The sequence below is a fragment of the Pteronotus mesoamericanus genome, unplaced genomic scaffold (genome assembly GCF_021234165.1).
Source record: "Pteronotus mesoamericanus isolate MK-2021 breed Mesoamerican mustached bat unplaced genomic scaffold, CSHL_Meso_final contig_226, whole genome shotgun sequence".
Lineage (NCBI taxonomy): Eukaryota > Metazoa > Chordata > Mammalia > Chiroptera > Mormoopidae > Pteronotus > Pteronotus mesoamericanus.
In genome coordinates, this window is record NW_026555093.1 from 681,620 (window position 1) to 753,708 (window position 72,089).

The window sequence follows — 72,089 nt, forward strand, 5'->3', positions numbered from 1 at the left end:
GGCTAATCCCCTCACCTTCTTTTATCCAGTCCTCCCTCCATCCTCACTTCTGACTATTCTGTGTTTCTATGCCTCTGATTCTATTTTGCTTATTAGTTTATTTTGTTTATTAGATTCCAAATATAAGTGAGATCACATGGTATTTGTCTTTCACTGACTGGCTTATGTCACTTAGCATAATCTCCATGTCCATTCATGCTATGACAGAAGGTAAGAGTTCCTTCCTTTTTATAGCTGCATAGTATTCAATTTTATGGATGTACCGCAGTTTTTTATCCACTTATCTACTAATGGGCACTTACAAAACCCTATAAACGTCACCAAAAGACTACTAGACCTAATAAATGAATTTGGCAAAGTAGCAGGATACAAAATCAATACTCAGAAATTGATGGCATTTTTGTACACCGACAATGAACTATCAGTAAGAGAAACCAAGAAAACAGTTCCCTTTACTATAGCAACAACAACAAAAAAATAAGGTACCTAGGAATAAATTTAACCAAGGAAGTAAAAGACCTGTACTCAGAAAACTATAGGCCACTGAAGAAAAAATTGAGGAAGATACAGAGAAGTGGAAGCATACTGTGTTCATGGATTAGAATTCACACCAATACAATGTCCATACTACCCAAAGCAATCCATCGGTACAATGCAATTCCTATTAAAATACCAATGGCATATTTCATAGATGTAGAACAAATAAAAAATTTATACAGAACCAAAGAAGGCCCTGAATAGCCTCAGCAATCTTGGGAAAGAAGAACAAAATTGGAGGTACCATAATACTTGATATCAAAGTATACTAGAAAGGCACTATTATCAAACAGCCTGGTGATGGTACTGGCATAAGAGCAGGCATACAGATCAATGGAATAAAACAGAGAGCCCAGAAATAGACCCATATATTTACAGTCAATTACTATTTCACGAAGGACATAGAGCATACAATGCAGTAAAGACAATCTCTTCAATAAGTGGTGTTAGGAAAACTGGACTGGTACATGCAAAAAATGAAACTAGACCATCAATTTACACCACACACAAGAATAAACTCAAAATTGATATAAGACTTAAATTTAAGTTGTGAAACCATAAAAGTCCTAAAAGAAAACATAGGCAGCCCTGACCAGTGTGGCTCAGTTCATTGGGCATCATCCAAGAAAAGGTTGCAGGTTCAATTCCCTAGGGCACATGCCTAGGTTGTGGTTCAGTACCTGGTTAGGGCACGTTCAAAAGGCAACTGATCAATGATTCTCTCACACAGGTGCTTCTCTCCCTCTCTTTCTTCCTCCCCCTCTTGCTAAGACCAAATAAATAAATAAATGAATAAAATCTTTAAAATAAAAATTAAAAGAAGAAAACATAGGCAGTAAAATTTCAGCTATTGTGTGTAGCAATACTTTTGCTGATATATCTCCTTGGGCAAGGGAAACAAAAAAAATAAACAAATGGGACTACATCAAATAAAAAGCTGCTGCATAGCTCAAAAAACTATCATCAAATAAAAAGCAAACCCACTGTATGAGAGAACATATTTGGCAAATGGTACATCTGATAAGGGTTTGATTCAACACCAGAAAGACAAACAATCCAATTAAACAATGGGCAAAAGACCTGAATAGACACTTCTCCATGGAGGTCATATAGAGGACCCATAGACAAGTAAAAAAAGCTCAACATCACCAATAATCAGAGAGATGCAAATTAAAACCATAATGAAGCCCTGGTCTGGAAGCTCAGTTAGTTAGAGCATTGTTCAATACACCAAGGTTGTGAGTTTGATCCGTGGTCAGGGCACTTAAAAGAATCAACCAATGAATACAAAAATAAAAATTTAAAATAAAACCTCAGTGAGATATCACCTCATAACTAACTGGAACTTCAAGGGAACATAATGAGTCAGGAGGGTCTATGGGAGGAGCTAGGGTTTATGGGAGGCATTCTCAAACTTTTGTAATTGTGAGAACCATACAGGAAAAATTCTATGTTTATAATAAAACTCTATGGTTCTAACTTCCTCCTTCCCTTGACCCCCTTTTCTCTTCTATAAATACTCCTTTTCAACTAATGATCATTGGCACCAATTCAACACCAACAGGAATCCCAAATTTGTGGTGCAGTGAAGAAAAAACTTTAATCAGTGCAAAAAGCTCAACTGTGATACAGCATGGCTGGGGCCAAGGAACAGCTTAATAGTATCACAGCTCAGTTTGATAGCAGCGTGGCTGTGAAACAGCATAGCTGTTAGATTTCCGGCTACACAGCTCTGTTCTGGTCTGCTCCACCTGCTCCTGTCCAGTCCAGTGTGGTCCAGTCCAGCTCAGCACTGGTTTGCTTTACTCTGCTCCTGTTCTGTTCCACTCTTTGTCAGCAAGATGTCTTTGGTATTTCAGCTCCAGCAGAAGAAATGCAGTTTTCTTCAGATGAAAGGGAAAGCGCACTCTCTGAGCCAGAGGAGAAATGCCTTATAGAGACAGAAATCTCTGCCTCTCTCCCTGATTGGTCCTTCCTCATGCAAATGAGGACTCCAAATTCTCAGTTTGAGTGCTCCAAAAAGCACTCTTGATTGGTCAGAATGGAGCCACTCTGACTGGCCAGTGAAGATGCTGATGTGATATAGCTGTGCAGCTCTAATTGGACAGGGAAAGTCTCAGTTCTATTGCTTAAAATAGGACTTCAGGAACTCCCGTATAAGGTCTGGCTCAGGTGGCAGAAACAGTGGAGAGAGGCAAGTCAGTGCAGGAGGCAGGCAGCTTGGTGCAGGTGAGGCAGGAGACAGCATAGGAAGAACTCTGAGACTGCACTGCTGTTACTGGCCAGCGCCTAGCATCCTGGTTGCCAGGAAATGCCTTTTATCGCTTGAGTAGAATAAATAACAAATCAAGGCAAGGAGGAGGACGGAGAAGGCATGTCTCACCCGCTAACTCAGCAGTCCTGAGCCTGGTCCGATAATATTGCCAGGTCTTCCAACATCACAAGTAACACTATGTTAGCAAGGAAGGAGGGAGTCCTTGAAATTCTATGTAACATTTCCACTATCTGGGAAAGAAAGCCTTGAAACTGTGTTTTCATCCCAAGGTCTGGAATGAGGGAGAGGGTCTACAGTGCCCAAAGGAAGAAGCCCATAAATAACTTTAGGTAAATGCCCCAACTTTAATTAACTGCCTCCTGTCACATATCTGTTTTACAACAAGATGAAGAAATGGAGTCGAGCAAGATAAGGATACGGGCTAACAGACTCCACACATAGCCAAGTTTGGGTAGTCATGCCCCAGCAGGGGAAGCTGGCACCACCTTTACCCATCAATCAATATGTAACATTTTTACTCCCATCCCACCAACTGTGTGAGTCCTCAGAACAAAGGACCCGCTCTCCTGTCTGGCTCCCTTTGCTCTCTGGCCGCCCAGCGTCCGGCCACCTGGGGGCTTGCCACCCTGGCTTTCAGCTACTGTTACTTTAGCCACCCTGTTTTGCCCTGAACCTGTGCCTTTCACCCTCCCACCCTAGCTTGGCTCCTTCTCTTCCATGGGAATGGATCACTAATAAACTCTGATTGCACGTTAATAGATTTGCTGATCTGTAATTCTTTACATGAGTCAGTAAGAAGAACCTGGTCTCTTCCGCCAACACAGGCTTCTCCCTGAGATGCAGTTTGCCTGAGAAGCCCTTGTGTAGAAATGGCTGATAGGCTCTGTGCTTTTGTTTGTTTGTTTGTTTTTTAAATTTGAGCTCAGTTAGCCACCAAGAGCCCTTCTGAGCAGATATCTTCTTTCTCAGGGTCCACACCTTCTATCTTGGCATGCAGGGCAGAGTGCACATGTGGTTTGCTATATTCACATACACTGGGTTGCAACCCTTCCTTTGTCCCGAATAAATCCTTTTAGCCAGTCTTCCAGCCTCTCTTCTACATCCATTGAGTTACTCCATCCCTCTCTCCTTTCCTAAAGCCTTGCCTACTTTCCTCACTCCTCCTGCACACTCTTCTTTCCAGACTCCCAGTCACGGCCCTCTCCCACTCCTACTGCCCCACCCACTTTCCTCACTTCTGCCCATCCCTGAAGCCTTCCTCACTAGCCTATCTTCCTACCCCTCCAGCCCCTCCTCATTTCCCAGCTTCAAGCTTTGACCTTTCCCTGACCAGTTTCCTGAGCGTGTTTAGAGGACCCAGAACTGACACAGACTTCTTTTTGAACTCAGTGTAATGGTTTGGCCACAGTAGAACCTTGTTATCCTCAGTGTCTGATTTAGTCTATCCAACACTCTCACCTCTTACTTCCCTCTCCCCAAAACTTCAGCCCTGCTCTCTCCCCATCCCATTAGCCTCTCCTTTATCCCCAGCCATCCTGCCCAGTCTGCCTTCCTCATGCTTCCACTCAGCGCCACTCCAGTCCTCCAACCACTCCACTCTCTCCCATCCTTCAGCAACCCACACAATTCCCCTTACTTATATCTCCTGCCCCAGCTGCTTTCTCAGCCACCAAACCCTCTCCATTTCCAAAAACTCCCACTTCACCCTTCTTCCCATTTGTACACATTTGTCATTTACTAAATTTCCACATGAACTTGTCTGTTTCTCGACTTTATTCCACAGATCTGTCTATCTTCATGCCAAAAAGAACACTGGATTTAGAGATGAATTTGGGGGGTTCTTTCTGCTCTATCCCAAGACTTGCTGTGGGATTTTAGGCACATTCTGTTCTCTTTCTAGGCTTCAGTTTCACCATCTGTAACAATGAGAGGCTCCAACTAGATTAATTGCTATTTCTAGCACTGATTAAGATTGCCTTATACTGTTAGGAACTAGAAAATTTCTGCTGCAGCCTGCCTGCCTGCAACTTGAGGCATGGAGTTTTGGTTCCCCAGGTCTGACCTCTTCTTTAGCTCAGTGTTTGGGTGATTTTGGGTTCTTGGCTCCCCAGCCCAGGGTCTTATTGCACTTATAGCTTCATTTCTTTGGCCTTGAGAGGCTTTTCTTTGATCCCTTTCTGATTCTTCTGGCACTGTACTGTGACAAAGTCATTTTACATATGTGCTTATAAGTATCAGACTTCAAGGATGTTGGGATGTTGGGTGGAACAAAATAATGAAAGAAAAATAATTTGGTTGCCCTGTTAAATAGGACAAAGCTCTCAAGGTCTAGGCCATTCTTATTAAATTCTATTCTTGCTAAATGTTAAAAAGTAGCAGAATATTTTGCAGGCCAGCTTTAAACAGGATGAGCCTGACAGGAACACAGCCATAAATGCAGTCAACTGCAAAGAAGAAATCAACATGTAATTGACCAAATAGTGTAATAATCAATGGTTAAGGCTCCCTTTGGGAAAACAGAGGTTTTGATATGAATTTCCTGTCTCCTTTAGTTGCTGCAATAAAACTACCTTGTGACAACCACCTCTCATTCTTGAACAGAGCACCCCTAGTAGCAAACCCCATGAGTTTGGTAACAGCCCTACTGTGTGGCAGGCAGTTATTAGGTATTTTACACGTGTAATTTCATTTAATCTTTTTTTTAACTTTTTAATTAAATTTACTGGGGTGACATTAATAAAATTATATAGGTTTCAGATGTACAATTCTATAATATTGTCCATCATCTGTGTATTATATTGTGAATTCACCACTCAAGTCAAGTCTTCCCCCTCATTTAATCTTTACAACAGCCTTGTTGGTGCACATTGTTATTCCCATTTTAAAGTACGACTTAGGTAGTGTTTTCCATCTGTGCTCCCATCTTACCCAATATGTGACTATTATAACATTTAACCTGGTATCTTAGGAATGGTTCATTTTAAAGGTTGTCTGTAAATGAGAGGTGATAGCAGTCCCTCTTACACTGGGCTGTGATGATTAAATAACACAACTCAGTGACTGGCATGTAGTTTTTAACTGGTATGTAGTTTAATTTATTGTTGTTCAGTTACAGTTGTCCCGGTTTTTAAATAAATTTTAGTCACTTCTTATTACATACGTGTTTTCACTAAGTAAGGGAACTGACATTTGCCCTTTATTCATAAAGGGCCGGGCTCATGGTAGGCATCCTGTGTGTGGTTGAAGCACCACTTCATTGGGAAGCACTGCAGTGGAAGCAAAGGCATGAACAAACACCGTGGTTAGATGCCAGAGAATAATTACTTGGGTCTATATAATGCACATGCTTTCAAAGCGTCGTTTTGGTGGAGGATTTTGGGTAAGTCCTTGGGCCTAGAATCCTGGGAAGATTCCTCAGGATTTCGTGTGTGGACTATGAACTTTGAAAATGTTTGAGCTGTGGTCCTGAGATTGTGATCAAAGGTAGCTTTCAGGAAAGGTTGGTGTAATGGCGGGTTATTTATTATAAGTCCCCTTCAAGGGCCAGCAAGCTCGCTGGTATAGTGGGACCGGATCCCTGGGGTGGCGTCTAGGTTCCAATTTCTCTCGTATCCGAGAGGGGATCCGGTCGCTGTGAAGGCCATCCTGGAGGAGGCTGCCTGTTCTTAGGTGAGAGTGAGGTCGAACTTCATCCCCGATTTCCAGGCTTCTCCAGCCCCGCCCGCCTACATAATTCCGAAGATCCCTTTTCCCAGGAGTCGGTATTGGTCCTTCCCGCGCAGCCAACTACTCCTCCTAGGCCCTTCCATACTTGTCACTCACCTGCGCACAGCCAATCAGTACCCACAGGTTGGGCCTCGAGGGAGAAGGGGCGGTTACTTCCTGTTTGCCTACGAATGTGTGTACTTGCAGGGGAGGGGCGGCCTGTAGATGTGAGCGAGCCAATCACGGGCCCCTCGCGGCTGGAGAGGCGGTTAGTCGCGCGCTCTATTCCTCAAGATGGCGGCCGCTAAAGATGGTTGTGGCTTAGGGAAAGTGGCTGTAGGAAACGGGCGGCGGCTCCACTTAGGGATTCCTGAGGCTGTGTTTGTGGTAAGAGATATGCTGCTCCTACGCATCTTGACGCTATACCGAGTTCCCTCCTTCCTGGCTCATACCGTGGTCTTGACTGTTGGGGGAAAGAGTTGAGCTAAAGAACGTGGGAGAGAGCGCCCCTTCCCGTTTCTCTCTCCGCGCCTGAACAGACTTAGCGGTGCTGGGATTCGCCCGGGGGAAAGTGAGTCCCAGAAGGCCCGAGAAGACGGCCTGGGGCGGGAGGACTCGGGAGAGGGGGTAACCGCCCCCCACCCCCGAACGCCAGGTTTCACCCCCTGCTGCGTGGGAAATGGGAAGCAGTGAGAAGCTTGAGACTCAGCCTAGATGCTAGAGAGACCGATAGATAAATGGTGACTTAGGATATAATGGGTAGGGACAACATCTCGGGCTAAAATGTGAAAATAGGAAGCGAAGCCTAATCTGTTGAAGGAATGCAGTGAGTGTTCTGTTGCCTTGGAGAATGGAAGAAGAGACTGATTGGAAAGTAGGATAGGATGAGAATGTGAAGTCCTTGTTTGTTCTGCTGAGGAATTGAGGCTTTATCCAGTAGGCAACGGGCTGTGTAAAGAAGGTGTCGATAAAGTCACAGTATAATCGTTTTTGGTTTTGGGTACATCATTCTAACAATTTAGTAATGAATTGTGTGGAGTTGAGAGAGGAAGCATGGAATGCAATTTGGAAGCTTCACAAACAGCGAGACCAACCCAAGTCCAAACAAAGAGAAACAAGTAGATGCGTTCTTCCATCAGGCTATTCTGGAAATAGTATTTGAAAACTATTTGAATAACGAGAGAAAACCTATCTGACCTTCCAGGCCAGTGTTATCTGTTTTTTCCCACTTAGTTCTGGTTAAGCTACTATAAAGTCTTAGTGGAATTTTCTCGACCTTTTGGTTTGTACCTCATATTGCCTTGTCACTACTTTTTTGTTAATCATATCTTACATCCTTCAAAAGACCCATTTATTTTATTTAAACCACTTTTACATACACTGTATGTTGCATATTTGTATTTGCTGATTCAGTTTTGTATTTATTTTCTTCAATTATTTTGTGTATTTTCCCTGAGCTGTATCATTTATTTTGTTGCACTCATCTCCCAGCTAATGGTAACAAGAGATAGCATTCATTGCATTCCAGGCATTTTCCTAATGCTTTGTAACTCTAGAAAACGCAGGTACTGTTATTATCCCCAATTTGTAGATGATGATACTGAGGCGTAGAACCTTTGAGTAACTTGCCCCAAGCCATACTGGGTGTAAATGAGTTATTCAGGATTTTACCTAGGGCAATCTGTGGACCTCCAGATCTTCTACTTACAGGTGCACTGCCACTGGGAGAAAAGGGAGGTGTTTATCTTGCTCACTGACATCTTGTCCTGGTAGAAGTTACTCCTGGCACAGTTACTGACACAAAGTATAAGCTCATAACTGGATGTCAATTTGCATTTCCATAATGTCTTCAATACTATATTGTGGTACTCAGCTAGAGTTGGCTTTAAAAATCTAATTCAGTTTTTTAATTGGATTCTTTGTTTGGTGTTGGCTTGTATGAGTTCTTTATACATTTTAGACATTGTTGCAGCTATTGTTTGCAAATATTTCCCTTTTGGTTGGTTGCCTTTTTGTTTTGTTGGCAGTTTCTTTTGCTGTGCAGAAGCTTTAAGAACATTATGCTAAGCGAAATAATTCAGAGAAAGCTAAGAACCATATGATTTCATTCATATGTAAGATATAAAACTGAAACTCATAGACACAGACAACAGTATGGTGGTTGCCAGAGGGAAGGGGGCAGGCGTATTAAAAGACAAAAGGGGCCAAATATGTGGTGATGGAAGCTGATTTGACTTTGTGTGGCGGACACACAATGCAATATACAGATAGTGTATCATAGAAATGTACACTTGAAACCTATATGATACTATTGACCAATGTCACCCCAATAAATTTAATTTAAAAAAATCTAATTCAGGAATATAAACTTTATTGGAGGACTATGTAAAGTTTTAGAATAGATTTTTTCCCTAAAATATTTTTAATAGCTTATTTTTTATTGTATTTTTCCATTACCATTTATCTCCCTTATACCCTCTTCCATCTCCCGCAACCCCCATTTCCCCGCAATCACCACACTGTTGTCCATGTTCATGAGTTCTTTTTCTTTTTTGCTGCATATTGTACCCCCAACCCCCCCAGAGCTGTTAGCCCCCTAAAATTTTTGTTTTTTTAAGATTTAAAATTTCTGTCGTGATGATATAATAATCCGAATTTTACGTAATTACTTTTATGTTCCCAAACTACTGGGAATCGCATGGTATTGTAGGAAGAACATTGGCTTCTAAATAGACCAGGGTTGAATCCCGACTCGACTTCCCAATTGCTGCTTAGTCTTAAGCATATTATTTTACTGCTTTGAAACTCAGTTTCTTTAACTGAACTAGGGATAATGATACTTAGAGTTGCTATGAGAAATAGAAAACATGCTTTCAGTATTGCAAGTTGATGCTTAGTATACAGTTGTCCCTTGGTATCCATGTGAATTTGGTTCCAGGACATACCTGCTCCCATATAAAATTCACAAATGCTCAAGTTCCTTCTCTAAAATGATGTTACATTTGTATTTAACCTTTGCACGTGTACATTCTCCCAAATACTTTAAATCATCTTTAGGTTACATGTAATACCTAATACAATGGAAATGCTATGTGAATAGTTGTTATATTGTTTCGGGAATAATGACAGAAAAAAAGCCTATACATGTTCAGTACAGATGTAACCATTGTAGGGCTATTTACATAGTACACATCAACAACAACATAACACTTTTTTCTAATATTTTCAAACCTTAGTTGAATTCAGGGACAATCACACAGAATCCAGGGATGCAGGGGGCTGACTGTATATTAGTTTTTGTGATGATAGACAATATACTGTACTGGCTAGAAGTCAGAACTCTCCCTTTTCTCATTCCCAATGGTGCAGTAATTTGTTTTCTTTTTCTAGTTGAATTGTCTGTCCTTTTCCCTGTTGTCCTTTTGCTGCCGTCTTCATCTCTCAACATCCAGTTCATATATGACCTCCCTATAGTTTTTCCTGACCACTTGTCCAAGATGGAATTCTTGGCACTTTCATTTGTTCTCTCAGCACATTGTACTATAGACATAGCTAATGTTTGTTGAGCAGTTAAGAGCTTTCATGTACTCTTCTAAGCATTTTACACATGCCAACTCATTTAATCCCCTGTGAGGAAAGGGTACTTTTTTATTTTACAGGTGAGGAAATTGAGGCAAAGAGAGAGGTTAACTAACTTTATTGAGGTCAGCACATCTAGTATGTAGTAAAGCCAGGATTCAAACTAGGCAGCCCTATCTTTTAACCACAGTCCTATGCTGCTGTAGTTACTTCTTGCTAGACTCTAAACTCTTAATAACATGTACCATGTGCTAGAAACTTTGGCTTCTCTTTTTTGCAGTGACCCTTCTAGTAAGATGGTATCTCCATTTTACATGCACAGCTCAGCTACTGCCTCAGCTTCACCTTTTCAATGTCTTTTACTGTGTCTCTAGTTTGATGGCTTCGTAGTTCACTCCCTTGCTGTATTTCTCTTCCTTTTTCTTCTTGCTTTGTTTTAGATAAAATATTACCTTGTGGTTAGTAAGCATAGATAAGAATAATGATATAGAGATACCAGAAACCATAAGATGGTTGAGTTTAACTTAATTACAATAAAGGGCCAGCATGTAGTGTACATTTAAAAAATGCCATTCAGTGTTACTGATTTTGTTTTGGTTAATTGTTCGTGTACAAAAGATTGTTCTGTTTGCCTTTTATGTTTACTTTTATTTCTACACTTGATACCCAAGGAGGTATTGTGGTTTGCCTCGGGAACCTAATGATCATATTTAGCATGATCTCTCTGGTAGAAGTCGTTGAGTTAAAAAATTAAGTAACAAAATCAATAATTTTGGCATACAATCTGTTGAATCATTTTGTGGCTAGGGCACATGACTAGGCAATGTGTTTGTTGGTAACTTTCATATTTACTACTGGGGTCCCATGGGAGATGCATAAAATAGGCACAGTCATCATTCTTTCCCTATGCATAAATAAAAATAAAAAGAGGAAGGTGGAGGAAGAATAAATTAGCTATAAAATGGGAGTGCACTGTCTGAAGTGATCTGACTTTTTAAAATTACTTTTTTAGTTAAAAACATGCCTTGGGTGAAAAACAAAAGTTTTTTTCTTTTCTGTTTTAAAAGTAGAGCAAAAGAAGTAAAAATTAGAGGTATAAATTCTAAAATTTGAAATGTATTATTTTTGATTTACAGGAAGATGTAGATTCCTTTATGAAACAGCCAGGGAATGAGACTGCAGATACGGTACTAAAGAAGCTGGATGAACAGTACCAGAAGTATAAGTTTATGGAACTCAACCTTGCTCAAAAGAAAAGGAGGTAAGTGTAGAAATTTCCAAGTTTTTAAAAAAATTCATCTTGTATGGCTTAAACTTTTTAAAAATTGACATGTTGAAATGATAATGTTTTGGACAAACTGGATAAATAAAATATATTATTAAAATTATTTTAAAAATAAAAAAATTGAGACATAATTTATATACAATAAAGTGTCCAAATGTTGAATGTTCACGTTAATGAATTTTGACAAATACAACCACTTTTACAACCATTGCCCAGATCAATATATAGAACATTTCTGTTACCTGAGAAAGTTCCCTTCCACTTCTTCCTGACCAACCTTCCCACTCCCAGAGACAATCACTGTTCAGATTATTTTTACCATGACTTAGTTTTGTCTGTTCTTGAACTTATATATAAATGGAAGTAATTAGTAACTATTATTTTGTATCAGGTTTCTTATACTAAGTGGAATGCTTTGAGAGTCATCTGTGATATTGTGTGTATTAGTAAATTAGTTTTAGTGCTGAGTAATGTTCCATTGTATGTGGATGTACCACAGATTTTGTGTTTGCCTATCAGTGGACATTTGAGTTGCTTCCCAATTTGTTTTTAAGTCTTTGTATGGATATGTGTTTTCATTTCTTCTTGATGAATTATCTAGGGGTGGAATTACTGATTTGTATAGTAAGTGTATGTTCAATTTTATGAGAAACTGTCAAAGTCCTCCAAGGAGGCTATACCATATTACACTCCCAGCAATTAAGTTGGGTTCCAGTTGTTCCATATCCTCATCAGCATTTGGTATCATCAGTCTAAAGGTGGTTTTGAAAATCTAATAGAATGACTGTTGAAGACCTATTATTTCAAAGCGTCTAGGATCATAATATCTTACATATCTAATTCATTCTTCTCATATTGCTGATGAGATGAGATACCCACAGAGGTTATGATTTTCCCAAGATTTCATATCTAACAGGCGTATGACAAAGGTTTCCTTGCTCTTACTCCTTTATTTCTCTATGTTTTTATAGTAATTAATAAAGTAAATTTACTGTAATACATATTTATGGATATCTGCTATGTACGTATACCGGCATTCTTTTTTTTTAAATTTATTTACTTTATAAATACATTTGTCTCTGCCTCCCCCCCACCTCTTTCCCTTGCCCCCTCCCTCCTTCCCTCCCTCAGCTCTTCCCCTTTGGTTTTTTCCATGAGTCCTTGCTATATGTTCCTTGACTTTCCCCTTCCCTTCCCTTTCCCTGCCCCCCTCTTCCCTCTTGTCTCTGTTGATTTCTTTTCCTTTCAGTGTTGCTGGTCATATTTTCCTTGCGTCTTTGCATTGTTGGTTAGGTTCCGCTTATAGGTGAGATCATATGGTATTTGTCTTTCGCCCCCTGGCTTATTTCGCTTAGCATGATGCTCTCCAGTTCCATCTATGCTGTCGCGAAGTTTAGTAGTTCTTTTTTTCTTTCTGCTGCGTAGTATTCCATTGTGTATATGTACCATAATTTTTTGATCCAATCATCTACTGATGGGCATTTAGGTTGCTTCCAACACTTGGCTATTGTAAATTGTGCTGCTATGAACATGGGGGTGCATAGGTTCTTTTGTATTGGCGTTTTGGTGTTCTCAGGGTATAGTCCCAGCAGGGGAATCGCTGGATCAAAATGCAGTTCCATTTTCAGCTTTCTGAGGAAATTCCACACTGCTTTCCACAGTGGCTGCACCAGTCTGCATTCCCACCAACAGTGTACTAGGGTTCCCTTTTCTCCACAGCCTCGCCAGCACCTGTTGTTTGTGGATCTGTTTATGATGGCCATTCTGACCGGTGTGAGGAGGTACCTCATGGTGGTTTTGATCTGCATTTCTCTGATGGCTAGTGATGCTGAGCATCCTTTCAAATGCCTCTGGGCCCTCTGTATCTCCTCCTTGGAAAAGCGTCTGCCCAGGTCCTTTGCCCATGTTTTGATTGGATCGTTTGTCTTCTTGGAGTGGAGTCGAGTGAGTTCTTTATATATCTTGGAGATCAAACCTCTATCTGATGTATCATTAGCGAATATATTTTCCCATAGGGTTGGCTCCCTTTTCATTGTGCTGATGTTTTCTTTAGCCGTGCAGAAGCTTCTTATTTTGATGAGGTCCCACTTGTTTATTCTTTCCTTTATGTCCCTTGCTTTAGGAGACATATCAGTGAAAAAATTGCTGCGTGGGATATCTGGGAGTTTCCTGCCCATGTTCTCCTCTAGGACTTTGATGGTGTTGCGACTTATATTTCAGTCTTTTATCCATCTTGAGTTTATTTTTGTGTATGGTGTCAGCTGATGATCCAATTTCAATTTTTTGCATGGAGCCGTCCAGCTCTCCCAACACCATTTGTTGAAGAGGCTGTTATTGCTCCTTTTTATGCTTCTGCCCCCTTTGTCAAATATTAGATGCCCATAGAGACCTGGGCTTATTTCTGGGCTTTCTATTCTGTTCCACTGGTCTATGGGTCTGTTCTTGTGCCAGTACCAGATTGTTTTGAATATGGTGGCTTTGTAGTAGAGTTTGATGTCCGGTATTGTGATCCCTCCTACTTTGTGTTTCTTTCTCAAAATTGCTGTGGCTATTCAGGGTCGTTTATGGTTCCATATAAATTTTTGAAATGTCTGTTTTATTTCTGTGAAATACGTCATTGGTATCTTAATAGGGATTGCACTGAATCTATAAATTGCTTTGGGTAGTATGGACATTTTGAGGATATTAATTCTTCCAATCCATGAGCACGGTATATGCTTCCATTTATTTGTGTCTTCCTTAATTTCTTTCTTCAATGTTGTATAGTTTTCTGCATACAGGTCTTTTGTGTCTTTGGTTAAATTTATGCCTAGTGTACCAGCATTCTTTTGTCAGTTAAATATTTACAGAATTCCTAGGAGGTGCCAGATACTGCTTTGGGTGAAATAAGGTTCAATATCTGTTTTCAATAGGGATACATTCTAAGGGCATGATAGGTATGTAAATAAAATAAGTACAAGAAGTATAGCAAGTACAAAAAGTAAGATGTTCTGATGCAAAGTAATGAGTTAGCACAGGGGAAGGTATCATCTGGAGGGGGATGACAGGTTCAGGGGAAGCTTCCTAGACGAGCAAATTGCTGTGTAAAATTTTGAAGACTGGTTATGACTTTGGAGGCAGTAAAGTGAGGAAGGATAGTCAGGGCATAAGGTATCACTCATGCAAAAGTATAAGTTTATTTTTAGATATATTTTTTCACTTGGTTTTAGTGATAATTGGGGAAATTTGAGTAAGAACTGGGTGTTAGATGAGATATATAGTTACTGACATGGACAAACGGGGAGTATTAACAGAGAAACCCTGGATAAAAAACAGTATAACAGTATGCTCTCATTTTGGAAAAAAATATATATGTGCACAGAAATAGCTGGAAGAATCTGCAATAATGGTGTATCAACAGTGGTTCATCTTTAGGTGTTGGGAATATGTCATTTTTCTTATTTTGCCTATTTATATTCTTAATTTTCTTCAGTATTCTTGTACTGCTTTTGTAATAAGTTTATTTTTAAGGATTGTAATACAGGAATGTTTATTTTTAAGTATGTTTTATTGATTAGGTTATTACAGTTGTCCCATTTTTTCTCTCCCCTTTATTTCCCTCTACCCTGCACTCCCCTCCCTCCAGCATTTCCTACACTTAGTTCATGTCCATGGGTTGTACAAATAAGTTCTTCAGCTTCTCCATTTCCTACACTGTTCTTAACTTCCCCCTGTCTGTTTTGTACCTATTATTTATGCTTCTTATTCCCTGTACCTTTCTCCCCATTCTCCCTCCTCCCCTTCCCTGCTGATAACCCTCCATGTGATCTCCATTTCTGTGATTCTGTTCCTGTTCTAGTCATTTGTTTAGTTTGTTTTTGTTTTTAGATTCAGTTGTTGATAGTTGTGAGTTTGTTATCATTTTACTGTTTATAGTTTTGATTTCTTCTTTTTCTTAGATAAGTCCCGGGACATTTCATACAATAAGGGCTTGGTGATGATGAACTCCTTTAACTTGACCTTATCTGGGAAGCACTTTATCTTCCCTTTCATTCTAAAGGATAGCTTTGCTGTATAGAGTCATCTTGCATGTAGGTCCTTGCCTTTCATGACTTTGAATACTTCTTGCCAGCCCCTTATTGCCTGCAAGGTTTCTTTTGAGAAATCAGCTGCTAGTCTTATGGTAACTCCTTTGTAGGTAACTGTCTTCTTTTCTCTTGTTGCTTTTAAGATTCTCTCCTTATCTTTAACCTTGGGTAATGTAATTATAATGTGCCTTGGTGTGTGCTTCCTTGAGTCCAGTTTCTTTGGGACTCTCTGAGCTTCCTGGATCTCTTGGAAGTCTATTCCCTTCACCAGATTGGGGAAGTTCTCCTTCATTATTTTTTCAAGTAAGTTTTCAGTTACTTGCTCTTCCTCTTCTCCTTCTGGCACCCCTATGATTCAGATGTTGAAACGTTTGATGTTGTCCCAGAGGTTGCTAAGCCTCTCCTCATTTTTTTGAATTCTTGTTTCTTCATTCTGTTCTGATTGAATGTTTATCTCTTTCTTCTGCTCCAAACTGTTGATATGAGTCCCAATTTCCTTCCTTTTACTGTTGGTTCCCTGTATATTTTTCTTTATTTTACTTTGCACAGCCTTTACCTTTTCCTCCATTTTGTGACCATACTCCACCAATTCAGTGAGCATCCTGATTACTAGTGTTTCAAACGGTGCATCTGATAGGTTGGCTGTGTGTTCATTGCTTAATTCTATTTTTGGAGCTTTGATCTGTTCTTTCATTTGGACCATATTTTTTTTTTTTGTTTCAGCACACCTATTACGTTGGAAAGGGCAGAGTCTTAGGTATTGGCCAGGCCAGAGCAGGGCAACTGAGGTCGCTGCGTTATGACACTGTATGTGAGGGAGGGGTCCGAGAGGGAACAATGCCTCTTGCTTGGCTCTCCACCGGCCTTTGGCCACTTTCCCCACTACCCACAAGCAAATCGGGCCCTTCTGGTGCTGACTCCCAGGTGGGTGGGTTTGTGTACGTTCTAGGACCCTGTGGGTCTCTCCAATGAATTATCCTGTGAGGCTGGAAGTTTCTCTGGTTGTCGCAACCCCCATAGGTTTTTACCTCCAGAGGTTCTGAAGTTTTCTTTTCCCACACTGGAACCCTGGATTGTGCCATCTCTCTTGCTCCCCTGCTGTTCCTCCTGGTTTATCTGTAAGCAAATGTGGGACCACACAGACCACCAGCTGCTGCCTTGTCTGTCTTGCCACGCTTCCTCTCTGTCCCGGCTGCCCATCTCCACCCTTCCTACTGGTGGATGAATGTTTCTTCTTTAACGCCTAGGTTGTTGGACTTCCATACAGTTCAATTTTCTGGCAGTTCTGGTTATTTTTTGTTTTTAAATTTGTTATTGTCCCTCTTTTTGTTGTGTGAGGAGGCAATGTGTATCTCTCTGCACCTTCATCTTGGCCTAAAGTTCAGAAACCCTTAATTCAGATGTTTTCAGTCAAATTTCCCTTAATAGTTAGTGCTTTTGGTGTCTTATTTAAGAAATTCTTTCCTATATTTCATGTTCAAAAAGACAAGCCCCTATATTTTCTTCTAAAAAATGTGAAATTTTGCTTTTTAGATTTAAATTCTTAATCATCAGAAATTTATTTTTACATATGGTATGTAGCAAGCTTCAATTTCTTTTTTTTTTTAATGGATATGCGGTGGATATACTATATGACTTGGTACCATTTAATTTTTATTTTCAAATTCCTGCTCTGATCTAAATACCTTATATTAAAGTCCCATTTAACAATCTTTTTCCTTAGTGGTTAGTGCTTTTTCTATCCTGTTTAGGAAATACTTGCTTATCCCAAGTTCATGAAGATATGCTCTTAATTTTTTATTTTTAAGGCTTTATTGATTTATCTTTCACATTTAGATCTATAAATCCATGGGTTACTCAGAAGTGTGTTACTAAATTTCAAAGCATTTGTGGTATTTTCAAGCATGTTTCTCTGTCCTCTCTATTTACTACAAATTGTTAGTTGGATATATATTCTTAATCATATTAAGGCTTTTTGGCAACACTTCTTCATAAGTTTATGTGTTCTTCCATTAAGAGACTGATAGTATCTAGTTGTCCCTTTTTATGATACTCAATGCCTCGGTCCATTAATGCTTAATTGCAAAATAATGATGTGCTAATTCAGTTATTTCTTTTTTATTATGTTCTCCCATGTACTATTTGGTAAACGTTGGTGTAGGAAATCGGCTCACCTTTCAATTTCTTCCCTTGTAGGAGTCTTAGCCATGTAGGTATATCACCTCAGCAACTCTCAGCTGCCTTCCAACAAAAGAGGTGCATTTCCTCTGGCTGTTTGAGCAGTTAGAGGTAGAAGCGCTGGTCCATTGCCATCTTAACCTGAAGCAATTTCTATCCTTTAAAAAAACTTTTTAGTCTATTTTATTAGGTGCATGCAATCTGAAAATTATGTCTTCTTGGTGAATTTAACCCTATATGAAATAATACTTATTGTGTTAAAGTCTGAATTGTTGCATATTAAGCTACCCCATCTTTTTTTTTTTTTTTTTTTTTGGCTATTAGTTGGTGTATCTTTTTCAGTACTTTTACTTTCAACTTCTTTATTATTTATATTTAAGGGTGTTCCATGTAAACAATATGGTTATTGTTTTTATAATCCAGCCTGTCTTTTTACATAAACAAATTATTCTTTTTAGATACTTTCAAGATCATCTCTTTTGTTTTATTTCATTATATTTGTCTATGTGTGCGTATCTTTCTTAACTAACTACATTGGACCCTTGAGCAACGCAGGGATTAGGGGTTTCGACTCCCTAACACACACAGTCAAAAATCTGTGTGTAACTTGGTTCCTGAAAATTTTAACTACTAATAGCCTATTGTTCACTGGAAGCCTTACTGATAACATAGTTGATTAGCACACATTTTGTATGTTATATGTATTATATACTGTATCCTAATAATACAGTGAGCTAGAGAAGAGAAAATGTTAAAATCATAAAGAAGAGAAAAGATATGTTATTTATTTTAAAAAATCCACGTATAAGTGGTCTCACTCAGTTCAAAACCATCTATTCAAGGGTCACGGTGTAAGTCAGCTTCTTGTAACTATGTATACCCATGTGGTTTGCCTTTATCCGTAGAGGATTTTGCTTTTGCTAGGAGCTGTGAATCTATACAAGCCCTGAACCACTTGAGAACTGTTCCAAGTTCTTGAGCTTAATATGTGAACTCCCCCACTGAGCAAGTCAGGGGCCTAGGCTCAGGTCTATAGTTGGTATTGGCACCTGCCTCATGATGCCTACTTTTCTCCTGTCTTCTCACTGCTCAGCTCAGAGCCTTTTCTAGTTTTTTTTCCCTTTAATTTTTTCTGGATTTTCCCTCATCTCTGTGATATCAGGTATGCAACAAAAACCTTTTTTTGTGCATGATTGAGTTTTCCAGCAGATGGCTCTACATAGTTTGGATACTAACCTTTTTCTTTACATATGTTGTAAATCTTCTTGTAGTATGTCATTTATCTTTAACTTTACCTTCAGCTGTGTAAAAGTTCTTTAGTATTTAGCCCTGGCTGGTGTGGCTCAGCAGATTGAGCACTGGTCTGTAAACCAAAGGGTTGCTGATTCAATTCCCAGTCAGGGCACATGCCTGGGTTGTGGGCACGAGGCCCCCAGGTCCCCAGTAGGGGGTGTGCAAGAGGCAACCACACACTGATGTTTCTCTGTCTCTCTTTCTCCCTCCCTTCCCTTGTCTCTCTAAAAATAAATAAGTAAAGTCTTTTAAAAATTTCTTTAAAAATAGTAGAATAAAAATTCTTTAGTATTTTATAATTCTCTTGTGGCAATCTCTTTAATATATGAATTATATGCCTTTTATCTTTCCTTAACTGGAAATTTTGTGATTGTCATTTTTTCTTTTCTTTTTTCCTATCATGTTAAATTTTTTTTCCTTCTCTCCTGCCGTTTCCTGTTAATATTGATGTTGACACTTCCAATCCTGCCTTCTGTTTCTTTTTATAATTTCTTCTCTTCTGCTGACTCTGGTAATTTGTCTTTTGGCAATTGGGTGGATATCTGTGAGTTATTTCAGCCATTACATTTTTTTTTATAACTAGTAGTTTTGGTTGATTCTTTTTATATCTACTTCTTTCTTCATATTACCAAAATTCTGTCTTTTCTCTTTGAGGTATTTTAAATAATTTTGTTTAATCTGATAGAGGTTGTTAATTTTTCTTATTTTCTCTATGTTTATTTTCCTTTTTACTGATTTTATTGGAGTGACACTGGTTAACAAAATTATACAGGTTTCAGGTGCATAATTCCACAACAGATCATTTGTACATTGTATTGTGTGTTCACCACCCCAAGTCAGGTCTCCTTCCATCACCATTTATCCCCTATATCCTCCTCCACCTCCCCCCACCTGAGTTTATTTTCTATATTTTATTATAGTTGAGTTTATTAGATTATTATATTCTCCCAGGGATATTAGTTACTTTGGTCAGTAATGTATGTGGAAGCAGGAGTAATTTAAGTCCCTCCTGGTTTGGCGGGGTAGGAAGAGTGCTGCTGATGTTAAAATCTAGGGCATGGACATTAGACAAATGCTGCTACTCATAACTTTCTGTTCCTCAGATTCTTTCTGTTCCTCTACCCTTGGCTCTCTAATTCACTGTCATCACTCCTGAGTGTGGGAGTAGGGAGGGGAGACTGCGAAGGGCCATTACTTATCTTCCTAGTTCCTCCCTGACCTTCCCCCTGCCTCTGGCCAATTCTGCTGTTTTTCTACCTTGTAGCAGTTATGTGGTAGGTATAGGTATTGTGATTCACGCATGGCTAAAAATTTAGGGGAAAAAACACGCAGAAAGTTTTTCCCTTAGCCTCTTACTCCAGTCTTAAAGACTTGGTCCACTCCTTTCTAAGCTATGTCACTTCCCCATCCACTCCCAGGACCTAGAGATTTCCACTGTTCATATATAACAAAGACTGAGAAATGACCTAAGTGTACGTTAAAAGAAGAGCAAGTAAGTTTTGATATATTCATCATTGAATATTACACAGCAGTGAAAAAGGAATGAACATATCCTAGGAAACAAACTAAGCTTAAAAAGCAAACACCCCAAAAATGTGTATAGCATGGTATCATTTGTATTAAGCTAAGAAGCCAGTAAAGAATATATTGTTTAGGGATATGCATAAATGTGTTGAAACTATTTGAAAAAGGATAAAAAGGGACTGAGAACACACAGTTCAGGAGCTGCTTTCTCTTGGGATGGAGAAAGGTAAAGAGGGATGTATTGCTTGGACATGGCACAGTGTGGTCTTGGCAGTCTGGTTCCTAAGATGGCTGGGGTTGCATCTGCCTAATTCGTTAATATGCTTCATAATTTATATAATACATGTAATATTTATACATATAAATATATATCATAGAAATCATGCACATGACCAAAAAACTTGATCTGAACATACTTATTATGTTGTGTATCAGTATTTTACAAATGAATACATCTACATCTTTCTAGCATTTAAGTATATCAACATATCGTACAAAAATAAGCAAAATTGAAAGATCTGCAACATTGTACTGAATTGTAAACAGGTCACAGAACACTAGGCTTCAAACTAAGCAAAAAAAAAAAAATGAATGTTAAGTGTTTCTAGATTATTTACTATACTAAATTACCAGATAATGGTACTGTTTGTTTTTTTTAAGCAGCAGGGTCATTAACAATGAACCACAACTTTGTTTTTGTATTTTGTCTGTTTTATTATAAATTACATTGATTTGAAAGGAACCCTGGAGCTGTTTTGCATATTTTCTCATGCAAAAGACATTAAAGCCTTGGGCAACTTCTAGTCATCATTTATAAAAAGGTAAACCTCAGTGACAAAAAAAATGTTTTATTTTTCCTCTCTAAATAATTTTGTTTTCAGCATATTTTTATCTCTCATTTTCTTGTTAGTGAGGTTGATTGCATTTGGGAATCAGTTGCCTAGTAGTCTTTTAAACAATTATTTTGTAATAGACTTTATTTTTTTTTGAACACTTTTAAATTCATAGTGAAATTGAGCAGAAGGTCCAGAAATTTCCCATATATCCTCTGCCAGTAAACGTGCATAGCCTCCCCTATTATCACCATCCTCAACTACAGTGGTATATTTGTTAGAATTTATGAGCCAATGTTGATATATTATTACTAACTAAACTCCATAGTTTACTTTAGGGTTTACTCTTGTCTGAGTTTGACATGTTTTATCATGTATCTACCATTATATTGTAGTATACAGAGTAGTTTCACTGCCCTAAGAATTCTCTGTGCTCTGCTTATTCATCCCTCCCTTCCTCCTAACTTTTGGCAACCATGGATTTTTTTGCTATCTTCATAATTTTCTTTTCCAGCAGTCATGTACTTGGAATCATATACTGAGTGGCCTTTACAAATCAGCTCATTGAATTAGTAATATGCATTTAAAGTTCCTCCATGTCTTTTCATGGATTGATTATTTATTTTTTGTGCCGATAATATTCCATTGTTGGGTGTACTACAGTTTATCCATTCATTTATTGAAGGACATCATGGTTGCCTCCAGGTTATGGCAATTATGAACAAAGCTGCTATAAATATCTATGTGCAGGTTTTATGTTGACTTAAGTATTCAACTCCTTTGGGTAAATACCAAAGGAATGTGATTGCTGAATTTTATGGAAAGAGTATGTTTAGTTTTGTAAGAAAATACCAAACTGCCTTCCAAAGTGGCTTTACCATTTTGCATTTCCACCAGCAATTTATGAGAATTTCTGTTGCTGGCTGCAACCTCACCAGCATTTGATGGTGTCAGTGTTCCAGATTTTGGCCATTCTGATAGGTGTGTAATGATATATCCTCTTTTAATTTGCATTTCCCTGATGACATATGATGTGTAACATCTTTTTATATGCTCATTTTCCATCTGTGTATTTTCTTTGAGACATGTCTGTTAAGGTCTTTGACCCATTTTTAAATCAAGTTGCTTGTTTTCTTGTTGAGTTTTAAGAGTTCTTTGTGTATTTTGGGTAATAGTCTTTTACCAGGTAAGTCTTTTACAAAGATTTTCTTCTAGTCTGTGGCTTGTCTTTTCCCTTGACAATGTTTTTTGCAGAGCAGAAGTTTTTAAATTTAATGAAGTCCAGCATATCAATTATCTCTTTCATGAATTGTATCTTTGGTGTTTATCTAGAAAATCATCACCACACTCAAGGTCATCTAGATTTTTCCCTGCGTTACCTTCTAGGAGCTTTATCGTTTTGCATTTTGACATTTAGGTCTGTGATTCACTTTGACACGATTTTTGTGAAGTGTGTAAAGCCTGTGTCTAGATACATTTGTGTGTGTGTGTGTGTGTGTGTGTGTGTGTGTGTGTGTGTCCAGTTATTCCAGGCTAATGGATTTGCTAGTAGCTATAATATAACTTACTGTTGTGTGTGATCAATCCCATCATGTAGTCATCATTTTCTTAAATTCCTGTGTGCAAACCAATGATCAATTAGTTTGGAAAAGGTCCTCCAGCTCACTGATTTGATCCTCTGCTTCATCTAGCCTGCTTTTGGTTCCTTCTGCTGTGTTCTTCAATTCATAAATTGTGTTTTTCATTTCCTCTTGCCTCTTCTTGATTGTTTTTATGTCCTTTTTCATGCTGACAGTTTGCAGCAAGTTCCTCATAGTTTCCTTGTAGTTTTGGGTAATTCTCTCTGAGCTCACTGAGCTCATTGAGCTTCCTTAGAACCATTGTTTGGAACACAATATCTGATAGTTTACTTGCTCTATTTCATTTAGTTATTTTTCTGGGGATTCCTCCTTTCCCTTTGATTGGGGGATGTTTCTTTGTCTTCCCATTTTTTGTGAGACTCTTCTTTTTTGCTTCTGCTTCTTAAATTGATCTGCCTTGATTTCCTGACTTTGTGGTGTGAACTTCTATAGTAGGAGACTTGTGAGATTCAGTGGTGCAGTGTCCTTGAGCTCCTGAACTTGCTGCTCTTTGGATGCCTTTTATGCCATTTATCTGGCTCTCTTCTTGGGTGAAATCACAGCCCCCAGGTCTGGGAAGACAGTGGCACCACCAGCTTCTACATCACTCATCTGAAGAGAGAATATTCCAGGTAGAGGAACCAACAAGGAAAGAAGCACTGAGGAGGCAAGTGCAATGCACAGTTGCATGTTCTCAACTCCACAGCCTCCCTTGCTCCGTGAGGGTGAGCACGCGGTGTCTCCCCAAAAAGGGGAAATTGGGACAACTGTAATAGCATAAACAATAAAATATAATTTGAAAAAAAGAATTGAAGTTTGTAAGACTGTGTGCTGGTGTTTATTCTTGCTGCAAGATACTTAATTAACCCTTTTTCTTATTCACAGGCTGAAAGGTCAGATTCCTGAAATTAAGCAGACTTTAGAAATTCTAAAATACATGCAGAAGAAAAAAGTAAGTATATTTTGTTTGTAAATGTGAACGAACCAGGATACTTAAGCAGAATGTGTCTTCCTTGACTCTAGTCACTGCTGTTTGATCTGTGCTGGAAGATCCAGTTTGCCTTCTTGAGCACATGTATTGATGTTATAGACAGTGTGCTTCCATGATAAATGTGGTTTTGTGGCTATCCCCCTCTAAATCAGGTTTAATTCTTGGGACCATACATCTTGGATTGTTTTATTTATATGTAGTATTTTCAAAGTTTAAATGCAATTTGAAATTATTTTAGATGTAAAAAGATGATGTCTTATTTTGAAGTAGCAGCATCTATGGGTGTTGTTGTTGTTACTGTTCTCCCTAAGAATAAGGAGTGAATCGAAGACTTATAGAGCTGGAAAGAATCTTGGAAATTATGTTATAGATTCTTATTTCACAGTTGGGGATACAGTTATAGAGATGTTACACTTAACCAGTGTTGCATAGCTAGTTACTAGAAGAACTGGATTTGAGAATCTTCTGAGCCTTAATTCAATACTCATTAAGTACAAGCAGTCTGTAAAGATTGAATTTCATAAGAATATTGTATTTAAAAGATTATATGTGTGAATGTATATGATTTATTACTTGACTGGTAGAATAACTACATTTCCAGTATATTTTATTTCATTTTAATTTTTTTTTTTTTTAGAGAGAGGGGAAGATAGGGAGAAAGACAGAGAGAAAAATTGATTGGTTGCACATACCCTGACCAGGGACCAAACGTGCAACCCAGGCATGTGCCCTGACTGGGAATTGAACTTGTGACCTTGAACTTTGTGAGACAATGCCCAGCCAACTGAGCCACACCAGTCAGTGCTCCAGTACATTATTTTATGTGACGAACTTTGTAAGAGACTTCAGAAAACTGGTTGGTTGGGCACGAAGCACTGATGAAATAGTAACAAAAGCTAATTCTTGTGTAGTGCTTACTCTGTACCAGGCACTGGCGTGTCTGTGTCAGCTGTGTTCGTGATGGCCTTCAGAGGTGTAGAGACTATTATTAGTAGTATTTTACAGATGAGGAATCTGAGACACAGAGAGATTAAGTGATATACCATATTTACACAGGTGGTAGGCATTTGAGCCAGAATCCATGTCCCTCCATGCCCAGCCATCTGGCTCCAGGCATTCATTTCTTTTACCACTATACTTAATTTGCATGATGGTACTGTTTTAAATGGGTTAGGTTCAGCTGTGAGCTCTCTCCTTTATAACTTTGGTATTAAACTCACCTGTTTACAGTACTGTCTTTTTTTTTTTTTTTGAAGGAGTCTACCAATTCACTGGAGACCAGATTCTTACTGGCAGATAACCTGTATTGCAAAGCTTCAGTTCCTCCTACTGATAAAGTGTGTCTGTGGTTGGGGGTAAGTAAATGAAATAGCCGCAGCTTCCTTGGCTGACATTTTTTTCCCCAGCACAACAATATTGTTTGAACCGTGTAAATGATCATCTCTCTTTGACTGTTGAAGGCAGGGGTAGAATTCAAGTAGTCCATGTTAGAAACTGACTGAAATTAGAAGTGTGAAGAAGATTGCCCCCAAAGACATGTTCAAGTCTCCCAAATAAACAAAACTGACCAAAACCCTACTTCCTTTCAACTAATGCTTTATCTTATATGTAACATAAGGAAGAGCAATAGAAGTAAAATAGAAGGTACTGCTGAACCACAAATGTTTCTTTCCAGTAGAGATTTATAAGTTCTAGAAAGATCTCTCTAAACTTAAGGGAGAAAAGATTATTACAAAAAAATCTTGAGATTGGAGTCCACTTTTTAAATCATACATTTCAATTTTAGTCTCCTTCATAGACCTTGGCTTTCATTTTTTCTATCTTACTCTTCTCAGTCCCCTACCCAAGCCAATTCTGACTAGCTAGCTGTCCACAGGTCTTGTTACCTCAGGCAAGTTCCCGTACAAAGTCATGTGTGCCACTCCCAGCTTTCCCCACCAGGGGGACTTCCCTTTGCTGCTGTTCTTTGGAATCTCCCCTGAGAAACATTTTAGTGCTATGAAAGATGGGCAGCTTAGTACATGGAAACTCACTTCTATCTTCTTTGTCCTTTAGTTCCTCCTGATTTTTGTTAGTTGTAGTTTTTTCAGAGTTTGTACATTTAATTCTATACCATAATTCCCATATTTATTTAATTTTAGTTCTGTAAAAGCCGTTCACCCAGTGGCACAAATCCTACAGGTTATTCACCTTGGCCTCTCTTTCCCTCTACCCATATTCCATCAGCAGGTGTGGAAAAAATGGTTCCATAAATTAGACTGGGACAACAGGGAACTCTCTGGTAAGAATTATGGCTGGAGCCCACCTCACATCTCATACCAGGATGAATTATGCATGGATCACATACTTAATATGAAATACACCATCAAAGTTTAGGTTAAGCGATAGATGAGTTAATTGTGTAACCCTGCAATAGGAATAGATTTTTTAGGCCACGAAAGTCAGAAATCATAAGCAAAGCCAAAATACAATTAACAGGAAAAACATTTGTGACTCATATTGCAGCAAAAGACTAACAGGTTTGCAGGGTGACTTGAGGATGTGTTTTGGCATTTCAGTCTTGAGATGCCTATTTGACTGTCACATGGAGAAGCTGATTAAGGCATTGTTTGAGGGGTGACTCAACTAAGAAATGTTTGGCATAGGGTACTTCCTGAAGAAAGATGGAATTTTTGACATGAACAAAATGTTTTTAAATGTATTCTATTTTTTCTTGTTAAAAGTAACCAAAGTGCAGAAGTTTTCTGGGGGAGAAAAAGTAATAAGTAATAAGAAACTGCAGCAGTTGACTCTGAGGAATGAGATTGTGGGTCTGGGATTGGAAGGACATGTACTTTTCATTGAGTTTTTTTGTCCTGTCTGAATTTTTACACAGTTTTCTAATTATCGTGGATTGTGTTATTCAGTCAATAAGTACCTTCGTAGCACCTACTTTGTGCCAAACACTTTCATTTTGTCTCATTTGATTCTTACAACAATCCTTTGAGTAATTTTTAAGTTCCGTTTGTCAGGTGAGGAGAGTGGTTCAGGAAATGCTGTGTGGTAAGTCAGGTGGTAAGAGTTAAGAGCTGGAAAAGGTATGGTTCCCCACCTCCAGAGTGCACGCATCCCCAAGTGTTGGCAGTAACACCAAGTCATCAGAATTCCAGACAGAATCACCTTGCCCTTTGCCTCTAGCATCTGTTAGAGGTAAGAAGAGGGCAGTAAAAGCTAGCTATTTTTCTTATTGGATCGAATGTAGATATATTTGAAAACTTTTAAATTATAGTATCTTAAGCTCAAAAACAACTATTTAAATGGATTCAAATGTAGTACTATTTAGTATCATGATGGAATTAATAGAAAGATAGGATTTGGTGTCTAAACATACTGGTTTTATCCTAATTCTTCCATTTACTTACTAGCTTACAGGCATAAGCAACCTGACCTCTCTTAACCTGTTAACTATAAAAGATAAAGATAACTTGCTTCACCAGAGTTGTTATGAGGAGTAAATGATATAATATATGTAAATATTCTCTAACCCAGGGGTCAATAAACTTTTATAAAGGCCAGAGAGTAAATATTTTTGGTTTTGTAGTCCACTTGGTCTCTCTCGCAGTACTCAGCTCTGCCATGGCGGCATGGAAGCATAAAAGAGTAGCGAATAGCTGAATTCCAATAAAATTGAAGACAAAAGGCAGCCAGGTGGATTTTGCGTAAGGGCTTTAGTTTGCCCAACTCCTGCTCTGACCTATAAAGCACCAATGTAAATGCTTAGTAATTGTCATGACTTTCTCTCTTTAGGCTAATGTAATGCTTGAATATGATATTGATGAAGCTCAGGCATTGTTGGAAAAGAATTTATCGACTGCCACAAAGAATCTTGATTCTCTTGAGGAAGACCTTGACTTTCTTCGAGATCAATTTACTACCACAGAAGTCAGTATCCTTTCTTTAAAAAAAAGGGAGGAAAAGATAAAGATATTATTAACATTCTTATTTGCATTGCTTTAATGAGAAAAATATCCTTGATTCTTAGACCAGCCAGTCTTACCTCATGCCATTGACTTCTTTCTGCCCTGGCCCTCCCCAGTGAACCCTAGATTCTAGATAATCACTTATTCTTAGCCACCTCCCATCAAAGTGTCATGCCCTTTGCATTTTCTCTCTTTGTTCCTCCTACCTGGAATGATTTCCTCCTATTTACCCGGGTCAGTTTTTATCCTTCATATTTCAGCACAAGTATCAGAACATTTCTGAATTTTTTCTAACCCTCTCAGGGCATTTTGTTGTTCCTCTGTGCTTACTTAGCACTTTGCACATGGTTCTTTATTTGGTTTCCATGTCAGACTGAGAACTACTCATGTGTAGAATCTGTACTTTCTCTCTCTTCTCCACAGCATGTGGCACAGGGTAGGCATTGAGTGCTTGGGTGAGGGAAGGCAGGCCTGTTTGAGGCCTCGAGTGAGGGTGGCATGTGACTGATAATGTAAAGACTTTGTCCAGAGGGGAAAAAATTCCCGTGCAATTCCTAGAAGGTAACAGAAAAAAACCTAGATGGCCTTGAGTATGATGATGACTTTTTGGATACAACACCAAAGTCATGATCCATGAAAGAAGTAATTGATATGTGAGGGCCTACACAGGGTGCTGCTTGTGGAAAGGGAAAGATACAGGTGCTTAATAAACTGAGCGAATGTCCTTTTAAGCCAAAGGGAAGGTGAAAGATAAAATTGGTAATTATACTAATTTCAATATTACATATCACAATAAGGTTTGAGCGTTCTTTGAAGTTTTGTGGATGAGGGGCTGTCTTTAAAACTGTTGGCAGTGTCAAGTACATATTTGTTAAATACAATACCATAGTTGATTGTATATGCTAAACAGTTGTTGATTTCCGGCCTCAAATTCATTTTTGGTGGAATTTAGTTCCAGTAATTTCTTAGCAAGCAAATGATATTACAGCAAGATGGCTCACAACACTACTTGTCTCCAGTATTTCGTGTGTGTGATTTCTGTTTTTGATTCAGTGTGTGAGTTCATACTTAGTCATTGCACATGTTACCTTTAGAATTGTGTATGCATTTTCTTTGACAATTCTTGCAGATATGGCCAGGGTTTATAATTGGGATGTAAAAAGAAGAAACAAAGATGATTCTACCAAGAACAAAGCGTAATGCTGACAACAAAAAATGTGGTTCAGTTTTCCAAACATGTTCTTTTAAATACTCCAAAGTTTATCCTTAAAGGTTGATGTAACTTTTAATGATTTTTTAACAGTAAGAATGATAATTAAAACTTTAAGAAAAGATAAACATCCTTTTATTTATTTATAAAAACAAAATTAGTTTCAAATATTTTAGGAAATTAGCAGTATTTTTATTTTTATTTTTTTGCATTTCAACAAAGTAAATGCAACTTTCATCATTTTTTTTGTTTGTAATAGGAAAAGTCTCAGTTGAAATGACTGAAAACTAATGTATGCTATGGAGGCTGAATTCTGGACACTTTAGCACAGTTTACTTTTTCTTTATTAGCTGATGTTACTCTCATTTGATGTGGTTAAACCAGTTTAAAGGTAGGAAAGAGTCAGTTTGAATATTTGCCAACTTGCTTTTCTTTAGTACACGTGGGGCTTTATGGTCCTCTGTTGCTGTTATTTGTCTTATGTAAATGGAGTTTCATGAATTACTGCTTAGCCAATAACTATTTATTATAATATTCTGTGCTTTTCAGGATATGGTCATTTGCTTCCTAAACGTTAAGAGGGCTATTAAGACAACACTTTTTCTTTTCTTCTGTAAGTGCACACAGTGTCCTTGCAATGCCAACATAAGGAAGTTTTCAGCCAACGTGAAATAACAAAATTGCCCACTCAAAACTCTTGGCTAAGGTGATTTTGTATACCGTATTAGTTCTCCAAAGCAGCTGAACAGGAATATTAAGATAAATAAATATCTGCAATGGTTCAAAAGACTTGTGAGTTTTTTAATCCATGATAAAACCTTATTAGGAGTAGTAGAAAATCCCCATGGAAAGCCATTGGTACAATGGCAAGTAGTGGGTGATACAGGTTCTGGGTAAAACACAAATGTATTATTCCATCTCCATGTAATAAAGGGTATTACGTGTACATGTTTTGTACTTGTATTTCATGATATTAAAATAGTGAAGTTAAAACTGGCATGGCACTTTTTTTAATGTTATTCTTTCTAAAATTAACATGGGTATTTTCACATATTTGTAAAGTTTATTTACTTGTACATACAAGTTGCATATCACAAGAACTTCTTATGTTTATAGAAAAAACATAAAATCCCATTCGAAGGAATGCAGATAAGCAAAGAGTTGAGAAGTTAAATCTGAAAGATACCAAAGTCCTTGAGTCAGTTTTTCTTTCATAATTTTAAATTCCCATGTTTTAGAATTTGAGGTTTGTAAACATTTTGAGATATTGTAAGCACTACTTTCCCCCAAACTTTACTATGGTAAGTATACTGCTGCAAAATGTCTTTGGTGATATTAGTACAGGAATGTTTTTCTCAGATCTTTATTTTCTTAAGTCCATGAAATTCGAGATACAAATTTTTAGGTACTCCAGGTAATATAAAGAGACACCACTCTTTAGAAATATGAATAAAAGAGCAAAAATAAAGTTAATTATTCAACAAGCCTGTATACACACCCAATATGTTTCAGGAATGATGTTAGGCGCTGTTAAGTAAAAGGGAAGATATTTAAATTCTGCCTCAGCTAGATAATTTTTCTTATAATGGTTTACATTTTCAGAATAACATAATTAACCTGATTTGACATGATGCTTTCAAGTTTAATTTTAATATTAGTATAATAGAGCTATAGAAGATAATGGGCAAAAGATTTAACTATAAAACTTGATACTGGGTAACAAGTGTGTTAGAAATGCAACAAATGTAACTTTTTTCCTATTATGAAACATGTTGCCCTGGCTGGTGTGGCTCATGGGGTTGAGTGCCAGCCTGCAAACTGGAGCGTCTCTGGTTTGATTCCCAGTCAGGGCACATGCCTGGGTTGCAGGCCAGGTCCCCAGTGGGGAGTGCGTGAGAGGCAACCACACATTAATGTTTCTCTCTCTCTCTTCCTCCCTCCCTTCCCTCTCTCTGAAAATAAATAAATAAAATATTTTTTTAATCTTAAAAAAAAAGATGTTCATTTGAGAATATTTAGAAAATGGGGAAGAAAGATTTTGTTTCACATGTAGATTCCCTCCCTTAGCATTCTGTCTTCTATTTCTTTTTCTATGCATAAGGTCTTTTTTTTTTTAATGACAGATTTTTCTGTGTAATTTCTATCCTTTATTCACTTAACATGGAATTTGCTTATTACATAGTGCAATTACATTAACATTTTACTACTTTCATAATAGTAGTCAAATGAGTGAGCCTGTAGTAAACTGACCCACTGACATTTGGATGGTTTTAAAATTTTTCTCTATTATTAGTGAGAAATAATTCAGTTTACATTCTTACATAAGATTTTTCTTTGTATTTAGGCTTTTTTTCCGGAGATTACCAAAAATATACTTAGGGAGTTAACGATTATAGATAACATTTTATTTTATGGGGTTAACAGAGAAGTTTGGTCAGAAGCAACAGCAGGGGCTAATGGAAAGCACAATTCATCATCCCCTACTCTCCTCTACCATATAGATACCGATGGCTACAGAGGGAAGGACATTATCCAAGGCTGCATAACCAGAATGCAGGTCCAGCTCCTCAGCAAATTTCTCTCCCTCTGTACCATGATGCCTCGCTCCTATATATATATAACTAAGTTTGGTAAAAATGTTAAGTTTAATCCTTTAGTGAATGAATACTGTTCTTTGTATGTTTGCTATTCTCTGCCCTGAACTTCAGTGATACCTTTAAGGGTCTTAAACCATTTCTTAAAGCCTGTCTTGGTTCTGATCCCATACCCTTTTGATAGCCATGCCTATGCCTGTTCTGTACGAATGTGGGATTGTGTCGTCTCTGAAGACACTGCGGAGTACATGCGCGTCACCCATCACAATTGGTGTTGGGTTCAACTACCTGAACATTGAAACTCCCAGGACCTGTACAGGCCATGTGTGGCACCAGTTTACTCTGGAGGACATGAGGTGGCAGGGCACCATGATGGGGCAGCTTTAGGCATAGTTATTATGTGGGAATTCTCACAACAGTCTCCACAGACTACACAGATGGTTGCAGGAACCTCCCTGGCTTAGAAGCCCTAAGGGACCGCTCCCTCTTGTAACAGTCCCCTGTGCATACCATCCCCATATCCTGACCGGGGAAAGATCCCTAGAACAGCAGGCACACTGCACTTGGGAAGCCAGAGCTGTGACTTCTAGTAGGTATTAATGAGCACTCACAGACCTACCAGCTTGACCACAAGGTACTACTCAGGGCATTTTACCAGAATCAAGCTCTCCTGGTCACACAGTTGATGGCCCACATTCATCACGTTTCTAGGGAAACTGAGCTAGAAAGCTAATTCGAGGTCAGTTTGTCTCAAAAGGAAAGTGGGTTTGGTACACCTCTCATAGCTTGTTGAATCTTGTGTAATTATGGCCCAGTTTTTGACAATGGTTTACTTCCTTTTCCAGTTCCTTTTATATAAGCCCTTTAGGTAATAAATGTTCTGCAAAAAAAAAACCCCAACAACAACAACAACAAAAAACCCCATAGTAATAGTTCGTGTATTTTGAGGGGCTGGATTAAAGCATTTTTGTCTATGTTAGGTGAAAGAAAGGCATCAGCTGGGAAGTCCAAGTAGTCTCCAAAGTTTCATAATTATACAATGGATTAGAGATGCCATAAATTTAGTGAGACTATGAGGCCATTTTGCAGAGTGACTTTTTTAGACGTTGCCAAAATTGATAAAATTTCTCATTTTTTACACTTTGGGTATGTTATTAACTAAAACCAGTGTCATAAAAGAGATGGGCCTACTGATTAATCATATTTTCTACATATTAATACTCTTCTGGCCCCAGGGAGTGCTGCTTATATGATCAGTTGTGAGAAGAAATGAATTTGAGACTGGAAGTGTTTGAGGCTGGAGAAATCGGTTCATGTGTTAGGTGCACAGAGCTGCTTTTCTTGGTTTTGTTATTATCAGAATCTGTCTCAGGGTTCTAGCTGCACATGAAAACTCAAGTGAGGATTGTGCCTTAAAGAACTTTTATTTGTACCTCTTTTGATGTCAGATTTGGTTATAGACACATTGAACAAAAAGCATGGACCTAGTGTGCACAGTGTATTTGAGCAGTTTATAAAGGATCGTACCTCTTGGTTTTCAAATATTTTTATATTTAGTCAATTATGTGACAGCTCTATTTGCCTTTTGGCGATACTTTATTTGGAGGTAGGCTATGACCAAATACGAAATTTCTTTTAGATTTTTTTAGCTCCTCAAGTAAACTCATCTTAGACTGAATCAGCTTATTTTCCCCAGATCAAACCTGTGGATTCTAGAGAGTAAAAAAATATAAAAATTAAAAAGCAAAAGGTCAGCATATAACAATCTCTTTTCTTAATATTCACATCCTTGATTACTTCAGCCCATGTCTGGCCTGGATTAGGCAGTAATTTCTCAAGTGGTCCAGAGGCAGCTTGAGAGTTAAATTTTAATTGACCCTAGATACTTAATTTCAACTCTGATGGTTGTAATACCAGAACAAGGTGACAGTGCTAGCTTTTCAGTATCTATTGAATATATGGTGTCACACTAAAACACTGACACCAGTGTTTGGTTAAAAAGTGGGTTGTGGTTGCCCTTGTCTTCTCCACTTGGTCCTCACCTACCTAAGAGATGACCAGGGTCTAGGACTAACGGCTTTCTGGCTAGAGTCTGTGTAGGTCAGATGAGAGGGAAAGATCCTGGGAAAAATAAATTTTCTCCTAGGGAAGGAGTACTCAAGTTGCAGGGCAATAAAGATGGCGCTGGAAAACAAAAGGCAGGAAGAGCAAGGGAATTTGGCTCTAGGGCTAGATGGAGGCAGGGCAGGCAAGCTGGGAACTCAGCATGGAACCCCTTCCCTTCCTCTGCTCCCTACTATTCCCCACTTCCTTCATGCTCCACTTATCCCACAGGTAAAAGTTGAATACACTAAGAACTGAAAGTAGATGGGGCCCAAACTGGTTCTGGGAGAAATTCAGGTAACTAGTAACTCTAGAGAAAATTACTCATTCAGAGTAAATAATAACCAAGGAATCAGCACGTCCTCCACCGCACATCTGTCTACCCATTTTCAGCCTGTATTTATAACCCTGTGCTGTTAGAATAGGCTTTTTTTTTTCCCCCTAAGCAAGAGGAGTCAGAATAGCAGGAGAAGAATTATAACTAATGCCCTCAGGTCAACTGCTTTGCTGTCAGCAAGAGCACCTTGGGCTATATTTTAAGTAAACTAAAAAAGTGAAAACAAGAACTAAAAAAACAAAACAGCCCTACCATTGTGGCTCAGTTGGTTGGACATCGTTCCACAAAGCGAAAGGTGGCCAGTTCAATTCCCAGTTGGGGCACATGCAAGAGGCAACTGATCAATGTTTCTCTCACATCATGTTTCCCTCTCTCCCTCTCTGGAAAAAATAAATAAAACTAAAAAATCTTTTTAAAGTTAAAAAAAACCCCAGAAAACAAGCTTTTCATATAAGACTCTTCCCAAGTGCAGCCCCCAGTGGCACTTTCTGTTAGCAGGTTGCACTGTCTTCTGCACCTCTCTCCACGGGTGTCCCAACAACTTGGCTCTATCCTCATCTCAGCCTCCAGCCCTGCCCTAACTGAAATATTAATAGCATTATAAACATTTTTGGGCAATCTGTGGGAGCATTTTTAACATCCCTGGGGCACTTCAGTCACCCAAGTTCTGGACTGGCAACGTACATGTTATCTCCCAGGTACCAATGACTATCAGTGATAATGCTGCAAACCTGTTTTTGTCCCCGCCCCTCTTAGATCTTAGTATTGTTGGCATATTATTTTGGCAGTTACTGTAATAAAGTATCACAAACTGAGTGGCTTAAACAATAGAAATGTACAGTTCTGGAGGCAGAAGTCTGAAGTCAAGGTGTTAGCACCGCCACACGACTCTCTCGAAGTGTGAGGGAAGGATCTGTTCCCAACCTCTCTCCCAGATTCTGATAATTCCTTGGCCTGTGGCAGCATCATGCGAATCTTCATATGGTGTTCTCCCTGTGTGCATGTCTGTGTCCAGATGTCCCCACTTTATAAGGACACTAGTCACTTGGATTAGGAGTCTACCCTACTTTAGTATGACCTCAACTAATTACGTCTGCAAAGACTCTTTCCAAATAAGGTCACATTCACACTACTGAAGGTTAATACCTCAACATATTTTCTTGGAGAATTAAATTCAACTCATAACAGTTGTGCACTCAGCTACCACCCTGGTCAAAATCACCAACGTCTCTCATCTGGATCACTACAACAGCTCCTGGCCGGGCTCCGTGCTTCCAAAAGTGCCCCTCTTCAGTCCATTCTCTAAGGAAGCCAGAGGAGAGGGATTCTGGTACAATATGTCGGATCAGGTGTCTCTACTGCTTTCTAGTGCCTCCCGTCTCAGGGCAAACCAAAGTCCTTAAAATGGTCTTTTTTAAAGCCCTACCCAATCTGGATCCCCCATTCCTTCTCTAAGTTCATTCACGTGAGATGGCTTCCAATCTCTCTTTTCATTTACCCCCTATCATTCTTCCCCTTGTGTATTCTGCTCTAGCACACCTCTCTTTGGAATCTACAGATAGCTATATTTCTCACTCCTCAATTCTTTCAGGTTGCCATTCAAATGTAACTTCATAAATAAGCTTCATATGGCCACCATATATACTTTTGCCATTACTACTTGCCACCCCCCCACACACATACACAAATGCATATTCTTATCCTTCTTCCTTTCTTAACTGCTTAGTAGTGAGCTCTAACTGTATGCCATGGTTTTCCAGGGAGAATTATGGTTTATACCTGTTGTAGAACAGTTAACACCTATTGATTTTTTAGTGGCCCCTTCTACTTTCAGTATTGTCCCAACTTGGTTGGGATTTCTGTCTGGAGCACAGAAAAGGGAAACCCAGGAGAACTGGCAAGTACTGAGGTGAGACACTTAGAGAGGGACGAGTTCCAGAAAGTGACCCACCCCATGTTGATTACCAACTGCTGGGTTCCCTGTGTTCCTAATTAACAAACTAAAGACTTCTAGAACTGGACAAAAGGTAGACCACTGACCAGTTTTCTGACTGGCCACTGGGTGGTGTATGAACTACGGAAAGATTTGATGCAAAAGGTTTGAAAACTGAACTGGCATTGAACAACAGCCCACAGAGGCCAAATTGAAACATGTGACATGAACCCATTTAGATAAATTGCCAGCTAAAACAATAACATTCTTGACAGAACTTTTAACAGGACCCAGGGTCACATAATATTCAAAATGTTCAGAGTACAATGAATTACTTGGCATACGAAGAACCAGGAAAACATTCACTCACATGAAAAAAGACAAAGTATAAATTTCTGTAGGTGATGACATAAAAATCAATAAATTAGGGTGCAAAAAAGTAAAATTGATAAAACCAATAACAAGTTCTTTGAAAATACTGGTAAAAACAGATCCCTGACAACTCAATAATAAAAAGAAAAAAAATACCATCACTAATGAGAGATTTCTATCCACCAGTATAGAGATTTTTAAAATTATGCTAAATACAAATATATACCAATGCACTTGAAAATCTAGGTAGAATGGATAACTTTCAAGAAAAATGTAAATTACTAAAATTTACTCATGAGGATGTATGTATTTAGATAGGCTACATGATGCTGTTTTAGTCATTCCTAATTCCTGTGACCTCATCCTCTGCATGTTGGGGTGTCCCTGCTCCATGACCATTTCATCTGGAATTCAGGCTGATGGGAAGCCTACATCATAGGAGGGAACTATGCTATTCCAAGGAAGGGCAATGAATATATATGCATAACAAAACAGTTTGTTGTATGGTTTAAAACTGAATCTAACCATAACCATGAAATAAATGGAAAAGATTGTTAAAGATCTGCATCCTCTTGGAAATAAACGGAAAAAAAAACCCAAAAGCTTTCATGAGTGAATTCTATCCTATATTGTTTACACCATTCTAAGGTATAGAAAAAGAAGACAAAGAGATTCTCAATTATTTTACGATTTCTTGAGACCAGAATAACCATGATGCCACAACCTGACAGAAAGCACAAAAGATCAGCATTTTCAAATGTGTTCTTTCACTGAACGGTAATTCTTTTAAATGCTCCAGAAAATAAGAATTACTTTATCATAAAAGTTAAGATGCTGTACAAAATTGCCTCCCATTGGAGAGCCTCAACATATAATAGTGTAATCTTACAGAATATTTTGCTTTGTTTAATCTGAAACTTCCCAAATTCATTTGTGAGTCCTCCCGACTGCCCACCCCAAGTACTCTTACTTCCTGTGGAATACTTTTTTGGAAAAACTGTTACGAGCCAATCTCAAACATGAATATACATGCAAAGATGTTAATAAAATATTAGTAAATTAAATCAAGCAGTGTTTTAAAAATACACTGAACAAGTAGAGTTTATTTGAAGAGTATAAATAATTATTGTTAAATACAAACAGATTTACTAATAAAATTATTTACATCAATAGGTTAAGGGAAGGAAATTATTTGATTATCTCAATGGATACTAGAAGGACATTTGAAAAACACCATACATTTTTTCTAAAAACACTTAGTAAAATAGTAATGCAGTGAAAAGTTTGATGACCTAATAAGAGTAATTCAAAGTTAAAATACTGGAAGCATATAATAGCAACAAGACAAAAACATCACCACTGTTATTATCATTTTTACTACAGGTTTTAGTGTTAAAAGACAAAAAGAAATGAAGTATGAAAATTAAATAGGAAGAGAGATTTTCATTATAGATTATGTCTACCTAGAAAACTGAAGAAATCAATTGAAAAACTTTTTGAAGTAATTAGAGTTTTGTAAGGTGTCGGGTTGCAAGATGTAACACATAATTCCACAGATTTCCTACATACTAGCAATGACCAATTAGAACAGCTAATGAGAAAACATTCAAGTAAAATATAAATATCATATTTATGATTTATAAATATAAAATATCTAGAAATAGCTAAAACATTTAAGTTGTACAACATGATTTTATATATATATATATATATGGTGAGGCAAAAGTAGATTTAAAGTTCTTATGGAAAATGATATAATAATTTGCAATACAAGAATAAACTCGTGAAACATGTGTTTCATGTACTCACAACTGTAAACCTACTTTTGCCCCACCCTGAATATATGAATGATTGCTACAGTCAAGCTAATTAAAATATCCATCTCCTCAGAGTTACTATTATTTGAGTGTGTGGTGAGAGCACCTGAAGTCTCAACAAATTCCAGTGTTCAATAAGCTATTAATAACTATAGTAATTATTTTGTACATTAGCTCTCCAGAATGTACTCGTTCTGCCCAAATGACCAACATCTTCCCGTTTCCCCCATCTCCCTGGCCCTAGTAACTTCCTTTCTACCTTCTGCTTCTGTGTATTTGTGTTTTATATAGTCCACATATAAAATCATGTGAGATCATGCATGTAGTTTTCTTTCTGGGTCTGGCTTTTTCAATGGATGGATAAAGAAATTGACACATTTAGTCTTGTGTTAATATACTGCATGAGAATATCAAAAAATTTTGAAGGGAAAAAGATAAAACATACTGTGGAATTACTATAACTAACACAAAATGGTATTAGGGCAGGGATAGACAGATTAATGAACTATAAAATGTAAATCCCAAACCAGATCCATGTGTACGTGACAATTTAGTATTTGAAGAAGATAAACTTCCCAACCATTAAAGAAAGAATGGAGTGTACTGTGGATAGTGCGGGGTAAATAGTTGACCATTTGGGAAAAATAGTTGTTATCCCTACCTCCGCATCTTATACATGTCAGTTCCCAAAGGAACCCTAAACTCATTACAGGAAATTTTTTTCTTTTTAGGATTTGTGTAGAGAAGGCCTATCTCAAACTAACACTATTGCCACAAAAAAAACCCTTAAGACAACAGGCTATCTAAGTAAAATAATAAGGTACATGGTGCAAAAATCAAAAGGTACAAAAGGTTATCCAATAGAAACTGTTTTCTCCATACCTTGTCCCTAAGTTACCCAATTCTCCAACTCTGAGATGACTATTTTCACTTTCTTGTAGACAACACATTAATGATTAAATAATAAATATTAGTTATTAAATTATTTAATAAATTATTTAAGTATTAGACTTCTGTATTATCAAACATCATAAATAAAGTTAAAAGTCAGAAAAACATGAAAAAATTTTGTAATATATGTGATGAATAGAGAATACCTACTTATGAGGAGAACTTACTAATTAATAAGAAAAGTACCTTTTCATTAAGAATATTTTGAGCTACAAGCAGCAAAAAAACTAATAACCAAAGATATGTGAACTTTAAAGGGATATTTTGTTTTTTATTTTTTAGTTATATTTTATTGGTTATGTTATTACAGTTGTCCTGATTCTCCTCCCTTTGCCCCCTGCCACCCAGTACCCCCTACTCCCTCAGGCAATCCACTGACCATTGTTCATGCCCATGGGTCATGTGTGCAAGTTCTATGGCTACTCCGTTTCCTATAGTGTGCTTTACATCCTCATGGCTATTCTGTAACTACCTATTTGTACTTCTTTTTGTGTGTGTGCACTTTTTAATTTTTAATTTTTTTATTGTTCAAATATATTTGTCTCCATTTTCCTGCCACCACTTTCCCCTGCCCCCTCCCCGCCTCGATCCTTCCCCACTTTGGCTTTGTCCATGGGTCCTTTATACATGTTCCTTGCCTTGACCCTTCCATTCTCTTTCCCTGCACCCCCTCCCAGCTTTCCTCTTGATTCTATTGGTTTCTTTTTTCTTTCAATGTTGCTGGTTATATTTTCCTTGCTTATTTGTTTTGTTTGTTAAGTTCCACTTATAGGTGAGATCATATGATATTTATCTTTCGCCCCCTGGCTTATTTCACTTAGCGTAATGCTCTCCAGTTTCATCCATGCTGTCGCGAAGTGTAGTAGCTCTTTCTTTCTTTCTGCTGCGTAGTATTCCATTGTGTAAATGTACCATAGTTTTTTGCTCTACTCATTTACTGATGGGCACTTAGGTTGCTTCCAGCACTTGGCTATTGTAAATTGTGCTGCTATGAACATTGGGGTGCATAGGTTCTTTTGAATTGGTGTTTTGGGATTCTTACGGTATAATCCCAGCAGTGGAATCACTGGGTCAAAAGGCAGTCCTATTTGTACTGCTTAACCTCCTCACCTTTTCACCCATTCCCTCACATCCACCTTCCATCTGGCAACCATCAAAACCTTCTCCATATCCATGATTCTGTATAAATTATTTACCTCTCAAATTTGCAGAGTTAAAAGGTTGACAGTAATACTCAGTATAAGTATTATCATACACTGTTCATGGGTTCAATAAAACCTTTCTAGAGAGAAATCTAATTAATTATATCAAAATTTTAAATGTGTATATTCTTTAAATCATAAATTCTACTTTCATGATTTTGACTTGAGGTAACAATTGGTCAAATGCACAAAGCTATATATGCATTACAGAATTGCTTTCTTAAAATTTTTTTGTTTATTTACTTTTTTAGAGAGAGCAGAAGGGAGGGAGAAAGAAAGGGAGAGAAACATCAATGTGTGAGAGATACATGGTTGCCTCTTGCACACCCCCAACTGGGGACCTGCCCTCAACCCAGGCATGTGCCCTGACTGGGAATCAAACTGGTGACCTTTCGGTTCACAGGCTGGTGCTCAGTCCGCTGAGCCACACCAGCCAGGGCTGGAATTGCTTTATAACAGCAAAAAATACTGTATAAAACCTAATGTCCACCAATGAGAATTGATTGAATAACAATCAAAATTTTGCTGTCCATATAGTAAACTGTTATTGTATCAGTTAGGAAGTTTTCAGCTACAAGTGGAGAAAATGGCAAAAAGTAAAAGGGGATTTATTATCTTATGTAATAAGGAGTTTTACTGTAGAGTGGCTTTAGGGTAGTCATCAAAGACCCAGCTTTCTTATGTGTCTTCTTTGTCTTCTTTAGTATGTCAATTAATTCTCTTCCTGATCACATTCAACAAACGTACCAGGTACTGATTGACTGCAGAGATACAATAATGAGCAAAAATAGATAGTTCCTGCCCTCATGTATTTACAGAAAATATAGTGAAAAAGGTAACCGCACAGTATATGTTATATGATACCATTTATGAAAAAAGATTCATTTAGGTGCAAACATTTTCTGAGTATGATTACTATGTGATGTTTATCAAGTGCCAGGGCCTGTGCTAGGTACTTTAAATGGATTTTCTCATTTCATCCTCAAACCTATGAGTTAAATTCTCTTATTATCCAGGTTAATGTTGTGTATGTGTAAACTGAGACTCAGAGAGATTGAATCACACATATATTAACTAGTATAGTCAGAATTTGAAACCATGTTTGTCTTACTCCAAAATTCATACTCTTAACTACTATGTTAAATAACCCTTTAAAAAGTAAAAAACAAAAAAAAAATCTGAAAGGAAACAGAACAAACTACAGTCATTTTTTTTATTTCACTTTATGGTATTTTTTAAAAAAGATTATTTATGTATTTATTTATTTTTAGAGATGCAGAAAGGGAGGGAGAAAGAGGGAGAGAAACATCCACGTGTGAGACATATATCAACTGGTTGCCTCTTGCATGCCCCCAACGGGCCATGTGGCCTCCAACCCAGACCACGCCCTGAACAGGAATTGAACTGGCAGTCTTTTAGTTAGCAGCCCAGTGCCCAGTCCACTGAGCCACATGAGCCAGGGCTACTTTCTTTTAAAGTATATTTTATTGATTATGCTATTACAGTTGTCCCATTTTTTTCCTCCCCTTTATTCCCCTCCACCCTGCACTGCCTCTACCCCCAGCATTCCTCCCTACACTTAGTTCATGTCTGTGGGTCATACATATAGGTTCTTTGGCTTCTCCATTTCCTGTACTACTCTTAACCTCCCCCTGCCTATTTTGTACCTACTATTTATGCTGCTTATTCCCTGTACCTTTTCCCCCATTCTTCCCTCTTACCCTCCGTTCTGTTATACTGTTCATAGTTTTTGGTCTTCTTTTTCTTAGATAAATCCCTTTAACATTTCATATAATAAGGGCTTGGTGATGATGAACTCCTTTAACTTGACCTAATCTGGGCAGCACTTTATCTGCCCTTCCATTCTAAATGATAACTTTGCTGGGTAGAGTAATCTTAGATGTAGGTCCTTACCTTTCATGACTTTGAATACGTCTTGCCAGCCCCTTCTTGCCTTTAAGGTTTCTTTTGAGAAATCAGCTGCTAGTCTTATGGTAACTCCTTTGTAGGTAACTGTATTCTTTTCTCTTTTTTGCTGCTTTTAAGATTCTCTCCTTATGTTTAATCTCAGGTAATTTAATTATGATGTGTCTTGGTGTGTTCCTCTTAGGGTCCAACCTGTTTGGGACTCTCCGAGATTCCTGGACTTGGATGTCTCTTTCCTTCACCAGATGGGGGAACTTTTCTTTCATTATTTTTTCTTTTTTTAAACGATTTTATTTATTTATTTTTAGAGAGGGGAAGGGAGGGAGAGAGGGAGAGAAACATCAATATGTGGTTGCCTCGTGTGCACCCCTCACTGGGGGAAACTGGCCTGCAACCCAGGCATGTGCCCTGACTGGGAATCAAACCAGTGACCATTTGGTTCACAGGCCAGCACACAATCCACTGAACCACACCAGCCAGGGCTTCTTTCATTATTTTTTCAAATAAGTTTCAGTTTCTTGCTCTTTCTCTTCTCCTTCTGGCACCCCTAAGATTTGGATGTTAGAATATTTAAACTTGCCCCAAAGGTTCCTAAGCCTCTCCTCATTTTTTTTGAATTCCTATTTCTTCATTCTGTTTTGGTTGAGTGTTTATTTCTTCCTTTTGTTCCAAATTGTTGATTTGAGTCCCTGATTCCTTCCCTTCACTCTTGGTTCCCTGTATATTTTTCTTTATTTCCCTTTGTATAACTTTCATTTCTTTTTCTATTTTGCGACCATGCTCTGTTTTTTCTGTGAGCATCCTGATTACCAGTGTTTTGAACTGTGCATCTGATAGGCTGTCTATCTCCTCATTGCTTAGTTCTTTTTCTGGAGTTTTGATCTGTTCTTTCATTTGGGCCATATTTCTTTGACTTGGTGCACCAGTTACATTGTAAAGGGTGGAGCCTTTGGTATTCACCAGAGTGGGGCAACCCACCTCAGTGTGTTGTGGCACTGTATATGGGGGAGGGGTCAGAGAAGGAACAATGCTGCTTGTTCAGCTCTCGTCCCCCTTTCATTCACTTCCCCCACTGCTCACAAATGAACCCTTCTGGTGCTGATTACCAGGTGGGCAGGCTTGTCTATGTTCTAGGATCCCTTGGGCTTCTCCAATGGACTCTCCTGTTGGACTGGCAGTTTCTCCCACCACTGCAACCTCCATAGGTTTTCACAAGTAGAGGTGTTGAGCCTTTAGTTTCCCACACTGGAACCCTGGGTTGCATGGTCTGTCTTGCTCCCCAGTTGTTCATCCCAGTTTATCCACACATGAATGTTGGACTACCTGGTCTGCCAGCCACCACCTTGCACGTCCTCATGCCCTGGCTGCCCATCTCTGTCCCTACTACCAGTATGGATGAATATTTTTTTAACTTCCTTGTTGTCAGACTTCCATACAATTCGATTTTCTGGCAGTTCTGGCTGATTTTTGTTTTTAAATTGGTTGTTACCCTTCTTTTGGTTGTGTGAGGAAGTGAATTGTATCTACTGACACCTCCATCTTGGCTGGATTTCAGTCATTTTATTTTGTAACTGATGGCTTAAATGAAGTTAACCACAAGAGCCAGAAGAAACTGGGATGGGACAAAGTTAAAGGATACATTAATAGATTGGCAACAGGTAGTAGTAGTAGATTGCCTGAAGGTCTTGTGGAAGTTTGAAACAGGGTTCTTGGGATAGAGAGGAAAAACAGAGCTTATAATCAGAGAGGAATTTTAGAGGCTGTATAAAATTTGGTAAAGCTTCAGCACAGGGCCATGCGTCTATTTTACTGAAGTGAAATAGCGTAACAGCCAAGATCATTGTATTAAAGTAGGGTAAGAAAACAATCATTCCTTGAAATATTTATTGATTACTCAAGCATTTATCTATGCTACAAGTTGCAGAAATATTGGTGAACAAGATGAATAAGATTCTTACTTTTATGGAGCTTACAACTAGAGAATTGTACAGAGGCCAGATTATGCAAGGCCTTGGAGTCTTCTTAAGAAATTTAAGTTTTGTTTGGATTTTGTTATAAATGTGGTGAGAAACCATTGGTGGATTTTATACAGGGGAATGACCTAATCTTATTTCTGTTTTGAAAAGGTTATTCTGTCTTTATGTTGAGAATGTATCATGGAAATAAGAGTAGAAGTGGGAGACCAGTTAAGAAGATATTGAAGTAGTTCAGGCGAGTTGATAGTGTCTTAGATAAAGGTGATGACAATGGAGATGAAAAATGGCAGACCTGTATATATTTTGAAGATAGAGCTGACTGTACTTGATAATGGATTTAATATTGGAGGTGAGATGAAGTAAGGGATTTAGGATAACTCATCATTTATAGAGATAAATGTTGGGATGGAAGGAGCACATTTTGATTGATGTTGATTTTATGTTGGATATGTTGAGTTTGAGGAATTTGTGGATGTGTTTAGTAGGCAAGTTGACTGTGTTGGTATAATGCTCAGAAGAATGGGCTGGATCCTTTCATTTGGGAGTCATAAATGCAAAGACAGTTCACTGAAATCATGAGAATATGTAAGATTGTATAGGAGAGGAGAGGATGGAGAGTGAGAAAAAAATTAGGCCTCCAGCAGAGCTGACAACACTGACTCCTGAGAGGCTTCGAGTAGGCAGAATTCATTCTACCAATAGTGTGCCAGCAAAGATCACTCATGAGTTCATGCTCCCTCAGATCCTATGGATATCTTTTAGTCCTTATCTTTCTGAACTCACTACTGCATTGTGATACTATTGTTCACTTCCTGTGAAACTACTTTCGAGGTTTTCCATTCTTCCCTATATGTTTCCTTTACTGTTTTTGTTCACCTTAAACTTTGTTGTTCCCCAAGGAAGACCAAAGAGTTAGACTTTATGTTGGACTGTCAGGAAGGGCTTCTGGAGCCACATCTTCTCCAGAATCAAGAAGCTGTTTGCAAATTTTGGAAGCTGCTGGTTCCAGAACTTTATGGAGTTGAGGGAGAATTCCAGACAGAGTGAAGAGCAGGTACAAAGGCCCTAAGATATGAATATGCTTGAAGTATTTGAAGAACAGGAAAGAAACCCATGTAGCTGGAGTAGAATGATCAAGGGAACAGCAATAAGAAACAAGGTTATGGCCCTGGCTGGTGTGGTTCAATGGATTGAGTGCTGGCCTGCAAACCAGGGGGTCTTCCATTTGGTTCCCAGTTGGGGCACATGCCTGGGTTGCAGGCAGGTCCCAGTGGCGGGGGGTGTGGGAGGCAGCCACACTTTGATGTTTCTCTCCCTCTCTTCTCCCTCCCTTCCCTGCTGTCTAAACATACATACATATATAAATAAATAAACAAATAAATAATTTAAAAAGAAACAAGGTTACAGATGTTATGGGATGAAAATAGAATTCATTTCTAAGGGTTCTTCTAAATGCCATTGGGAGGACTTTGTTTTTTAAGCTAAGTAAAATGGATTGAGGGGGACTAGAGTGGAAGCAGAGAGACCAGCTATCACAATAATGCAGGCAACAAATGATAGTGGCCAGGACTAGCATGGTAGCAGTGAAAACGTTGAAAAGCTGTCAGATTCTGGTTATAGTTTTAAGGTAGAACAAGCATAACATCCAGATAGATAAAATGTGAACTGTGAAAGAGAGGAGACTAGGATGACTCCAAGGTTCTTGGCAAGAGTATATGGAAGGATGAGAAGGGGAAGGCTATGGGAGAAACAGGTTTGGGGAGGATGATTAGACGCTTGGTTTGGGACATGTTAAATGTCTAATACCTAATAAACATTCAAATAGAAATGTTGGATAGAACAGTTGGTTATAAAGGTCTGGAGTCCAAAGAGACTAGCTGGAGATATAAATTTAGAATTCATTGCCTTAACGATGGTATTTACAGGCATGGGACTGAATGAAGTTGCCAAGGGAATTAATGTAACAAGACAAAATGATCAAGCCCTGGGGACTGTTTTAAGGAGAATGGAGTCAAAAACTATATTAAATGCTGTTGCATCATTGCTTTTCCCTCTCTTCCTTTCTTCCTCCCTTTCACTTGTGACTATGAACATAATAAAGCTGTGCATAACTCAATCTACTTATGCTCAAAGTCAGAATCAAGTATCTTTTCTTCTCTTACCCCCCTCTAAATATGCACTATAAACCCTAGGCAGTATTCTGAACTATTATGTTCCAATCTGGGCCCCACACTGCAAGTGATACTGAGGAAAAAAGCATACCATAGTAGGACTTTAAAAAGCTGAGGCAATTTGGCCTGGAGAAAAGAAGACTTTCCAGGGAAGACAATAGTTATAATCAGCTACGTAGTGTCAGAATTAAAATCCTTGATTAAAAACTGCAATGTTTGTGATTTAGACTTGACAGAACTTTTCCAAAAGTGGCACGAGATTCCCAGGTGGTAGTGAGTTCTTTGTGACTTTTAACATTATGATCACTCCATTTTCAAAAATCATATTCTCTTTCTGGCTTTGAGATACCGGTAAATACTGTGGTGCATAGTATATGTCATATCTAATTGATATCCGTGGTAGTGGTGGCTACACTGTAGTGACAGATTCTGGAAACAGCTACAACACACACTTAGAATCTCACAGTCACATAATCAACCATTTTACTAAATACAAGCATATTTTCATTCACATACAGCTAAAGAAAACATTTTTTTCACATTTCATTACAGTGCACAATAAAGTGAGGAAAAGTATACAGTACATTTTATTCTGGAATATGAGACAGTCTATTCCAACATGCAGTTGTGGTCTTTGTTACAAGTTAATCTTTTCTTTACTTATGTAGTAAAATAGCTTCTAAAGCTTTATCCTTAGTATTGTATTAACACCTGATTTTTTCACACTTATTTTCTAAAACCCACTTATTGCAGTGACAACAGCACTGAATTCTACTAAATTGATTTTTAAAGTTTCTAGCACTTGTTTAAGCAATTAAGCTCAGCCACCTTCGCTGGATCTATGCTGAGTATTTTTAAACCTGCCTAAAAATGCAAGGAGTGGGAAAAGTATACATATAGTGTATTTTAGTCAAAAAACTGTAGAGAAGTTTTGTTTTTATCTTTGTTTTTTGATCTGACAGAATCCAGTCAACTCTCATCTATCCACTGGATAATCTTGCTTTCAGAATCTCTTAAACATAATTAAGTATAGTAGTTGATAAACTTTGTATTAACCCAATTTACCATCTTTTGTCTTCTACAATCACAAAACTGTTAACTACTCTACCCAAGCCTGGTCATGTTAAACAAATGTAGAGGTCACGATTGGTTCACTTGTAGTTGATGCTGCGGGTTGGTCCAAGAAGGTTTGTTTCCATGTATTCATGATTTGGCTTCTTTATTCCGGCTGAAGTAAATGCCCACATTTACAAATTCAATCACATTTATAATGAAGTTTAACACGATATCTCAAAGCAATTTACCATTCTTAGGCTTTCCTATCACAATGAATATGAGAAATCTGACTCTAATCAGAATTTTCTTACTGTGAAAAGTATGGCTTTTGCCTAGCTGAACTGGCTACAATTCAAAAAATAACTTAATGCATCACCTCTCTTCAAGAAGGTAATGGAACCTCGAGCCAACCGTTCCAATTTTCAGATGCAGTTATCTGTCTGTTCACCTGAGAGTTAAGAGCTGACTTTCTAGGGTAGACAGGGACCTAGTATAGGTATATGGCAAACAGGTGGCCAAGGTCATTGTGAAGTGAATATTTTATCCCCATCCTTCTTCCCACTGCTGTATTTGGTTCCTTTCAATAATATGTCCACTGTGTTTCAGTGATAAGAACACTTCTAGCATACACAGTTCTAATGTATTTTGAGTTGTGCAATTATTCACTTGTTTAAAGCCTTTTCTTGTCAATAATAACACCTGAATGGACTTTACCTTAATTCATCCCTAGCTTCCCTTAGCATTATAGTTGAGTTGTAATCAATAAGGAAACATATCCTAACATGTAGAGAACATTTATTTACAGTCACATCTCTTTCAAAGTGAACGAATTAGTAACAGTTCCTTCATCTGATAGCAAGACAATGCAGTGAAACAAGAACTAGGAGTCAGGAGACCTTCACCTTGGTCAAGTGAATCTCCTGCCTCTTAGTTTACTTTCGTAAAATGAGGTCTTGGCTGGTGTGGCTTAGTGGACTGAGCACTGGCCTGCGAACCTAAAGGGTCTCTGGTTCTATTCCCAGTTGGGGCACATGCCTGGGTTGCGGGTTAGGTTCCCAGCTGGGGGCGTGTGAGAGGCAAGCACACGTTGGTATTCCTCTCCCTTTTTTTCTCCCTCCTTTTCTCTAAAAATAAATAAAATCTTTAAAAAAAGTAAAATGGGGACAAAAACCTCACAAGCCTGTTAATGCTGACTAAATAAATAATTCAAGTGACTGTAATGTGTTTGTAAGAGTTATAGTGCCTCCTCTTGAGAGAAGGTACTCAGTACAGGATTGATGAGTGAGTGCCTCTCTTTTCAGAGGCAATCCCTGTGTTGTTGCCATGACCTGAAGAAACAGCCATGTCATTTACTTCTAGACTGCAGTTGCCAATGAAGTGAAACCCCAGGCATGGTCAGAGGGGAAAGAGGTTATGGCATTTGGGTCAGTGTTTCTCTCTTCTACTTACAAGGTATTTTTCATGGGACAATTTCTTTCACACAGCTGGTTATTCTTTCACAAAGGTGTACATTGTCTCCAATGTGGTAATAACAGCGTGTAAATAGCCTCCCTTTTCATAGTCACATGATTTTTACTAGAACACCAGGCCTTGAAAGGGTCTTAGTAAAGAGCTGGTCCACACCCTTCATTTTACAGACGAGCTATTTAGAAGCTAATTGGTACATTTTAACCAAACCCAGCACACACACTTGGTATAGGATAATCTCACAAAGTAACATGGTCTCAGTTTTTTAGTTTTGCTAATTATTCCCAATGATATACTTTTTTCCCCCTTACATATGTCTTTATGTTCATGACCAATGAATGAGCTGAAATACCAAGAAATAGTTGTTTTGTCTGTGGGTGTATTTTCCTGGGGCCTCGCTCCCCAAACCTCAGGCTCTTGACGTGTGGCTTACAGAGGGCACACGGAATAGCCACTGCCCAGCATGGGCCACAAAACAGTGCTTGGCCCATGCCAGTAATGTAGTCCCTCAGTCACAGCACCCAGGCTCCCCCATCCATCTGCCCACAGCCTGTCAGAGTACCCCTTGGGAAGGAGGTCCACTTGGTATCCAAAATGAAGGCTGGGTTCTCTTCAGTGACACAAGGATTCTATTCATTTCGATCACTTTTAGGTTCAGATGGGAGAGCATGTTTTAGAAATAAAAAGGCCTGACTAGCACAAACATCTCCGCTCTGATTTGACAACCTCTTCTGAAGAGTGAACCACATTTGGTACAAATCCACTCTTCACCCCTTCCCAGCCCTCCTGGATTGTAATATCCCCCCTTTTAACCAGCTCATATATGTCTTTTGTCAGGTCTGTGAAGGCTTTCTCCACATTAATGGCATCTCGGGCTGATGTTTCAATGTACTTCATGCCATACGCAGCAGCCAGTTTCTCTGCCTCATGGCGAGTCACTTGCCTCTGTGTATCCAGGTCACACTTGTGACCCACCAGAACAAAGACAATTTGGTAGGGCTGAACATGTACTTTGGTCTCTTCTAACCACTCATGGACATTCTGGAAGGACCTGCGGTTGGTAATGTCAAATAAGAGAAGACCACCTACTGAGTTCCTGTAGTAGGCTCGAGTGATGGATCTAAAAGAAAGAAGGAAAGAATAAAGGTCATGCCCCAAATCCTGAATGTACTTCAATGAACTCAGTGTATTCTAGTGTTTCTGGTTACTGATATAGTTCTTTAGTAAAAATGATTTTCTTTTTTTTTTAACAACAGAATACAAATGTCATCACATAATCATAATGATATGTGAATTTTCAATTGGGTGAAAGTTTAAAATGACATTTTCTAGAAATGAATGCTCATGGACTTACAGGCATTTTCCCTTGATTCAGGTAGAACCACAGCTAACTCTTTCTCCCCTACAGCTGAATAACTGAATGAGACTTCCTGTTCTGCAAAATAAGATACCTAAGTCACAGGTTATCATGATGCAAAAGGAAATAATGGATGTCAGAGTGTTCTGTGACTTGGAGAGCTCATTATAAATTCTAGTAGTTGAAACAGAATTTTTAAAAAGACAAATTTATGGTCGTTGACAGAAAATGCTTGTAAGTATATAGGTATATTGTAATATACTCCATTTTCCTCCAATTATCATTTGCATATTTGTCTTTCTATTATTCCATTATTATTTTAATCTAACAGGGGTCCTCAATCTTATGTGAGGAGAAACACAATTTCATTTTTATTTTCCAGGCCAATGGGAACAGGAGAAAGAGAGATGGCCTGCAAAGGCCTTAGCAAAGGCCTATCAGCCATATTTCCTGACACATTTCAGAGAGGCTGAATAAAGAGCCACCAGTTGGGAAAAACTGCCTCAGTCACCAAAGCTTCCCCTTAAAATGACATGATTTATTTAAAGCAGTATAATTAGAATATTTCTAATTACAGTATTTTAAAAAATATATAAATTTGCTGTACTTCTTAAACAGAAGAAACCTCATCTTTTTAAATATTTTATTTATGTTTTATTTTAGAGAGAGGGGAAGGGAGGGAGAAAGAGAGGGAGAGAAACATCAATGTGTGAGAGAAACCGGTTGCCTTCTGTATGACCTGCGCTGCAACCCAGGCATGTGCCCTGGCAGGGAATTTAACCAGTGACCTTTGGGTTTGCAGGTCGGCATTCAATACATTGAGACACACCAGCCAGGGCCACGCTTCATCTTTTTAATTTCTTGATTTGAAGAACTTCATTATCAATATACATTATAAAACTTTGCTTAGAGCATTTTTGAGCTTAGGATTATTTGCTTCTGCAACCACTTGCTTTAGACTACTAGGCTTTTTGATCTATGCCTATTTTTAGGTTTTCTGTCTCCTTGGATGAAGAAGATAAAAATGAGGGCTGAATAGTTAAGGCTTAAGGCAAATGGCTTAATGGTAACAGAATAAACATTGTCCAGAGGGTTAAAGTCCAAACTAAATGATGGGAAGAGCAAACCAAATTCAAGTCTTTAGAACTGGACAAATGAGCCCTAGGAAATGAAAACAGTTCTAATTCTCTTAGGTTTGAAGATTCACGGATACATGATCAGAGATTTCGGTTTGTGAACAGCTTGTTTCAAGACATCAATAAGAAAGCTGTAGATGCCTTTCAAAACTCTAAAATACATTATTACATTAGTATTAGAGTGTAACAAAATGAGTATGTAGAAAGGAACAAAACCCTTTCTAAGCACAACATAAAGCTGCATAAAAATTAAAACCTTCAGTCCATCAAAACATTTTCTTGCCCTGGCTGGTGTGGCTCAGTTGGTTGGGCGTCGTTCTGAAAACCCAAGGGCTGCAGGTTCAGTTCCCAGTCAGGGTACATGCCTGGGTTGTGGATTCTGTCCCTGTTAGGGCTACTTGCAAAAGTCAACCAATGTTTCTCTCTTACATGGATGTTTCTCTCCCTCTCTTTCTCCCTTCCTCCCCCTCTCTCTAAAAAACAATCAGTGAGCCCTGGCTGGTGTGGCTTAGTGGATTGAGCACCCGCGTGCGAACCAAACGGTCGCTGGTTGGATTCCCAGTCAGGGCACAGGCCTGGGTTGCAGGCCAGTCCCCAGTAGGGGACATGCAAGAGGCAACAACACATTGATGTTTCTCTCTCTTTCTCCCTCGGTTACCCTCTCTCTAAAAATAAATAAAAATAAATAAAATCTTTTAAAAAATCAATGAGCATATCTTTAGGTGAGGATAAAAAAAATTCTTGAACAAAGTTCAAAGACAAATGAAAAACTGGGAAAATATTTTATACCACACATGCTAGAAAAAGGGTAAATATTCCTAATCTAAAAAAAAAAAACTCTTACAAATTGATATCACCCAATAATAATAAGCAGTGGATATGAAAAGGCTTTTCATACAGATATTCCAATAAATATAAAAAAGACACCTTTTTTTCAATTATAAGAAATGTATTCACAAGTTCAAAGTGAACTTGTACAAGGATATTTACCAGTAGTGTTGGTGGAATTGGGGATTTAGAAACAACTTAAGTTTGTAGTTATCTTTTCTCCTTATCTCTCTTCAACTCCCTAACCAGCATCTTCTGTGCTCAATTAGTGTTCACTGGATGAATAAATGATCGTCAGCATAGGCTATTGAGTCCTTTTGATCTAGTTCCTGATGCTCTATGTGACTTCAGCTCAAGTTGCTCTCTCAAAGTTTTCTGTGTACATTGCTCTCTCTCACTTTTTTCTTTACATATGCTGTTTCCTCTCCCTGGGCTTTTTTTCTGTCATACTCATCAGGCATCATATTCTCCAGGTAGTCTTTCTCCCTTTGTATATATTATACATATATTTACAAATGATACATATTACAAAGGAAAAAACAAAGGGTTGTATGAGAAAATTAAACCCGTTCATTGATTACACATTATATGCTAGGATTTATACTAGGGAGTGGGCATACATATATAAACAAGACTCTCCTTTGTTTAATTGCTGATCTATTCCCCACCCCATCCACTATGCTAGCACAGAAGTTTTAAATAGGAAGGGCCTGTATCTGTTTTGTTTACATGACATCCTCTTGTGTAACTTTCCTTAGAAACAAGCCCGATGTCTGGAATGGAGTGGATGATCACTGAATAAGTGTTGGTTGCCAGGGGGAATCAATCATCAGTATCTATTTCATATATATATATATATATATATATATATATATATATATATATATATATATAACGTAATACATCTATATCTGTACTTATGTCTATCTTTATATCATGTATGTCGATATATGTTGGGATGACCTGGTCCCATTTTAAAAAGTATGTAGCGTAAGGACTGAGATTGATGAATTACAGTGATCAGTTTCTACTGGTTAGCCACCGAGGAGCAGGTTGGTGGAGTTGCGGTGCAAGCAATGTGTGTTATTGACCGGCCTTTCCTGCCAGGGCTCATCTTTCCCTGCACGGAACTCCCAGCTAGCAGAAGGTGGGCTTAAGCAAAAATCCCCAGACCTTTGGTATCCCTACGAGCGGGCCGCGACCAGGACCAGGAAGTCCTCTTTCCCCAGGGGCTGTGTAAGCTCCGAAGACCCTCCCACTGTTTGCGGGCCCGGACTGCGCTCCCACCTGAACCTCTCTTGACCCGCGGTATCCCAGATCTGGAGCTTGATGCGTTTTCCTGGCTCGATCTCCACCAGACGGGAGAAAAAATCCACCCCCACGGTGGGGTCCGAAACCTGGGCAAAGCGGCCCTCAGTGAAGCGGCGGATCAGACAGGACTTGCCCACCGTTGAATCCCCGATGACAATGAGCCGGAACTGGTACAGCCAGATGGCCTCCATGGCCCGGGCTCCGCAGGTCTTATCCCTGGCCCTGTGCGGCGAGAGGGGTCGTCCCGCCAAGGCCTCGGAGAGTGCGGCTCGGTCTGGATCTAGATCCGTTGCGAGCACATCGCTTGGGAAGCCGGAGGCGAGGTAGGCCCAGGCGCAAGGAGAGCGGAGGGATGGATGCTGCGCTCACAGAGGTGATGAAATGGCAGCAGCATCAGCACCACGCACTCTGACTCATCACCGACAACCGGGTTACTGTAATCCCCCGCGTAGACGCGTCGCCTGGAGCCGCCGCACTGTCTGTAAAAGGAGCGCACACAGAAACGACTGAAAACCGTTGTTCCCTTCTCTAATTTCTCCACCCACCCCTTCTTCTTAATGTTATCTGTCAAATTGCAAAAGTAATATCTCTTATTAAAACTAGGGAAACAATACAAAAATGTACACAAAAAAGAAAGTCCATAATTATCTGTGCCCCTCCCTTCCCAAGATATTTAACAGCTTGTTATATATTCTTCCACATGGATTTCCTGCAAAATATGTATGTATATAGGTACATGTACATATATAATAAAACATATACATATATGCATTTGTTGCTTTTTGATTTTATAACAATGGGATCAAATTGGACCAATACTCTGACAGTCGCTTTTTACAATTAACAAAGAATCACAGACATCTCTCCATTTGCAACTAATCTTTCTTTTGTCATGACAGTGCTGCAATAAACATTCTCTTAAGTATAGTAATACATTATTTCCTTGAGATGGAGTCTTAGAAGAGGGCTTAGGAAGTCAAAGAGTATGAGCATTTTAAATGTAGTGGATATAGGCATTATATGCAATTTGCAAAAATATTTACTAATTTAAATTCTAGTCAGCAATTTGTGAAAAGACCGGTTTTTGCATGATTTCATTATCATATGCCATATTCTCTCGTAATTCTTGCCAATCTGTTGTAATTAAACAAAAAGGTATCTCTGCTTTATTTTACATTTCCCTGACTACTAATGAGATCAACACCATGTCTGGTGCATTGGCCATTTGTATTTCCTTTTCTGGGAATTGCCTCCTCAAGTCCTTTTTATTTTTTTCTGTGTAATCTTTCATCATTGCTATCATTGCTTTACTCACTTTTGTTTTTTAAAACAGTTTTATTTATATATAATTCACATATCATATAATTTGCTCACTTAAAATGTACAATTCAATAATTTTTAGTATAGTCAGAGTTTTGCGAATCATCACCACAAATTTAAAATATTTTAATCACCTTAAAAAGAAGCTCCTACATTTAAGCCAACATCCTCTGTCCCATTTCCTTTCTAGGCAACCATTAATCTACTTTCTGTCTCTGTACATTTCCCTATTTTGGACACTGATATAAATGTAATCATACAATATGTGTTTTTTTTGTCTGGCTCCTTTCACTTATTGTGATGTTTTCAAGGTTCATTCACGTTGTAGCATGAATCAGTCACTTCATCCCTTTTTCATGGCTGAGTAATATTCCATTGTGTGAATAGACAACATTGTATTTATCCAGTCATTAGAATGGTGGACATTTGGGTTGTTTCTAATTTTTAGTTATTCTGTATAATGCTGTTATAAATATTTGTGTACAAGTTTTTGTTTGAACATATTCTTTGAACTCTGTTGGGTTTAAACCTAAGAGTGGAATTCCTGGTCCTATGGCAACTTTATGTTAAATCCTTTGAGGAAATTCCAGACTGCTTTTCACAGTGACTGCACAATTTACCTTCCTACCACCAGTGTATGAAGGTTTTGATTTCTCCATATCTCCTCCAACACTTTATTTTCTGACTTTTTGATTTTAGAAATCTTAGTGGATATGAACTATTATCTCATGGTCATTTTGATTTGAATCTCCCTGTGACTAAGGACAATGTGAATATTTTTACATTCTTATTGGCCATTTGTATATCTTCCTTGGAGAAATGTAGACTCAGATCCTTTGTCCAATTTTAACTGTATTATTTGTCTTAATATTATAGAGTTGTAAGAGTTCTTTATATATTTTATGTGTATGTCTTTTTTCAGATATATGATTTATAAATAATTTCTCCCATTCTGTGTGGGTTTTTTTGTACTTTCTTGAGGGTGTCCTTTAAATTTTGATGGCCCAGGCTCTGCAGGTCTTATCCCTGTCCCTGTACAGTGAGATGGGTAATCCCGCCAAGGAAACAAAGTTTTAAATTTTGAAGAGGTAGAAATTATCTATTTTTTCTTTTGTTGCTTATGCCTCTGGTGTCAAGTCTAAAATACTTTGCCAAATCCAAGATCATTAAAGTTTATTCCTATATTTTCTTCTATGAAGTTTTTAGGTTTATCTTATACATTTAGGTCTATAATCTATTTTTAATTAAGTTTATTGGTGTGACAGTGGTTAATAAAATTATATAGATTTCAAGTGTACATTATGATACATTACCTGTATATTGCATTGTGTGCCCACCACCAAAATTCGAATCTTCTGTCACCATATATTTGACCCCCTTTGTTCTTTACTACCTCCCCCTACCCCATTCCCTCTGGTAACCACCATACCATTGTCTGTGTCTATGTTTTGGTTTGTTTTTCTTCTTAGTTTGTTTGTTGCTTTCAGTTTTATATCACACATATGAGTGAAATCATATGGTTTTGACTTTCTCCATCTGACTTATTTCACTTAGAATGATATTCTCAAGATCCATTCATGTTGTTAAAAATGGCAGTATTTTATCTTTCTTATAGCTGAGTATATTTCGTTGTTTATGTGCATCACATCTTCTTTATCCAATCATCTATTGAAAGGTATTTTGGTTGTTTCCATGTCTTGGCTACTGTGAATGATGCTGCAATAAACATATGAGTGCATATATCTTTGTGAATAAATTTTTAATTAATTTTTACATACACTGTAGGGTTACAACTTTATTCTTTTGCATGTGGATATCTGGTTGTCCAAGAACCATTTATTGGACTGATTATTATTATTCTCATTGAATGATTTTGGCACACTTGATGAAAATCAATGTATCATAGACTATGGATTTATTTCTGGACTCTTGATTTTAATTTTATTGGTCTGTATGTCTAGTCCAGTACCACATGGTCTTGACTGTTGTAGCTTTGTAGTAAGTTTTGAAATTAGGAAATGTGAGTTCTCCTATTGTTTCTTTCCCAAGATTATTTTGAATATTTGGGACTCTACAATTTCATATAAATTTAAAAATCAACTTGTCAATTTCCATTAATAAAGCAACTGGACTATTGATTGGGATTTCATTGAATATGTAGATCAATTTGGGGACTATTGTCATCTTAATAAAATTAATTCTTCCAATGTTTGAACATAGGATATCTTTCCATATATTTAGGTCATTCAAAATTTCAGTAATGTTGTATAGTTTTTAGTGAACAAGGCTTACACTCATTTGGCTAACTTATTCCTAAATATTTTATTCTTTTTGATGCTATTGTGAATGGCCTTTTGACCCAGGAATTCCACTGTTGAGATTATACCCTAAGAATCCTGAAATACCAATTCAAAAGAACCTTTGTACCCCAATGTTCATAGCAGTGCAACTTACAATAAAAAGTACTGGACACAACATAAGTGCCCATCAGTAAATGAGAGGATCAAAAAAACTGTGGTACATTTACACAATGGAATATTATGCATCAGAAAGAAAGAAGGAACTCCTACCCTTTGCAACAACATGGATGGAACTGGAGAGCATTATGCTAAGTGAAATAAGCCAGGCGATGAAAGACAAATACCATATGATCTCACCTATAAGTGAAACGTAATCAAAGAACAAACAAGCAAGCAAAATAGAACCAGAGATATGGAAATAAAGAACAAACTGACAGTTACCAGAAGGGAGGGGGAAGGGGATTAAGGGGGAAAGAAGGGGAAGGGTCATTAAAGAACATGTATAAAGGACCCACGGACAAAGATAACTGAGGTGGGGAGGATTGAATGTGGGAGGTGGGGGTGGGTAGGGTGGAGGAGAGTAATGGGGGAAAATAAGGACAACAGTAATTGCACACTAAAAAATAAAAATAAAATGAAATTTTAAAGGATTTAAAATGTTGCAGAATTGTTTTCTAAATTTTATTTTTGAACTGCTCATTGCAAGTGTATAAAATGCAATTGATTTTTCTTTTTTATTGTATTTTTCCATTACCATTTGTCCCCCTTATATACCCTCCTGTAATCACCACACTGTTGTCCATGTCCATGAGTCCTTTTTCCTTTTCACTTGATCCCTCTACCTGCTAACCACAGCCCCCAGAGGTTCAGCCTGAGCTCTAGCTATGCGTCTGTCTCTATTTTGCTTGTTAGTTCACTTTGTTTTTTAGATTCCACATATGAGTGAAATCATTTGCTACAATATTTGCCTCTCTCTGACTGGCTTATTTCACTTAGCATAATGTTCTTCAGATCCATCCATACTGTTGCAAAGGATAAAGTTTTCTTCTTCATTTTCTTTTCTTTTTTTTTTTTTTTTTTACGGCCGAGTAGAATTCCATTGTGTAAATGTCCCATAGTTGTTTTATCCACTCACCTATTGATGGACACTTGGGCTGTTTCTATATCTTGGTGACTGTAAATAATGCTGTAATGAACATAGGAACACTTACATTATTTCAAATTAGTGTTTTGGATTTCTTCATATATATTCCCAGAAGTGGGATTGCTGGGTCCAAAGGCGGATCCATTTTTAATTTTTTGAGGTAGCTCTATACTGCTTTCCACAGTGGCTGTACCAGCCTGCATTCCCACCAACAATGCAAAAGGATTCCCCTTTCTCCGCATCCTCAGCACTTTTGTTTTTTGATTAATTGATGATAGATATTCTGACAGGTGTGAGATGATATTTCCTCATGGTTTTTTAAATATATGTTTTATTGATTACGTTATTACAGTTGTCCCATTTTTTTCTCCCCTTCATTCTCCTCCACCCTGTACTGCCCCTCCCCTCCCCTTAGTTCATGTCTGCAGGTCATATATATAAGTTCTTTGGCTTCTCCATTTCCTATACTATTCTTAACCTCTCCCTGCCTATTTTGCACCTACTATTTATGCTTCTTATTCCCTGTACCTTTTCCCCCATTCTTCCCCCCGCCCCTCCCCCTGATCTCCATTTCTATGATTCTGTTCCTGTTATAGTTGATTGCTTAGTTTGTTTTTGTTTTTGTTTTTTAGGTTCAGTTGTTGATAGTTGTGAGTTTGTTGTCATTTTACTGTTCATAGTTTTTGATCATCTTCTTTTTCCTAGATAAGTCCCTTTAACATTTTGTATAATAAGGGCTTGGTGATGATGAACTCCTTTAACTTTATCTGGGAAGCACTTTATCTGCTCTCCCATTCTAAATGATAGCTTTGCTGGGTAGAGTAATCTTTTATGTAGGTCCTTGCCTTTCATGACTTTGAGTACTTCTTCCCAATCCCCTTCTTGCCTTTAAGATTTCTTTTGAGAAATCAGCTGATAGTGTTATGGGAACTCCTTTGTAGGTAACTCTCTCCATTTCTCTTGCTGTTTTAAGATTTTCTCCTTATATTTAATCTTGGGTAATGCAATTATGATGTGCCTCGGTGTGTGCTTCCTTGGGTCCAACTTCTTTGGAGCTCTCAGAGCTTCCTGGATCTCCTGGAAGTCTATTTCCTTCACCAGATTGGGGAAGTTTTCTTTAATTTGTTCATTTAAGTTTTCAATTTCTTGGTTTCCTCTTCACCTCAGGCACCCCTATGATTCAGATGTTGGAACGTTTAAAGTTGTCCCAGAGGTTCCTAAGCCTCTCCTCATTTTTTGAATTTTCATTTCTTCATCCTGTTCTTGTTGAATGTTTATCTTTTCCTTCTACTCCATATCATTGATTTGAGTCCTGGCTTCCTTCCCTTTACTGTTGATTCCCTGTATGTTTTTCTTTATTTCACTTTTCACAGCCGTCACTTTTTCCTCCACTTTGCAACCATACTCAACCAATTCAATGAGCATCCTGATTACCAGGGTTTTGAACTGTGCACCTGATAGGTTGGCTACCTCTTCATCACTTAGATCTATTTTTTGGAGCTTTGAACTGTTCTTTCATTTGGGCCATGTTTCTTTGTCTCAGTGCACCTGTTATATCGGAAGGGTCAGAGCCTTAGGTATTCGCCAGAGCAGGACAACCCAGGTTGCTGTGTTGTGATTCTCTGTGTAGGGGAGTGGTCCAAGAGGGAACAATGCCACTTGCTTGGCTCTTGGAAGGGTTTCAACCACTTCCCCACTACCCACAATCAAATTGGGCCCCTCTGGTGCTGATTCCAAGGTGGGTGGGTTTGTGTATGTTCTAGAACCGTGTGGGTCTCTCCAATGGACTCTCCTGTGAGGCTGAGAGTTTTTCCTGCCGCCACAATCTCCACAGGTTTTTACCTCCAGAGGTTCTGAAGCTTTTTTTTCCTGCACTGGAATCCTGGATTGTGGGGTCTGTCTCACTCTTCTGCTGTTCCTCACGGTTTATCCACATGCAAATGTGAGACCACCTGGTCCTCTAGCTGATGCCTTGCTGCACATCCTCTCCAACCAGGCTGCCCATCTCCGCTCCTCCTACTGGCCTAGATGAATGTTTCTTCTTTAACTACTTGGTTGTTGGACTCTGACAGAGTTCAAATTTCTGGCAGTTTTGGTTATTTTTTGTTTTTAAATTTTTTGTTGTCCTTCTCTTGGTTGTACAAGGAGACAAAGTGTATCTACTTATGCCTCCATCTTGGCTGGAAACTGCTTGTGGTTTTAATTTGATTTATCTGATGATTAATGATGTTGAGCATATTTTAATACCTCTATTGGCCATCTGTATGTCCTTTTTGGAGGAGCATCTACTCAGGTCCTTAGCCTGTTTTTTAATTGGGTAGTTTGTGTTTTTAGGTGCTGAGTTTTGTAAGTACTTTATAAATTTTGGATATGAACCCTTTATCAGATGTATTGGCGATTATGTTAGCCATTCTGTGGGTTGTCAGTTTTTTAAATTTTATTTTAAATTTTATTTATTTTTAGAGAGGAGAATGAAGGAAGAGAGGAAGAAAAACATCAATGTGTGGTTGCATCTCACACATGTAGCATCCCCTACTGGGGACCTTGCCTGCAACTCAGGCATGTGCCCTACACTGGGAATCAAACTGGCAACTCTTTGGTTCGCAGAGTGGCACTCAATCCACTGAGCTACACCAGCTAGGGCTGTCTTTTTATTTTGTTGATGATTTCCTTTGCTGTGGAAAAACTTTTTAGTTTGATGAAGTCCTATTTATTTATTTATTTATTTTCTCTTGCCTGGGGAGATGTATCTAATAAAAAATTTCTGTGAGCAATGTCTGAGATTTTGCTGCTTATATTTTCTCGAAAAATTTTTATGGTTTCCGGTCTAACATTTATGTCTGTGTTGCATTTGGAATTTATTCTTGTGTGTGGTGTAAGAAGGTGGTGTAGTTTCACTTTTCTGCACATATCTGTACAATTTTCCCAACACCATTTATTGAATAAACTATCTATAGTGTATTGTATGTGCTTGCTTCCTCTGTTGAATATTAATTAACTATAAAGGTGTGGGTTTATTTCTGAGCTTTCTATTCTGTCCCATTGATCTATGTATCTGTTTTTATGCCAGTACCAGGCTTTTTTGATTATTATGGCTATGTAGTATAGTTTGATATTAGGTGGCATGATTCCTCCAACTTTGTTCTTTCTCAGGATGGATGTTGCTATGTGGGGCCTTTTGTGGTTATACATTTTTGAAATATTTTTTCTAGTTCTGTGAAATACGTCATTGGAATCTTGATAGGAATTGCATAGACTCTTTCAATTGCGTTGGGTAGTATAGACATTTTAATGATGTTAATTCGTCCTATCCATGAACATAGTATGTGCTTCCATTTATTTGTATCTTCTTCAACTCCTTTCTTCAGTGTCTTATAATTTTCCAAGTACAAGTCATTGGTCGTTTACATCCTTGGTTAGGTTTATTCATGGGTATTTTACTCCTTTCAAAGAAATTGTGAATGAGTTTTTTTCTTAATTTCCATTTCTCTTAGTTCATTATTGTCATGTAAAAATGTAACTGACTTCTCAATGTTAATTTTTGTGTTCTGCTACTTTGCTGAATTCATTGATCAGTTCTAGTTTCCTGGTGGAATCTTTGGGGTTCTCTGTGTACAGTATAATGTCATCCACAAATAAAGACAGCTTTGCTTGGGGAGAATCAAGATGGCGGAGGAGTGTGTGAAAGTCATACTGACCTCCTCCCAGGAACAACCTGGAATTACAACAACATTGTGGAGAAATCACCTGGAACAAACAACTGAACAAGAGTGAGAGTGGAGCCTTATAACCTTGGACAGACAGAAGAATCAGCTTTAGCACAACCTAAGTGGTAAGGAGTATGGTAGAGACTCGAGAAGGCGGGTGGGGCGCCCTCATGCAGCAGCACCAGAAGGACATTGAAATGGTCAGTTGGATCCCCCTGAAATGAGTGGGGTCTAAACTATAAGCGGGGATCCCAGCCTACAGCACAAAAGCCCCAAAATTACACAGATAACAGCCAGCTGTGTAAAGCAGCAGGGTTGCTCTCTGCCAGAGAGAGGCAGCTGGAGACTCAAAGAGCCTTTTAAAGGGCCAACGCATAAATTTTTATTTGCAACCATTTACCTTGGTCTCTGGTAAAGGTGGGAGCAGAGTGGGCTCGAGACACTGGAGGAGAGACTGGGGAAAGAGGCTATGGGGAGAGAACTGAGAGAGTAGCCAGTGGGATCCAAGTGCTGACTCATCCCCCATACAGCAGCAGTCACCTTGTTCAGGCAGACCACTTCACTGAGTGGCAACAGCGTGACAGGACACAATTGTCCTGTCCCTAGGAGGGACTTGGCCCTGGCCCGGTAGTGATAAAGCATGGCTGCTGAGTACAGAGTGACAGCTACAGATAGTAGATCCCTGGCTAAAGGGGGCACAGTGGTCTAAAGACACATGAGGAGAGACTGGAGATAGAGGCTTTGGGGAGAGAACTGAGAGAATAGCCAGCACAATTCCTGGTGCTGTTTCATCACCCAGATGGCAGCAGCCATCTGGCTGAGGTAGACCACTCCCCTGAGCAGCAGTACCCTGAGAGGACCCAATAACTCTGCCCCCAAGAGGGACTCTGCCCCACCCTGTGGTGTCTAAGCCAGCCTGCTGAGTGCAGAGTGACTAGATTAACAGCTGAAATAGACAGCCATAGAAAGTAGGTTCCTGGAAGTCTTGAAAAGACTGCCTAAGTTCAGATAAGGTCAACATCTGACATCATCAGAAGCAGATCTAGAAAGAAAAAACAGCAGTCTCCTACCATAGCAGTTCACACCACAAGGTCAGGAAATCAAGAGAGATCAACCGAAGAAGCAGAAGCAAAAGAGAAGAGTCTCACAAATAATGGGAAGATAAAGAAACACCCCCCAGTCAAAGAGAAAGGAGGAATCCCCACAAAGAGAATTAAATTAAATAGAGGCAAGTAAACTATCAGATACTGAGTTCAGAACAAAGGTTCTATGGAAGTTCCATGAGCTCAGAGAGAATTACAAGAAACTACAGGGAAATTATGAAGAACTTACTGCAAACTATATCAGCATGTAAAAGGATATAGAAACTATCAATAACACAAAAGGAAATGAAGAATAAAGTTTCTGAATTGAAGAACACAGTAGAAGGAATCAAAAGCAGGCTAGATGAAGCAGAGGATTGAATCAGCGAGCTGGAGGAAGAAAAAACTCTCAGAAAGAGCAAGACAATGGAAAATGACTCAAGAATGAAGAGGCATTTAGGGAAATGTAGGACAACCTGAAACATAAAAATATCCATATTATAGAGATACCGGAAGGACAAAGGAGGAGCAAGGGATAGAGAACCTGTTTGAAAATATGATGATAGAAAACTTCCCTAATTGGAGGAGAGAAAAAGTCACCCAAGTCCAGGAAGCACAGGGGCTCCTATTCAAGAGGAACCTAATGAGACCCACTCCAGGACACATCATAATTAAAATGACAAATATCAAAGACAGAGAATCCTAAAGCAAGCAAGGGAGAAAGAGGTAGTAACATATAAGGGAGCTCCAGTACGGCTAGCAGCTGACTTCTCAACAGAAACACTGCAAGCCAGAAGGGACTGGCAAGAAATATTCCAAGTCATGAAAAGCAAAGGCCTGCAACTAAGACTGCTCTACCCAGCAAGCTGTCCATGAAAATGGAAGGCGAAATAAGGAGTTTCCCAGACAAAAGAAGGCTAAAAGAATACACATCCCCCAAACCAGCACTGCAAAATATGCTAAAGGGACTGCTTTAAGAAGATGAAGAAAAAGCATCTATGAATACCCAGTTCCTTTCATAGTCACCAATACTTGATATTACCAATATTTTTAATAGCTATTAACCTGATTGTTACAATGATGTGTTATTTTGTTACTTGATTATTTGTTGAAACTACACCTATTTTTGTATATTCCTTGCCTATTTCTATTATTTTTAAAAAGCTTTAAATGACATATTGGTATTCTTTATTCAGTTTTTGATTAAATGTTTGTAGAATTTTTTCCAAAAAACCCCTATTAACCCTTTTTCAGATGTGTTGCAAATACTTTCCTATTCTATTTCTTTTCCTTTAACTTTTTTATATGTATGTTACTATGTAGTCTTAAATGTTCAATATAGTCATATTGCCAATATTTTACACTTATAGCATCCGGATTTGAATCTATTACTTCAGGGTAAGTAAAATATTATTTTGTATTTTCTCTTAAAACTCCTTAGATTTTACATATTGATTTTTAACTCACCAGAATATTTCTTGTATAATGTGTGAAATAGGGCTCTATATTTGTTTTATTTCAAAACATAGTGATCAATTCACCTTATTTGTTGAATAAGCCTTATTTTCCCCATTGATTTGAAATGTCAATTTAATCCTATATTACATTGTTAGACAGATATATAAGTTTGTTTCTAGATTGCTCATTTTATTTTCTTGATCTATTTGATTATTTCTCTGCTGATGTCATGTTGTTTTAATTGCTGAGATTTTATAATGGATTCAGATTTTTAAATATTTTATAATAGATCTTGACATTTAACAATATAAATAAATAAAATCAATCTGCATTAAAAAAAGAGGAAGAAAGAAAGAAGGAACTCCTACATTTTGCGACAACATGGATGGACCTGGAGAATATTATGCTAAGTGAAATAAGCCAGTCTGTGAAAGATAAACCATATGATCTCACCTATAGTGAAACCTATTCAACAAAATTAACGAACAAAGTAAACCACAGGCATGGAAACATGTAGCAGGCTGAAAGTGACCACAATGGTGGAAAGAAGGAGAAGGGCCTGGGCAAAAAAACATGTATGAAAGACCCATGAACATGGACAACAGAGTTGGAATTGACTGTGGGAGTGGGGGCAGGGTGGAATGGGTGGAGGGCAAAGGGGGAAAATTTGAGACAATTGTGATAGAATAAACAGGATTTAAAAAAAATTAAAAAAATAGAAAAAATAATGAAGGAAAACTTCTCCATTCCAGCAAAGGAACTAGACATGCAAGTCCAGGAAGCTCTGAGAATACCAAATAAGTTGGATTCATGGAGAAACACACCAAGACACACCATAATTAAATCACCCAGGATTAAAGATAAAGTGAGAATGTTACAAGCAGCAAGAGAAAAGAGATAAGTAACTACAAAAGAGTTCCCATAGGACTCTCAGCTGATTTCTCAAAAGAAAACTTACAGGCAAGAAGGGGCTGGGAAGAAATATTCATATTCATGAAGAGGAAGGAACTACCTCCAATATTACTTTACCCAGCAAAGCTATCATTTAGAATGGAAGGGCAGATAAAGTGCTTCCCGGATAAAGTTAAAGGAGTTCATCATCACCAAGCCCTTACTATACAAAATGTTAAAGGGACTTATCTAGGAAAAAGAAGAAGTTCAAAACTATGAACAGTAAAATGACAACAAACTCACAACTATCAACAACTGAACCTGAAAAACAAAAGCAAAAACAAAGTAAGCAAACAATTGGAACAGGAACAGAATCACAGAAATGGAGACCACATGGAGGGTTATCAGCAGGAAAGAGGAAGGGGCAGAATGGGAGAAAGGGTACCGGGAATAAGAAGCATATTTGGTAGATACAAAATAGACAGGGGGAGTATAAGAATAGCATAGGAAATGGAGGAGCCAAAGAACTTATATGTATGACCCATGGGCATGAAGTAAGTGTGTCTGGGGGCAATGCTGGGGGGAGGGGGGGTGCAGGGCCATGAGGGAGAAAGGGGAGAAAAACATTAGACAGCTGAATGTCCCTCTCAGGATTGCTTTCCCAGTGTCCCACAGATTTTGGATTGTTGTGTTCTCATTTTCATTTGTTTCAAGGTATCTTTTGTTATTGTCCTTGATCTTGTTGACCCATTCATTGTTAGTATCGTTATTTAGCTTCCATGTCTTTGCATGTTTTTCAGTGTTCTTCTTGTGATTGGTTTCCAGCATTGTGGTCAGAGAAGATGCTTGATATGATTTTAATCTTCTTAAGTTTATTGAGACTTGTTTTGTGTCCTAACAGGCATTCTATCCTAGCAAAAGTTTCATGTGCCCTTGAAATTATGTATCTTCTGCTTTGGGGTGAAATGCTCTGAATATATCAATTAAATCCATTTGTTCTAGTGTGTCATTTAAGGCTGCTGTCTCTTTGCTGATTTTCTGTCTGGAAGATCTATCCATTGAAGTCAATGGGGTGCTAAAATCCCCAACTATGACTGTATTTCTGTTGATCTCTCCCTTTATGTCCATCAAGATGTGCTTCACATATTTAGGTGCTCCTATATTGGGTGTGTAAATGACTACTAGGGTTATATCCTCTTGTGGGATTGTTCCCTTTATCATTATATAGTGTTTTTCCTTGTCTCTTACTATAGCCTTGGTTTTAAAGTCTATTTTGTTTGCTATATATACTGCTGCCCTAGCTTTCTTTCCTTTGTATTTGCATGAAATATCTTTTTCCATCATTTTACTTTTTGTCTATGTGTATCTTTCAATCTGAGGTGGATCTCTGGGAGGCAGCATATATATGGGTCTTGTTTTATTTTCCATTCAGCTACCCTATGTCTTTTGGTTGGATTATTTAAGCCATTTACATTTAAGGTAATTATTTATAGATATGTATGTAGTGCCATTTTATTGTTAGACTATTTCCTCTGTTTTTATTCCTTTCTTTTTTTCGTCTTCTTCTTAAAGCCTTTTAACATGTGTTGTAGTACTGGTTTGGTGCTAACAAACTCCTTTAGCTTTTTCTTATTTGGGAAACTCCTTATTTCTCCTTCAGCTTTAAATGATATCCTTGCTGTGTAAAGTAGCCTTGTTTGTAGGTTCTTGTTTTTCATCACCTTGAATATTTCATGCCACTCCCTTCTGTCCTGAATTGTTTCTGTTGAAAAATGAGATGACATTTCATTTGGTGCTCACTTGTTGGTAACTACCTGCTCTTCTCTTGTGGCTGTTAGGATTCTTGCCTTGTCATTTTAATTATGATGTGTTTTGGTGTAGGCCTTTTGAGTCCAACTTGTTTGGGACTCTCTGAGCTTCTGGGACCTGTGTGTCTTTTTCCTTCACCAGATTAGGGAAGTTTTCAATCATTATTTCTTCAAATGGGTTCTTGATCCCTTGATCACTCTCGTCTCCTTCTATTATTTCCAAGATGTAGATGTTGTTATGCTTCATGTTGTACAAAATGTTTCTTAAGCTCTCTTCATTTTTTATAGATTTTATTTATTTATTTTTAGAGATGGGGGAAAGGAGGGAGAAAGAAAGGGAGAGAAATATTGATGTGTGTTTGCCTCTCTCATGCCCCCAACTGGGGATCTTGCCTAAACCTGAGCATGTTCCCTGACTGAGAATCAAGCCAGTGACCCTTTGGTTCACAGGCTGGCACTCAATCCACTGAGCCAGACCAGCCATGGCAGCTCTCCTCATTTTTAAAGTTCTTTTTTCTTTTTGCTGCTCTGCCTGATTGTTTTTTCCTTCCTGGTCTCCCAAATCACTGATTCAATCCTCTGCTTCATCCAACCTACTGCTTTTTCTTTCCAGTGTATTATTTATTTCAGATATTTCATTCTTTATTTTTGACTGATCCTTTTTTGTGGTTTCTATGTCTTTTTCATACTGTTGAGTATTCTTATAATCATTACTGTAAACTCTCTATCTGATAAATTACTTGCCTCCATTTCACCTATTTCTTCTTCTGGAGAATTTTCTTATTCCTTCACTTGGGGTCTGTTTCTTTGTCTTCCCATTTTAGCTGCTTCTTTTTGTTTTCCATCTTAGTTGTTAAACTGATCAGTGATATGGCCTCAAGCTGTAATCAGCAGCCAGCCTTAAGCAGCACACAGAGTGGGGCATAGTAATTCCTGTGGGCAGGGCTATTGCTTCTCCTCAGGCTGATGCCACTTGGAGAGGAGTGCTCTGCCTGAGAAAGATGGATTTTGTAGTATGGGGAAGGACTCAGCACAGGGATCCTGGTGGCTGTTTCTTCAGTTTTCTCCTTAGAGCCACCAACCCCATACTCTCCTCAAGCCTTTCTACTCAACTTTGCCCTCTCTCTGCTGGAACCCAGGGTAAGTGGCTGCAAACAAAATTTTGTGCATTGGCCCTTTAAGAGGTTCCCTGGGTTTCCAGGCATCAGTCCCTAGCAGACAGAAAACCCGCTGCTTTTCACAGCTGGAAGTTATCTGTGTTCCTTTCCAGCTCTGGTGCTGTAGTCTGGGGAGCCCAGTTTGGGATTTAGATCTCACACTTCTCAGGGGGAACCCTGGCCACTGAAATTTCCCTCCAGAACTTTAGCTGCTGTTTGTAGGAGCCCAACCAGCCCTCTTGCACCTCCTCGGTACTCCCTACCCGTCTTGTTGTTGTGGCGAAGTGTCTTCTCTCTGTCCTTGGTTGTAAGGCTTCTCTCCAGCTAGTGTTCACTTGGTTATTCAAGCTTATTTCTCTACAATTTAGTTGTAATTCCAGATTGACCCTCAGAGGAGGTTAGTGCAGCTTCCACTTACTCCTCCACTATCTTGGATCTCCTCAATTGATTTTTTAAATATTTATTTATATTTTCCAACTTGCTAAACTCATTATTAGTCATGGTAGTTTTTTTAGTGTGTTCCTTATGATTTAGTTAAATGACTTCTCTGCATCTGGTGAGATGATTATATTTTTGTTTTTTATTCTATTAATATATTACATTATTTGATATTTTTATTGTTGTCCAATTACAGTTGCCCCCATTTTTCTCTGTTATTCTCCCCCATACTACCCACCCCAACCTCACCCATTCAATCCCCCTCATTTCTTTGTCCATGGGTCCTTGAGTTGACCCTTCCCCTTCTTTCCTTCATTTTTCCCCTCCCTCCTCCCTTCTGGTCACTATCAGTTTGTTCTTTATTTCCATGTCTCTGGTTCTACTTTGCTTGCTTGTTTGTTTTGTCGTTTAGGTTCCACTTATAGGTGAGATCATATGGTATTTGTCTTCCACTGTCTGGCTTATTTTACTTAGCATAATGATCTCCAGTTCACCCTTGCACACCTAGTATAAATCTTACTTAATCATGGTGTATAATTATTTAAATATATTTTTGGATTTGTTTTGCTAGTATTTTGTTGAAGACTTCTGCATTTGTATTCATAATATTTATTGGTTTGTAGTTTTTTTATTATGATTTCTTTGTCTGGTTTTAATATCAGGGTAATATTGGCCTCTTATAAGGAGTTGGGAAGTGTTGCTTCTTCTTATGCTTTTTGGAAGAGCTTGTGAGGAATTGACATTAATTCTTTAAATGTTCACTAAAATTTAGCAGTGAAGTTATATGGGCCAGGAGTTTTCTTTGTGGGCATTTCTTTGATTACTAATTTAATCTTTTCACTTATAGGGCTCTTCAGATTATATATTTCTTTGTGAATCACTTTTATTAGTCTGTATCCTGGTAGGAATGTCTCCATTTTTCCCTTGATTGTAGTTGTTAGTTATTTGAAATATACAGTAATTCCCCTTTATCCACAGTTTCACTTTCCTGGGGCAAACTGTAGTCTGAAGATATGAAATAGAAAATTGCAGACATAAATAATCATTAGTTTTAAATTGTGCACCATTTTGAGTAGTGTGATGAAATCTTGTGCCATTTTGCTCTGTCTCACCCTGGATGTGAATCATCTCTTTGTCTAGTGTATCTATGCTGTGTTAACCATCCTTTAGTCACTTAGTAGTTATCTCAATTATCATTGTATTGTTGTGCTTGTTTTCAAATAACCCTAATTTTGCCCTGGCCAGGTAAATCCATTGGTTAGAGCATTGCCCCCATATGCCAAGGTTGTCGGTTTGATTCCTGGTCCGGGCACATAAAAGAGTCAACCAATGAATGCATAAATACATGGAACAATAAATGGAACTCTCTCTCCCCCCGCCAACTCTCAAATAAATCAGTAAAAAACAACTACCCAATTTTACTTAATAATATGTCCTAAGTGCAGGAGTAGTGATGCCAATAATTGAGATATGCCAAAGAGAAGCCATGTATTGTTCTATTTTATTATTATTGTTGTTGATCTCATAATTGTGCCTAACTTATAAATTAAAATTATCATAACTGTGTCTATATGTTATAGGAAAAACATAGCTTATGTAATGTTTGATATTATCAGTGATTTCACCCACTGGGAAGCCTTGGAACATACCCCCTGTGGATAAGGGAGGACTGCTGTAGTTGAATCCATTTATATGATTTTTTAATTTTCTTTTATTTAAAAGAGTTTATTTATTTTTATTTTTCCTTTTTTATTATTTTTTAAATGTATAAATCATGTTTGTTCTATTACAGTTGTCTTAATTATTAGCCCTTTACCCCCCTCACCAATTCCACCCCCACCCCTCAATCCCACGGTCAATTCCAACTCTTTTGCCCATGTCTATGGGTCATTCATACATGTTTTTTGTTTAGTCCCTTCTCCTTCTTTCCACGATCATCCTTCTTCCCCATCTCCTCTGGTCACTTTCAGTCTGCTCCATGTTTCCGTGCCTGTGGTTTATTTTGTTCGTTAATTTATTTTGTTGAATAGAGTCCACTTATAGGTGAGATCATATGGTAATTTTCTTTCATGAACTGGCTTATTTCACTTAGCTTAATATTCTCCACTTCCATTCATGTTGTTGCAAAAGGTAGGAGTTCCATCTCTCCCTCTTTCTCTCTCTCTCTCTTTCTTTCTTCTTTCTTAAATGCAGATTAATTTTATTTATTTTTTTAAATGTCAAAATAATTATAAAATATTAAAAAAATTAAAACCATTATAAAGTCTCAGCAATTAAACCAACATGACATCAGCACAGAAATAATCAACTAGACCAATGAAATATAATGAGCAGTATAGAGACAAATGTATATATCTGTCTAACAAGATAATATATGATTAAGTTGATATTTCAAATCAATGGGTAAAATAAGGCTTATTCAACAAACACGGTGCAGGGACCACTATTACCTGAACTAAAAGAAATATAGAGCCCTATTTCACACATTATACAAGAAATATTCAGGTGAGTTAAAAATCAATATGTATAATCGAAGGAGTTTTAGAAGAAAATAGAGCTAATATTTTTCATGACCTGAAGGGAAATATTCAAACCCAGAAGCTATGAAGTAAATATTGACAATATGACTATATTAAACACTTAAGTATATACTAATATACATATAAAAAAGTTAAAAGACAAGGAATAGAATAGAAAAGTATTTGCAACAAATTTAAGACATGGTTAATGGTTTTTGTTTGTTTGTTTTTAGGGAAAAAAGTTCTACAAACCTTTAATCAATAAGTGGATAAAGAATAACAATGTCATTTAAAACTTCAAAAAAAAATAGAAAGAGGCAAGAAATATACTAAAACCGGTTTAGTTTCAACAAATAGTAAAGGAACAATTAAAATAACATCATTGTGACAATCAGATTAATGAGTATTAAAATTGTTGGTAATATCAAGTATTGGCAACTCTGAAAGGAACTGGGTATTCATTGAAACTTTTTCTTCATCTTAAAGCAGTCCCATTAGCATATTTTGCAGTGCTGGTTTGGTGGAAGTGTAGTCTTTTAGCCTTCTTTTGTCTAGGTAACTCCTTATTTCGCTTTCCATTTTAATTGAGAGCCTTGCTGGGTAGAGCAGTCTTGGTTGCAGGCCTTTGCTTTTCATGACTTGGAATATTTCTTGCCATTCCCTTCTGGCTTGC

The 72,089-nt window shown here is 38.1% G+C and overlaps 2 protein-coding genes across 2 annotated transcripts; one reads left to right on the forward strand and one right to left on the reverse strand.

Annotated features, from left to right (window-relative positions):
* The first annotated feature begins 6,773 nt into the window (after positions 1-6,773).
* Positions 6,774-29,842, forward strand: VBP1 (VHL binding protein 1). The gene is made up of 6 exons (XM_054572245.1): positions 6,774-6,904; positions 11,233-11,357; positions 23,781-23,847; positions 25,143-25,241; positions 27,673-27,811; positions 28,975-29,842. Exons 1-6 carry the CDS (start codon positions 6,812-6,814, stop codon positions 29,043-29,045), a joined length of 594 nt encoding a protein of 197 aa, XP_054428220.1. The 5' UTR covers positions 6,774-6,811; the 3' UTR covers positions 29,046-29,842.
* A 17,117-nt stretch (positions 29,843-46,959) lies between these two features.
* Positions 46,960-53,959, reverse strand: RAB39B (RAB39B, member RAS oncogene family). The gene is made up of 2 exons (XM_054572225.1): positions 53,569-53,959; positions 46,960-50,080 (listed from the first exon to the last, which is right to left on the reverse strand). The coding sequence occupies exons 1-2, from the start codon at positions 53,781-53,783 to the stop codon at positions 49,654-49,656; spliced, it is 642 nt and encodes a 213-aa protein (XP_054428200.1). The 5' UTR covers positions 53,784-53,959; the 3' UTR covers positions 46,960-49,653.
* Between the last annotated feature and the right edge of the window lie 18,130 nt (positions 53,960-72,089).

Bases quoted from the DNA above. Each gene is read 5' to 3' on its own strand.
- VBP1 (XM_054572245.1), top strand. From the start codon at position 6,812: ATGGCGGCCGCTAAAGATGGTTGTGGCTTAGGGAAAGTGGCTGTAGGA. The intron at 23,848-25,142 runs GTAAGTATATTT...TTTTTTTTGAAG, and splicing joins AATACATGCAGAAGAAAAAA to GAGTCTACCAATTCACTGGA. The intron at 25,242-27,672 runs GTAAGTAAATGA...TTCTCTCTTTAG, and splicing joins AAGTGTGTCTGTGGTTGGGG to GCTAATGTAATGCTTGAATA.
- RAB39B (XM_054572225.1), bottom strand. From the start codon at position 53,783: ATGGAGGCCATCTGGCTGTACCAGTTCCGGCTCATTGTCATCGGGGAT. The intron at 50,081-53,568 runs GTGGGAGCGCAG...TCTTTCTTTTAG, and splicing joins GCGGGTCAAGAGAGGTTCAG to ATCCATCACTCGAGCCTACT.